This window comes from Mytilus californianus, unplaced genomic scaffold (assembly GCF_021869535.1).
Source record: "Mytilus californianus isolate M0D057914Y unplaced genomic scaffold, xbMytCali1.0.p SCAF_10, whole genome shotgun sequence".
NCBI lineage: Eukaryota > Metazoa > Mollusca > Bivalvia > Mytilida > Mytilidae > Mytilus > Mytilus californianus.
Genome location: NW_026262582.1, coordinates 60921853 through 60982800, shown reverse-complemented (window position 1 = coordinate 60982800; position 60948 = coordinate 60921853). Strand labels below are relative to the sequence as shown.

At 31.6% G+C, this 60948-nt stretch overlaps 1 protein-coding gene and 1 long non-coding RNA gene across 3 annotated transcripts; both read left to right on the top strand.

The window, feature by feature from the left end:
* Nucleotides 1–894: 894 nt before the first annotated feature.
* Nucleotides 895–4330, top strand: LOC127719099 (uncharacterized). The gene is made up of 3 exons (XR_007990170.1): nucleotides 895–954; nucleotides 3124–3259; nucleotides 4222–4330. It is a non-coding gene; the product is annotated as an uncharacterized LOC127719099 (long non-coding RNA).
* Nucleotides 4331–6629: 2299 nt separating this feature from the next.
* LOC127718326 (activin receptor type-1-like) lies at nucleotides 6630–33559 on the top strand. Of its 2 annotated transcripts, none has more exons than XM_052224314.1 (8): nucleotides 6630–6776; nucleotides 25783–25910; nucleotides 27144–27348; nucleotides 27877–28091; nucleotides 29468–29567; nucleotides 30477–31097; nucleotides 31879–32009; nucleotides 32950–33559. In XM_052224314.1, exons 1-8 carry the CDS (start codon nucleotides 6725–6727, stop codon nucleotides 33103–33105), a joined length of 1608 nt encoding a protein of 535 aa, XP_052080274.1. In that variant the 5' UTR covers nucleotides 6630–6724; the 3' UTR covers nucleotides 33106–33559. The 2 variants fall into 2 exon arrangements, with proteins under 2 accessions (XP_052080274.1, XP_052080275.1); XM_052224315.1 differs by lacking the exon at nucleotides 6630–6776 and adding an exon at nucleotides 14786–14846.
* Nucleotides 33560–60948: the final 27389 nt, after the last annotated feature.

The window sequence follows — 60948 nt, the reverse complement described above, 5'->3', positions numbered from 1 at the left end:
TATTAACAGCTGTGTCCGATCGAAATGTTGAATGCTAAATTGATATCTCTTGTAGGAAGGGTACCAAGCTCTCTTTATGGTAAAGACCCCTTCCGACAGTTTTTTTATGGTCAGTAGGTGACACATGTTGCAAGGCAAAATATGTTCACTCCATCAAACATAACCCCCTTTTTCCAGTGCATGGATGTAAACATGTTCAATCCTTCACTCCGGTCGACCTATATTACAGAACGTACCTTGTGTATGTATTGTAATTTTGTTCGTGTTGAATATACATGAAATGTTGCCAGTGGACATTAAGGACACAAAACTCAATCAATCAATTTAGTGAAATAATAACATGAGGCAAGATTTTAATACTATAGCATGACCTAAATGGGTATGCTAACTTTGTGTTGTGGGTTTAATCGGCCACATGAGGTCCCATGGAATTTTTACATTACTAGTACACAGTTACTTCGGCATATTTGTTCGGTAATCTGCGTTATCAATGACCGACACTTTGAGATGCAGCGATAGCCGCATGAGTCGGTGACATCAGATTTACAAATCGTGCTTTTTTTCTTTATCTATTCTATATATTCATATGAGGGTCTAGATTGGAGGGAAGGGATCTTCATTTCCGTATTCTTTAAATGTTTAGACAATTTTTATCAATCATTTATGTGTTTGCCCATTATTCTATATTCTATACATTTTAGCAACCGTTAATTTATTCTCTTAATTTTTGTTTTATAATATTTTGGTCCATTTTTCTCTATTCTGTTTTTGTGCCCTAATCTTTTATATGTTTTCCTTGATTATTCTCTAGTTTGTAAACCCAATCCAGACCCTCATATATATGATAGATAAATAGTTTGATAAGAACCGTACTAGTCCTCCATTGTTCTAACCTAAGTGAAGCAATGAAGGTTCCTTTCTGTGTACTTTTTGTAGTGTTTGTGTACTTTGCAGGTAATGGATATTTTTTAACCTGTGTTAAGATACGCATAACTTTATCTCATATAATAAAATCATTTTGTTTTTTTCACTACCGATATTTAACCACAATTTACGTCGCGTTTAAATAAACCATTGATGCAGTTGCACCTGAAACTTGCGCGAGTTTTTTTCACACTTTTTCATTCACAATGAAGAGCTTGCGGAAGGATATTTGTTTCTGGCTGTAATAAATGTAATCTTAAAGTTTTTTTTTTAAATTCAATTGTATTTAATCTTTGGTAAGCTAACAAAACCCTTGTCGATAAGATGTGTACATCATGATTCACATATAAATGAAAGGAGATATGAGATATAGTCTGTGATACAGCAACCCCACAACACAAACAGGTGAAAATGAAAATCTAGAGATAGGATTACAAAATATTGTTAGTTGATCATGACAGTTGTCAATCGTACCAGTACTGGCTGACAGATATCAGATGGTATCTATTTCAAATACATTTTCAGACTTACAAAAACAAAAAACCGGTGTACCTCAAGGATCCGTTTTAGGACCTGTGTTGTTTTTAATTTTTATAAATGATCTTCCTTTGTCTAATCCTAATCATAACACCGATTTATTTGCTGATGATAGCACCATATCAGTCATTGGACAAAATAAAAGTTGTATCAGTCATAAACTTAATACGGTTTTACAAGATATTTTTCGCTGGTGTGATGACAATAAAATGGCTGTAAATGTATCTAAAACGAAGGCTATATGTATTGGCTCTAAACAGAAGCTTTCAGTTACATCAAATGAAAACATTAATATTGCTATGAATGGACAACAAATTAAAGAAAGTACATGTGCAAAGGTTCTAGGTATTTTTGTTGATGCATCTCTATCCTGGTCTTCTCATATTGATTATATCATAAAAAGGGTTAACTCTTCTTTAGCTTTACTAAAAAGGATAAAGAAATATTTAAATCACAAAGCTAGACACATGTTCTATAACGCTTACGTTTTACCTCACTTAGATTATTGTTGTTCAATATGGGGAAACTGTAATAACTTTCTATTAGATAGTTTACTCAAACTGCAAAAGAGGGCAGCAAGAATAATTTTAGACGAACATGATTACACCTAACCTTCAAGCGAATTATTTCACGAATGTAACATTTTGCCGATTACCCAAAGAATACATTATCATAAATCATTACTAATGTATAAGGCAAAACATGGCTTAGCTCCAGAATATATGTCCAGTCTTATTTTATCAGCTTCTGCAAACCAAAAATACAATACGAGATTTTCGTCCTCAGATAATTTTATAATTCCAAAACCAAATACAGAGTTGTATAAGTCTAGTTTCTCGTACAATGGACCAAAAGTATGGAATGCTCTTCCTAATTCAATTAAAAAATCAAACACAGTATTAGAATTTAAACATAACTACAAATCTATGTACTTTTAACATTACCATGATATTTGTACTGTAATGCCATATATAATAATTGTTTATTGTATTTAAATTGTATTACATCTTTATTTATCATTATTATTGAATATGTATTGTTTATTTTTAATGTAATTATTATTGTATTAAGAGAGCCTTATTGAAAATTGGTGTAATCCAAATGAGTTACTCTCTCTAAATAAAGATATTATTATTATTATTATTATTATTATTATTATTATTATTATTATTATTATTATTATTATTATTATTATTATTACTCTTAATTGAGTAAACTGCTCAAAAGATATAAAATTCAAATTTGTCACTTTTCATTTGTAAACCGTCTGGAATTATTTAGCTACAGTGCAACCGATTTTACTAACCACTAACTTTTTCTTTCGTGTTCTGAACTGCAATTTCAAAAATAATTTGCAGTTTTACTCCGAGCGTTTGCTGCTATATCATTTATAACTTACTATATTTCAGTGTATGTAGATATAGTACCTTACACGGTTGATAAGGTCAATGCCCTAAGAAAGGATTGGAACAATAGTTTTAATCTTTCCAAAAAAAGGGGAAAAAGACCTATTTGCTGTGTGGCCTAATCACATGTCTTATTTCAGGTTCTACGTATGCACAACTAGTCACATGTCTTATTTCATGTTCTACTTATGCACAACTAATCACATGTCATACTTCAGGTTCTATGTATGCACAACTTATCACATGATTATTTCAGGTTATACGTATGCACAACTAATCACACCTTTCCAAGCTTGTGAGATAAAATGTATACATGACAAGACAGGCGGAAGTTCAGTTTCCTTTGAATCACCAATATATACAGATTGCCGGGATTACTGTTTGAAGCACGCGTAAGTCAGTCAAATAATCAATCAAACAATCATTCAACAAATCAATTAACCAATCAATCAAAAGACGTCAGGAGGTTAACAAATCGAAAATTGTGAATTTTGAAATTAACATCTTTATATAAAAGTAAGAGGGTGTGGTATGCATGCAATAATTGCCAATGAGACATCCGACCAAATGACGCGTACGTAGATGTAAGCAAATATAGGTCACCGTATGGCATTCAAATACTGTGATATTGTGGGGTTACCTCTTCTTACTCTTCAAATGCACACATGTTTACCTTTGATTTTTTTGTGGTGCCAAGTTGTGTTGCTCAGTCTTGGATTGTCGTGTTGAATGGTGCAAATGTAGAATATGAAAAAAGGGAGATGTGGTATGCTTGTCAATGAGACAACTATCCACAAAAGTTATCAAATGAAGTAGGTGTAAGCAATCATGGGCAACCGTACGGCCTTCAACAATGAGAAAAACTCATCAGTACCGTATGTATATAAAAGTAAGAAGATGCGGTATAATCAGACAACTCCACAAGAGACCAAATGACATAGAAGTTAACAGCTATAAGTCACCGTACGGTCTTCAACAATGAACAAAACCCATACCGCATAGTCAGCTATAAAAGGCCCCAAAATCACAAATGTAAAACAGGCATGAACCAACGACAACCACTGAACTACAGACTTCTGACTTGGGACAGGCAAAATGTGGCAAGTTTGTCAAACACAATCTGATGAAATTTATTTGGTATAGCTAGGACGTCGTGTGTTAAAAAATGCAAATGCAGTAAATTGATATGGCGAAAGCTTCTCTTAGGTCATACAAAAATCATATTTTCGTTTATATTTATAAATGTTATTATCATTTATTGTTATTTCCAGTTGCAGGTTTCAGCTTAACATGCGAAAAGGTAATGATAAAATACAATTGAAACATTTCTCCTTTATGGCTATTTCTATTTCAGATACGACAACTTGGGAAACTTAGGAACACTTGGATGAGAAGTCTGTGTGACTTGCACATGCAGTAACCGTACTAAAGAATTAAACAATACAGATTTAATTTTCACTCGATCTTCAGTTTCATTGTACTTTATAATTATATGTATATACCAATGAGACTTGGGGTCAATTACTTTAAAATGCAATTAATTAAATTACAATCATATTGCAAAAATCTTTACATTAACAAAAGCCATCGAATACAAGAATAACAATACGATGAATAATTATACCGCTGATGATAATAAGAAATGACAATACATATTTAAATTAAGTGTATTGAATCTATTGGGCACCGACTATTCATCTTTTGCGAGGGGCATGGGTTTGACAAAATCGATTGATTCTAAATTTAAAGTTTGTTTCCATTGAAAATTAGAGAAAATTACATTAAACATTTAGTTTAAAAGAAAAAATATCGTTCCTCTTTGTGGTTTGTCCCGATTTTTTTTTTACAAAAGATGGGTGGTTGGTGCCTTAGTTATGTCCTGGTTATTATCGTGCAGTCTTTGATGTGCATAAAAAACATTGGAATACGTGTGTTCATTGATTGTCTGTTTACACTTATTAATTGAATCAGCATGAATATAAAAGAAGGAAATTTGAGTTAATTTTTTTTTGAGAAAAAAAACCTAAATTTTTCGAGCTGAAGTCTACAAACAGAGATGTTTATCCATTTTGACGTTTTTATTTCGACTTATGGTTTCTTAAGTCTCAGGATTATCCAAAGACCCTCTTAATTAGCTATCATAAGTTTAGGGCAAAAGTTACGATGCATATCTTATCTGAGGAGACTAATGTTAACCTGACTTGGGCCTTTAAAGATGTCCTAGGACCAGCCTAACATGTCATAATCAAAACGCAGCTTTGTTGACATGTTCCCATTTTTTTCTCTCTTAACATTGCACTTCATCACCATTGATTATTTAACCCGACTAATCCAGTCGTTATATTCCGACTGACTATATTGATCGCTACATTAACACTGGGAACAGTATATCTAACGATAAAATCGACTACAATCAGTAAGTGTCAAGTCCCGTCAATATATATGTTCCTGATTAACAGGACACAGGGCTCTGAATCATTCGAGTTGTTGGTTATTCGAATGTTTAAAACCTTTCGGTGATACAAAATTAAGTTTCCAAATAAAAGTATTTAACTTTTTTTGTCATTCCAATATAAATAAGAAGATGTGGTATGAGTGCCAATTAGACAATAAAATTGAGAATGGAAATGGGGAATGTGTCAAAGAGACAACAACCCGACCATAGAACAGACAACAGCAGAAGGTCACCAACAGGTCTTCAATGCAGCGAGAAATTCCCGCACCCGGAGGCGTCCTTCAGCTGGCCCCTAAACAAATATATATACTAGTTCAGTGATAATGAACGCCATACTAAACTCCAAATTGTACACAAGAAACTAAAATTAAAAATAATACAAGAAAAACAAAGGCTAGAGGCTCCTGACTTGGGACAGGCGCAAAAATGCGGCGGGGTTAAACATGTTTATGAGATCTCAACCCTCCCCCTATACCTCTAGCCAATGTAGAAAAGTAAACGCATAACAATACGCACATTAAAATTCAGTTCAAGAGAAGTCCGAGTCTGATGTCAGAAAATGTAACCAAAGATGCACACTTTCGATATGTAATTTAAAATTTTTCCATAATCCCGGAAATATGTCTTAAGCTTGCTTGTTTAATAATTGTTGAAGGCCGTTATGTGATCTTTATATAGTTATCAATGATATATGCTGAGAAATCAAAAGTGATGAAAAAAATCAAAGAGTGGTGGAACACACCCTTAAATAGCATGTATCTTGTGTTTTAATCTTATCGAGAATCTCACACAGCAAGATTTTTACATAACATAGTCTAAGACAATGATAACAAATGAATCATTTTATCAAAAATTCCTTCACACTAAATATAATTATCTCATTTCTTCAAAAATACAGTGAACCTATTCATCACTCCCGCATGCAATAGTTAGCTTCATGCAATGAAATGAAGTTCTGCACTTATGCCATTGTATTGTATTGTATAGTATGTATTTGAAAATTAATTTCATTTAGAGGATATTTTATTTCTGTAATTAAATCTAAATTACATTTACTTCAATGTCATTGTAATACTGGTGATTTTCAAGTTACAAATTACATCAGATGGTCAGGGATATTACAAATTACCCTCAATTTCATAAAAAAAAAATATTTGTTATCATCTTATTACAGTTATGTTTAGCAATAAATACCCGAAGTCTGATCAGAATACTGTTTATATAGTTCACAATTTTTTAATACATATCATCAGCAATCTAAAAACTTATTTGAAAACGGGTCTTCGTCTTCATTGATTAAACATACTTATGCGTCAGTAGTTAGTTAAATCCAATGTCCAAAAACCATGAAAATCACTCATCTGGAACATAAATCTGTCATGGCGAAGTTACGGTGATCATCATGTGGAAAATAGAAATTTTAGTCGTCTTCTCTGTGTTTTCTCTCATTTGTGGTAAGTTCTATAGAAGGGAACAATAATTAAAAATTTTCTATCGCTAAAATGTAATAATTAATGGCACTGAATCGTTGTGAACGTCATCCATCCAGTTTCATTGTTTGTAAACAAAGTGACACAGGAAAAAAAGATGCAGTCTTATAAGACATATTTGTATGTAATCTCCTTCACAGTAACACACATTAATTATTAAAAATTATTTCTGTTGCATTTGTATGGCTGTCTTGTTATTGGTAATAAGTGTTCATAGTTATCAAAACTTAACAGTTTGACTGTGAGAGACCCTCAGACTTTATGGCACCTTTACACAATAATGTACAAATAGGTCATTTTTTTCTTCAGTCAAAAATATTTGGAAGATTTGAATATGAACATGTGATGATTGTTGTTAAGTATAGTCTGTTTTGACCAGAAGAACATTTCTATAATAAACTGAAATACATGACCTATTTTATTTAAGAGTTCAAGATTGAAAGATGGTATGCCTTTTCAGTATTAACTGTAAAAAGGATGATTGGGTCATCATCCTTGCATTCTGTAGTGTCCTGTGGAGGCAGTAAAAGTAAATTTCATGGCTTTGTTTTATTTTTAAGTAAAACAACTTAAATTCTATTGAGTCGATTATAGTTTTCGTCTTTCTACAAATTTTGTTTTTATCTACATTTGTAAATGTTGAATGACAGATTCTATTTAAATGAATTTAACAAAATATGGTTGTAACAGATTAATTAGCATGGGTACACATTTTTTGGCAAATTTATGTAACAAAATTGATCAGAAATACTTTTATCATTATGAAAATTTTTGTGTTGTAAATAATGAAAATGATGCAGGCAGGCTAAATCACTTGATAGGAATTGAGTTAAATAAATGATTGATTGTTCAATGAAATTTAGTCTAGATAAATAAATAATTAATACATTTATGTTATTTCTCACTGGACGAACTTGTAAAACCTGTGTCTTGTGTTGTAAAAATAAGATGAAAGTGTGATTCATTTGAAGCTGAAAAAGCATAGATTTTCATTTATATTTTTCATGGAGTCATGGAACATACTCAAAAAGAAGAAAACCAGTGTTCCCACTATTAACATGATAAATAAACATGCTTACAAAAATTAAGATCGGTAGCTAGGCCATGTAGGCAAATCATTAAATTTTGCATTCATTTCAGCCTTTGATAGCATGGATAGTGCTTGTTCAAAAATGACAAAAACACCTTCAGGGTAAACACTGAAAAAAGGGGTCGGTTTCCGTTCGTCCGTCTGTCCTGCTTCAGGTTAAAGTTTTTGGTCAAAGTAGTTTTTGATGGAAGTTGAAGGCCAATCAACTTGAAACTTAGTACACATGTTCCCTATGATATGATCTTTCTAATTTTTATGCCAAATTAGAGTTTTGACCCCAATTTCCTGGTCCACTGAACATAGAAAATGATAGTCCGAGTGGGGCATCCGTGTACCATGGACACATTCTTGTTCACCATACTTTTAAGTCTTAGATCTTGACTTGCTGTACTGTTTTAGTACATTTTGTATTTTGAAATATCAGTCTATAAACATGACGTCTTTTGGTCATTTTCATCAATGAGTTGTTGTTTCATTGACGTTTACCCAAGGCTGGACTTATCATTATATGATAAAATAAAGTTTTACTAGACATTCTAGAAGAAATAGAAAAGAAAGTTATTAAATAAAATGTTCAGTTAACTTAGAACTGCAACAATTTTTTTTATTCAATAAAACAAAAATTGATGCAAGGATATAATTCATATATGTAATTAAAGATAAAACTAATATAAACATTTGGTGCTTCCAAGAAAATTTTCTGTAGGATTTTATTTACCTTCATCGGGATTAATAAGCATGATAAGTCAAACCAAAAATTTGAAAGCCATGGGTATATAACGACTTGAGTGTTTGAGAAGCTTATGACTAAATATGACTATAAGACTATTACTTGAATTCAGAAAATTATGTGATTTTATCTTTATAAAATCAGCTTTTTCAAATACAGAACATTTTTTGATTAATTGAATAAAATTAAACTCATCATCAAAAGAGGAGATAACTCAGATAGTTTGATTTTCTAACTGCAGTTTATAAGAGCTAGCTTTATATAGCTTTCCATATTTTATTTCAAATGTCATTTACGGTAGTTTTACTTTCTATTAACAGCATATTGATTTTTCTCTGTATAGTTTTTACAAAATGTTTCCATGTTACACAAGCTGTAGCTTAAAATCAAGCTTGGAGACATGTCTTTTTATGTATGAATCTTAGGAAATAGTACAAGTGCAATCATGACACAACGAACTACAAAAAAAAGTACATGTGCATTTTTGAAAACAATGAAGAAAAAATATGTGTTTTTTTTTTAAACCCCAATACTACCTCAACCAATATAAACTTTATATTTAATTTTCTTTTTTTTTTTTAATTTGCATACTGAATGTATATAGTTAAGATCATAAAATGAGGTTATCTGAACAAGCGGATATTTGACATGTTTAAGGTGGTACATTACACTACAGGGAGATAACACTGTAAAAATCAGCTGAACGTTTTAATCAGTTTCTATTGTTAAGGAAATATTAAGCTTCTCAATGATCAAAATTAGTGTTTGTCAACCTCCTATATATCCAATGAAATTTTTCCAATAAAAAAAAGTGTTGTTCAAGCTTTTTCAGAATTTCAAAATTTTTGTCAAAGGGTCAAAGTAAATATTTCGTCAAAATTTTATGAAAATTAAACGAGCCAAATTAATGTTAGTCAAGTTGTTTGGTACCACCTTAAAGGGGTGGAAACAACCAGACTTGTATTAGATTGTTTGTGACCCATAGTCATAAGCGCAAAGCATGCAAAGCATATGGTTATGTAACATAATTTGTTGGCATAATAGTTTCCATGACTATAAACTGTTGTCTTTAAGGATCAGAGGGTATGTCAATATCAGACATGTATGTCAGATGGAAAAATGTGAAGAAAATGGAATGTAACAGTTGAATAGCAGAGAATAGTAAATAATGCTGTGTCAATAAAGTGTTTCATAAAGTTTTTTAAAACTAAAAGTGTATGTTATTTATTTTTTAGCTCACCTGGCCCGAAGGGCCAAGTGAGCTTTTCTCATCACTTGGCGTCAGTCGTCCGTCGACGGCGTTAACTTTTTACATTTTAAACTTCTTCTAGAGAACCACTGAATGGAATGAAACCAAACATGGCATGAATGTTCCTTATGAGGTGCTGACCAAGTGTTGTTTCTTTGTAGCGGATCCATCATCTAAGATGGCCGCCAGCGGGGGACTTAGTTTAACATAGGACCCTACGGGAAATGCATACAAATGTCTTCTTTTAGAGAACCACTGAATGGAATGAAACCAAACATGGCATGAATGTTTCTTATGAGGTGCTGACCGAGTGTTGTTACTTTGAAGCCGATCCATAATCCAAGATGGCCGCCAGCTGGGGACTTAGTTTAACATAGGACCCTATGGGAAATACATACAAATGTCTTCTTTTAGAGAACCACTGAATGGAATGAAACCAAACATGGTATGAATGTTCCTTATGAGGTGCTGACCAAGTGTTGTTACTTTGAAGCCGATCCATAATCCAAGATGGCCGCCAGCGGGGGACTTAGTTTAACATGGGACCCTATGGGAAATACATACAAACGTCTTCTTTTAGAGAACTACTGAATGGAATGAAAGCAAACATGGTATGAATGTTCCTTATGAGGTGCTGACCGAGTGTTGTTACTTTGAAGCCGATCCATAATCCAAGATGGCTGCCAGCGGGGGACTTAGTTTAACATGGGACCCTATGAGAAATACGTACAAATGTTATCTTTTAGAGAACCATTGAATGGAATGAAACCAAACATGGCATGCATGTTCCTTTTGAGGTGCTGACCAAGTGTTGTTACTTTGAAGCTGATCCTTCATCCATGATGGCTGCCAGATGGGGGCAATGTTTAACAAAGGACCCTATGGACAATACATACAAATGACTTCTTTTAGAGAACCACATACTGAATGGATTGAAAACAAACATGGCATGAATGTTCCTTATGAGGTGCTGACTAAGTTTTGTTACTTTGAAGCTGATCCTTCATCCATGATGGCCGCCAATGGGGGGACTTCCTTTAACATAAGACCCTATGGGAAATACATACAAATGCTTCTTCTAGAGGTGCACTGAATGGAATGAAACCAAAACATGGCATAAATGTTTCTTATGAGGTGCTGATTAAGTGTTGCTACTTTGTTGCCGATTTACTGTTCAAGATGGCCACCAGGATTTTTTTATTAAATTACAGGACCAATATTAAACCAAATTTGGCCTCACTCATTATTAGGGTATCTGTTATGATTTTAATCTATTTTTACATGATTTCCAAAACCAAAGTAGAATCAGGTGAGCGACACAGGCTCTTGAGAGCCTCTAGTTATCATGAAAAGAGCACTGCAGATGTATAAACAATCTTCCAATGGCAAATGAAACATTTAAATGTAAAAACTTCGATAACTATTAAATTATAAAAGTGTTTTATTGCATTTATGATTTTTCATACCCTAGGAATACAAATATATAAGAAAGGTACATAAAGATTTATCATCTTCATTAATACATTATTTCATTAGCTTGAAGTTTTCCCTCTCTGACTTTTTCTAGCAGCTGAATGTCTAAGATTTGACTCCAAGTTGGGTAATTAGGTTGATGTTCTTCTTAAACAATGGAGGTTACTGGAATAGCATTGAGAACATAGTAAACTGCAGTGTTTAAAACTGAAAAAATCCGTTTTCTTTCAATGTACAGTTAAACAATGCTATTTTCTTTTGTAAAGAGCTACCCTATTTTAAGAAAATATGGCTTTATTGGAAAAAATTAAATATGTGGTATTTTTTTGGGTAAATTTTGAATATATGAGAGATATATATATACGATTTTAATGCTCATATTTTTTTCCTAGTTCCTGCATTTACATAATTTTAAAGTACTCTGTGGTTCTTCAAGTTCATTTTAATTCACCTACATATATGTACAATTCCTTTATTTTACATGTTTTATGTATCTTTAATTTAAAAGCTGGCAACGGAAGGGTGGTAGGTTGTTGGATAAACTAAATTTTGAACGTCACTGTACCTGAGAAAGTATAATGAAGTAAACCATTTTTTATCCTACTATGCATTACTGAAAGAAATTTTCATTTATTTGTGTTTACACAATAGATCCCCCAGTAATGTAATTAATTTTTGGAGGCGTGATTTTCACGAGATTTTTACTATGAATTATATTAGGACACCTGGTGTGAGCTTCAATATAGTACCAATTGGATTGACATCTATATTCAGAACAACTGATCTTTGCTTGTAAAATCTTTGCCATAAAATGTACCTCGTATGGTGTACCACGATGACATAAACATGATAAAGACGAAAGAAGCAGAAAAGACCTGTTTTTCTTTCTTTTTCGTCCAAGCAGTACTAATCTGATTATAACAGAATAATGAATTTTATTAGCTTTTTTTTATCAGATTAAATTTAGGAGGAAGTTATTTAATTTCTTAAGTTTGAGATCATGGTGAAAGAGTGATCAGTTTATGACTTAACATTGATTAAGGAGGGTTGTTTCTTGCCTTTAATTTAAAGATAACCATTGTCGATTGTCTATTTCAACTTATGGACAGTCTAGTAACACCAATTTCAACTTATGGACAGTCAAGTAACACCAAGAAAATAAGAATATTTGTAAAACGATGTTAAAAATGGGTAGTTACAAATGTATGGATGTACATGCAGTGTATATCTCAAACTCTGTCTGACCGACAAATTGTCAGACAAAAAAACTTTCGGTCAGACAGAAATTTCTAGATTTTAATTGAAAATATAGTAGAGATTATCATGATTATCAAATTTCTTTTTCTATCTGAGACAGCCCTAAAACAGTTTGGCACAGACTGTACATATGTGCATGTTATCACCCTTTAGACATGATTTGGGATGAAATATTGAAGGGAGCAAATTTAAAAAAAAAGGAATTTTTAAAAATATTGAATCAACTTTTGGTAACCAAATTTACAATTTATTATATTTTTTTTAATCATAAAAATATATACAGATGTAGATGTTAACCTCATCTTCCAACATTAAATTTTTAATTATGAAAATATGCATGTAATATGCACCTGCACATTGCATGGATGATTGGCTTTAGACATGTTTGATATATATGCATAGCGCTTTGTTCCGCTGATAAGTTTTGAAAACTTTTTTTTCACATGCATTTCCACATATCCACGTTAATAACTTTTCCATGTTCCATTAAGAATGTTGTCATATGTTTTGACAAGTATTAAGAGGAAGATTAAAGGAAAAGTTTTAATATGTTTCATTGAGACAGGAATTAAATGTCGAATCATGAATATTTATTCATGGGTTTAAGTCCAGGTGTTTCTTGAATAGGATCAAACTTAATACCACAAAAGCTACAAGGATCGCCACCCCATATTTAAATTTCAGGCCATACCAATTATCTTTGTGTATCTATGTTGGTTACAGATGGTTTGATATTTTTGATAGGTTAACTTTGAATACACTGCAAGTCTATGTATTATAGTGCCTAAGAACATCCAACTTTGACTTAACTGGTTCAATATGCATGATATGAATAGAATGAGATTTGGTTATTATGAAAAGGGGGAGGGGGGATTTATTTTTTTTTAATGACAAAATGAAATAGATAAATTGATTTATGGTATTTTTGGCTTGCTAAATTAAAAGTTTTTCGAGTAATTAAAACGATTATTTGGCATTGAAAATTATTTATTTTCCTTTAGAAATAACAAAAAACATAGGTCAGGTTGTTGTTGGTTGCTTAATGTCCAGTGGCAAATATTTCATACATGTTCAGGACAATCAGGTCTAGGAAGGCAGTAGGCAGTACACAAAGAGTGAAAGGGGAGTTGCACCCTCTATTTTGGGTAAGCTAGAAAAGTGACTTAACTGGTACAAAATGAATAAAAATAAGATTTGGTTATGATGGGATATTTTGACAGTTTGAAAAAAATTGAATGACAACAAAAGGTCAACATGCATTATCAGTGAAAGAGAGAAGATTCTTTATAATAAATTTCTTAGCTCTATAAATAAGATGAAGTCTAGCAAAATTGCAATATTATTAATTAATGTGAAAAATGGTTTATTGTGAGACTGGCTGCTAGGAATATGTGACCAAGACAAAAGTAGAAATCTTTTTCAATTTTAATATAAGTGAATCATTGTATTTTATTAAAAGTGTTGTATCTGACAGAACCTTTTATTTATTTATATGTTTCCAACACTTAAAAAAAAGAATATAATTTATACATTCAAATATTGCAAGCAAACTTAAACCCTATAAACCCATCAGAGTGGCTTGGCCTAAAGCTGTATGGCCACCCATGTGTTAGCTACTGGTTGTATTTCTATGAATGGTCAGCTTTCTTTTGTCAGAGATCATGATCAGGAGTAAAATATTCAGCCCACTTTTATTTGCTTTCCTTTAATTTAATCCCAAAATTCAACATAATTTGACATCCAAGCTTCAGTAAAGTGTAGATTTGTTTATATGGGTACAATTCTGATCTGTAAAGTGTTGATTTATTTGAGGTGTACAATACAGTAGTTTAAATAGTTTCATATTGTATTGAAACCCACAGCTGTAGAAATGAATTTAAATGTATATTTCTTTAAATGAAAGTGACACCTGGGTTATAATACAATGTGAATTTCATACCGTGGGCTGCATTAAGAGAATATTAATTCAACATTTTTTTGCTATGATTTGAATTGTGCACCAGCATTTGAAAATAACATGTGTTCTTACATGCAGTAATGATGTTGCCTCGATTTTAACCAGGCAATACCTGAAAGTGAAAATATTGTTTTTTATCAAATGACATAATTGAATTGTATGGATGGAATATATGTTACTTTAAATTTAATTAAAGTCTGTGATTGATATTGTATGTCTTCGTGACTATCTGCTAGTGAGAGCAAAGTTGTGGAAATAAGAATTTGATTTTTGTAACGGTAAGTTTGCTTTGATATAAATTTAAAAGTTTGAGTATTTATTTAATTTAACAATTGCTTTAATTTCGTCTCGCTGGTTCAGGAGTTTTAATTTCGAAAAAAAAAGGTGGAAATTAATAAGGAGATCCAAGTTGCATGAAATATTTTAGAATCTAGTCTTATTTTTTTTCTTGACATCAAACATCATTTTGGAACTTTTTTGTTTTTGTTTTGTTTCTGCCATTCTTCAATTGAGATTGAGCACTGAAAGCCACTGGATATGAGGATATTCTATGTCGTTCACAATATAACAGAGATTAAAGGAGATATAAGACCAGGAGACCAATTATTTGTTTTTAAAGAAATTTAGGGAAGTAAAGATATAGGACCATTCAGTACCATTAGTGCACCATTTTTCATGAACATCACAGTGAGTGCCACTTGTCTGGAGTTCGCTCCAGTCTAAAAATGGGTTATTTACATTTAATTTCTTGTGAAGTTTTAAGACTTTAATAAGGTTTGTTACCAAAATTTACTGTTTAACGAAGTTAAAATGTTCTAATGGCCTATAGGCAGATTTTAGCAAAACCACGAAATAAAATACATGTATATCCTCGAAAATACAGCTTTTCATTAATCCAAGAAAATAAAGGAATTCACGTGCACAGCACTTTAAATCGAAAAATAAAATAAAGATAATAAATAATGTATAAAAAAAGATGCATACTGCTAGATGGTTAAATGTTAAATCACACCTGATGTACTCACTTATTATGACAACTACAATGTGCTGACTCTTGAACACATGTGTTAATCTAATTATTTCTGCTGATACAACATAATGTCAAAACATTGTTATGTTATATACATTTGGGTTTTTTTATAAAATTTTACAGTTGAGAAACTTGTATTATTGTTATGTAATATTCATTTGCAAATTTAAAAAAAAATTATTATTCTGAATATATTTGTTACATAATATCCATTTGCAGTTAAAAAAAACAAATTCAAAAGTATAGTCATTAATAGGTCTACAGAAATTCTTTAACCAGTCAGGGGAATTACTGAAATAAATGATTTTTAAATCACTCATTTAAGTAGGAAATTAGAAATTCAGTGATTTTGTAATTCTAAATTTGTTGAAAAATGCTATAATGAAGGCTTTAAATAAAGATATAATACTTTCTTAACAGATTTTTTCCAGCAGTGTGAGTTTTTTCCTGTTAAATTCAAGGTATCAGTGTTCAGATTATGAAATAAAATTTTACTGTTCGCCACCAAAATTTAACTTTTCGTGGGTGTTGAAATAGTGGGGGTAATTAATAAAATAATACTTCAAGAAGTGATTCTTTTTAAGAAAAAAGAGAAATGATACTTAAACAAGTGATTTTCATGTCATTATCCCAGATTTAGTGCAGGGTCATCACCTGCCATTACTGGTCATCTATAGTAGAGTAAATTAACATTACAATTTGAAAAGTTACATTTTAAATAATTATCAGTATGTCATAACTTTCATTTATTTCAAGGATGAGAATTTATAAAAATTTGCATGTTTAGAATTTAGTAGTAAACAACAGATGTTGGTTTTAGTAGTAGTAGTTCAGAAAAGTAATTAATTATAATTAATTGTTTATATTTCACATGTTATTGACCACTTCTTGAGACATTAAGGATTCTTATATAAATAGGTTTTGTCAAATTCAGCATTTCCATTTGGTAATTAAAAGGTCAAAGGTTTGATACTAAAGATAAATTTAGAATATAAAGTAATAGGCTTAAATGTCAGTTAAATTAATTATAGAGTTATATTAGGTCTTATAGTTTTAAGTCACTTTTAGAATGACATTTGCCATATGAACATCTTATATCTGGAATTATGTACTATTGTTAATCTGTATCATATGAACTATATTTTGAATTATGGATGCCTCACTCATGTTTAATAAACATTTATAGTTATATAATGGAGTGCCTAATTTATTCTTGTGCATGTTGTGAGCTAGTGAACTAAAAGACTTTCCCCCCGTATTTAAAACATTCTTATAAGAGCAACACCCTGCTCCTAAGTAATGGTAGAAAACACTGTTACTACACATCCTATAAACACAGATGTTGTATCTGATAATTTTAGCATCATAATTAGTCCCAGGATCATTAATCTCATATACTTAAAGCTACAATAAAATAAAAATCACTTAGTCAAGTAATTTATTCATACTACTTAAATAGGTGATTATGAAAGAAGGGCTACTCTTAATTGTAACATTTATGGACAAAATGTTACTTGAATAAGTGATTTAAGAATCACTCATTAAAAGTAATTACCCTGACTGTTAACTGTAAGTCAGAAGTTAATGTTATGCTCCTGTATTTTGTCTAACTAAATTCTGAAACCAGAAGTGTTTGTTGAACCTAAAAGCAATTTTTGATTTTTCGAAAAATTATTTTCTGCAACCTTACATTTATATGAAAACTATATATATATACAAATAAATACTTTTATCTTTTTAAGTAGTTTTTACTTACTGTACTACATGCATGATAAGGAAAAAAGTATAGATACTAATAATTAAGATTTTCTCTGAGACTAAATCTATAAAGTTGATTTAATCTTTTCTATGAGTTTTTGAATCATTGAATGTAATCAAGGTTTTTTCTGGGTTACTGGATTGTGATATTTAATCTTTTCTCTTCATGCTCTTAGTAACTGAATCATGATTAAGTTTTTTTTTTTTATTGAATTACTAATTCATGGAGAAAAAAAATGCTGAGTTCCTGAGTCATGATTACATTTTTGAGCTACTGAATCATGATAAAGTTTTTACATGTTTGAAATGCAAGTCTATTTTAAATTCAGAAATCATTGGGAGGTTTTCATCATTAACATTAATGCAATCTTCAAAATGAACTTTTGAATCCACAGGCCCGAAGCTCAATTTTACGAAAAATTTTAGTTGGATTCTGTTGGCCTGTAGAGAAAATTTTTTACAGGTCCGAAAGAAATTTTACAAGCCTGGGCTGGTGGGCCTGTGGTTAAGCGTGAAGACTGTAATGTGAATGGGTGAGGATCGCAATAATAATAAGAACTCGCATACTAAAATCTAACAAATATATTTGTTTGCAGAATTTCCTGTCATCACAGTAATTATTTTCACATTTTGGTCTGTCATATTGAAATCGCAATAAGAAATGCACACAATAATTCAGGTTTAAGTTTGTGGTTAAAGTTTTTGGTTAAAGTTTTTGGTCAAGGTAGTTTTTGATGAAGTTGAAGTCCAATCAACTTGAAACTTAGTGCACATGTTCCCTATGATATGATCTTTCTCATTTTAATGCCAAATTAGAGTTTTGACCCCATTTCACGGTCCACTGAACATAGAAAATGATAGTGCGAGTGGGGCATCCTTGTACGTATGGACACATTCTTGTTTTTATTTTTGGTTATAGCTAGTAGGTTTAGAAAATTATCAAAACATACATTATTAAATGTCTTTGAAAATATTGAAAAACTACTAAACGTTTATGCTGCACTTTTCATTTGATAGAAATTGCAGTTATGTTACATTTGTGTTATTAGCATTCAAGTTTTTTTACCGAATGTATTGATTTAAAAACTTTTTATTATATTTTAAGAGTTGTTTCCCCTTGAAGAAAAGATAGTTAGACATTTATAAGTGCATTTTATGAAATCTCTGTTTAGATACCAACACAAGAATTTAAAATACATTTTTCTTACATTCATGTATTTATAATTTATGACGTATGCTAAATGATAACCAATTAAACATTGCACATAATTTTATGATTAACATTATACCTTGTTAGCGTTAAATAAGACTTAATTTTCAAATCTTAAGTACATAATTTAGATATGAAATGAATATTATCTCCGCACCTGTAGGCCTTAGTTAATATTCTAAGGAGATGTGCTCAATATATTTGTATTTGAATTAGAAGTATCTATTTTCCTTAATTGATATAGTTTGTGACTGAGTTTAAAGTACCCTAAGCAGCTCGGAAAAAAACTTAAGAAAACATTTTAAAGTTTGTGCAAACAGAGCTGGTTAGGAATAAATTGTATTGATTTTTTAATTTAGATTTTTTCGAGTGGACTCTTGATTCTTACAGGTCTTATTCCCACATATTCTTTACATCAAAGAGGGATTTTTCATATATCGTTGAGTACCGGACTCTTTGTTTGGAGAAATGTATGTAAATAAATGCTAAATAGCAAAACCAAACAAGTCTTTTGGAGAGGCTATTAAAGGATATTTCTGGTCAATTTGTTAAATTTGAAATTGATTCGTGTTGACTTATGAATGTTTGATTTTCTGTATATATCAAGCATTTTGTAAGATTTGAATCAGTTTTAATTTTGAATTCATCTTTGATAGGATTATAATTTTTTTTCGAAAGAGAAACCAAATTGCTCCCTGTTTGCCCCTCGTCATTTTTAATTCAATTTCGATCATCTCATTGACTTGTACAGGTATCCGTTACCCAGTAAGGTTTGCTATTGTTAGGGCTTCAATAGAGCTTTACATTCAGTAATTCAATTTATTTGAGAGAAAAGAGTTTGTTTCGAGAGTGGAAGTTCAAATATTCGCTAATAAAAATACACGACTTAAGCATGAAATTGTTAATTGACATCACATAGGTGCCAGAATGACGGGGAGAACAAAACGTTTCAAGATGGCTTTGACACTGCAGCTAGTTAAAATTGAGCACCACGATCGGAGTGAACCATAAAAAGGTGTTGAATTTAATACAAATCGACTTTGGCTTCTCAACTAAATCATGTCGAAAAGAAAAGAGAATTAGGTAGTTGTACGTTGACAAAATCTTAATTTGAATGCGATTACTTTTCTTCCGTCCAATTGATTGTGCAACCTTAAGATTGGGGGCGGGGCAGATTACAATGTTGTTACAAAGGTACGGGAAAAAGTTTTGCATTGTAATAGAGATTTATGGCATATTAATTCAAATCGAAAAATTAATTCAACATTGCTTTCGGAATGAAAAGTTAAAGGATGGTTAAAAATCGGTAGTTTGGTTTTGATATTCGGCTTGAAAATCAAGTTCCTGTTGGAATTCAAATTCTCAATTATTTGCAGCTTGTTTGAGGTATAGTTGCTTTTAAAAAATCGTAAAAAAATCTGTTACTGAGGATTCATAATTATTTCATGTATTTCTCAGGTACTAGTTTTCAGAGATTTGTGGATGAATCATGTATTTTTGTAATACTTTGACATGATGCAAGTTTTCTGCTACCACAGTCGTTAAATTAAAAATGTAGATGATCGAAGAAATTGTAGAGAAATTTTATTTATCATCATAGATGCTGTTTCTCATGATTTGAAGGGAAGTCATTCAAAATACAACTTCATCAACCAAAATTTAAAATTCATAAAAATTATATATTTCAAATGAAAACAAATTCAAAGGTTTTCATTGATAAGTGTATGAACATGTTTTGCAATTTAAAATTATATCATACATGCTATAAGGAATTGTTTAAATGACAGAAAATCAATTTCATGCTACAGTTTTGATTTCCAGCTAAAATCTATTGAAATAATTGAATTTTTTGTTTGTTGCAATTTTCACTGTTAATAATTAAGAAAAAAAACCAGATAGTTAAAACATCAAGAGCTAAAATTAATGGTTAAATTTTAATTTCCCAATAAAAACTGAATACCTGGAATGTAAAAAATTAAATTGTAGTCTTTTAATAGTCTGAAACAACATTGAAAAACTAGACATTTGCTAGTGAGCCATTTGAAATCTTTATGAGAACGGAATAACAATATAAATATAAAAAATATGATTTTATATGAAATGAAGCTCTCTTTAATTAATTATCGTCTTCCTGAGTCCTGAACTGACTGAGAGAATAAATAGGGATTTAAAATGCGGCTAAGATTAAAAAAAAAAGCAACATTTGTGAAAATGACATCTTTTTAAAAAGAGGATAGAGTATATGATGCTTTCATGACATTTATTTTGTACATCAAAATTATGGAAAAAGGATGATAAGTTTCTTAAATATGCTTAAATGTTCTTGAGATCTTAGAATCTGAAATAATAAAAATTTTGGTGGGGAAAAGATTTCTCTCGATTTTTCATGTGAAGTTTGAGAAGAAATTAAACTGTTTGAATGATATAATGAAAAAAAAAAACTATTATATTTTACCAAGAGTTCTTTTGAGATCTACATGTAGGTTTAAGTAAAAGGTAAGAATTATTTATTTTAAATGCAAAGACAGTGTGGGAAAAAGCCATAAGAGCTACAGAATATTAAGTTAAAAGTTGAATTATTCATTCAAGAACAGTTGTACTTGGTTGCTGCAATGCAGAGCTATGAAAAGTAATTACTGCTCTAGCTTATTCTCCTTTTATTTGTGTAATTGTGGTACATTTAAAGTTCTGACAAACTTGTAATCCAACTTGGGTAAAATTCTGAAAATGATTGTATACTGTCTCTAATATTGATAACTGGTCGCAGATCTGCTTTTCAGATATTCTTATATCTGCATGGTGCTTTATATAACTTTCGTTTTTAAAGAAATAACTTGCATTGAAATAAAATTTTCAAGTTTATTACAGGTTCATATCATTTTTTGCCATTATTTACTAGCCCAATAACTAGTGCATTTAGATTCAGACTACATCTAGTGGACTAGTAAAATGTATATGTCACTTGCATGAGTCATGTTTGGATAAACTCTTTTCTCCTTTGGAATTCACCAGTGTTAAGTTCCTCCATATCCTTCAAAATGACTGTTTTAAGATGACAATCCATTGAGACCCTGGTAATAATTATACAAGAAATTTTTATTTACTAATTGCATGGGTAAATAATTTTGGAGGTACATTTATATTCTTATCTCCTTTAATTGTTCAGATATGTTTTACTTCTAAAGGTAAGAAATTCATATTTTCTTTGTTTCTTGAATTTCTCTTAATTAAATAGCTCATTAGGTCAAGGAACAGTAAATGAGCTATTTCACATATTTGGTAAAATTTTGCATACAACTATGGCTAGTTGTTCTTCAACTGAAAATCGAAAAAATAACGAATTTATCTCTTTTATTTTTCGAAGTCTTTACTGATTGAATTCTTTCAAAATAGGTGAACATTTGTATAGAATGCACCTAAACTCATGAAAATCGGCCAAAAATGTTCTTGAATATGTCTTAAAATTATCAAATCTCCAACTTCCAATACTGAATATATAGCCCATTTACTATAATAATTATAAAGAGTAACAGTTAAATTGTTCCTCTTTAAAAGTTGTCTTTGATAATCTCATTTATGTGGTATTTTCAAAATGCTGTCTATTTGCCAACTGTGTGAGACCCTCATGGGTAGTCAAGGTCTTTAAACACCCCCTAGTAAGTACTGTCTATTTACAAGCCTGCAGAGAGCATTTATTGGAAGGCATTACACATATACTGTAAATTCAGAAATTACTGTGTGCATTTATTATTGAGATTTTTGAAGAATGAACAACAATGCGAGATTAATTATTGCGATTTCTGGAAAGTCTGTATACAGATATTTGTATCAGATATCAGAATGCAAGCTCTTATTATTACGATTCTAGCCCAGTTGCATTATTTGCAGTAATAAAAACCCCGCAATAATTTCTGAATTTACAGTACTTGACATCTGTGCACAGTAGATGCCTTGTTTAGATTTTGAGAGAAAATGTTGAACTTGAATTAAAAAAATAGTAAGCAAGCCAGAAAAAAAACAAGAGTTTGAAGCATGGTTTGTAGAAAAATTACTCGTATAAGTAGTTTTCTGGAGGAGCATTACAGCAGATATTTAAAACCTTGAAAAGAAAACTTAAATTTGACAAATTTTCATATTCAAGTGTACATGTATATCTGTTAAACCTTCAAATACTTTTGTATATAAAAAAAATACTTTTTTAAGTATGTAACCCCTTTCTGTACAATATTACAGTAATTAAAAATAACTTTTGGATTGATTAAACTTAGCCTACCACTAGCCAAAAGAACTAGAAGCTAACATGGTTATGGTTAAGAGTGTGTTCAATGACTTAAAAAAAAAAGGTCAATGTATGGACATTTTTTATTTGTTGACATTAAGATACTTATTATTTCTGACACATTTGGAAAGCAGATAATTTTTGAAAGAAATTTCAAATGAAATTTTATAGCTTTGCTAAGAAGGTGAGTAGTTATAAAAATATACTTTATACCCACTTTAGGGTACATTGTATGTTAAATCTATGGTGATACAGTAGTTCAGGAAAACATGTTTCCTATGTTATAAAAGAATATATATTTGTTACAAAAAAATATAGGACAGCGGCTCTTTTCACAAAAAATCTTACGATTAAAATTGATCGTAAGTTATACTGAAATGTGTATGACTCTTCAGATTTTTTGTGAAAAGAGCCGCTGGTTGCTAATGGCCATAAATGTAGGCAGTTGGGTAAAAAAAAAATATTTTTGAAAAATATTTTACATAGACCATATGTATACATGGTATGCATGATATAGGTAAATGTAATGTGCTTATATATTTATGATAACCAAAAATGTTCATTAAATGTCTTAGGATAAATAGCTCATTGAAAAGACATTAAGCAATACTAATGGTTAGTAGGGAGACTTAAAACAGAATTATAAATATTTATAAGAAATAAGATGTGGTATGATTGCCAATGAGACAACTCTCCACAAGAGACCAAATGACACAGAAATTAACAACTATAGGTCTGTCACTGATATTGTTTGCATTACATTGAAATTTTCAAGTATTTTAATGTTGCTGCATAAGGGATCAGTTGATCTTCAAATTTTAAAGATTTTGATCATTCAAAAATTGAAACTTTAAACTGTATTTATTCTCAATAACGAACTCTTAAATTTCAAAATATAAGAAAAATTGTATGTAATAACATACCCTTAAACATGTAACTTCCTTCCATGCCAATACCCTCTGTTCGTAGCTAAATGTATACAGATTTTGGTGAATTTTATGATTGTAGTTTAGCATTCTTAAAACTATAGCCTGTGCTTTCAGAAGAATTTCAGTTATATGGGTATTATTGTAAAATCCCAAACATTTTTGTCTTAGTCTTTTGGTTTTGTTGATCTCTCATCTCTTCTTCTTGTTTTTAGAGAATATTTAAAAAAATATATTTATACATGTATTCTGAAAAAAGCTTGTTTTTTATTAGGGTTTTTTTTCCCCAACCAAAATAAGGTTTTATTATCTTATGTTAATTAATTAAAAAGAAAAAAGTTAATGTTGTAAGAAGCCAAAAAAAAATTAGAATTGAAATATTGTCAACGGCCATTGTTGCAAATAAAACATAGCTACCACCATGATCACAAAAATCCTATTAATTTTAGATCAGGACAAAATTTGCAAGTGTTTAGTATTGACTGTAACGTGTAACTCTATATACTTCGTACAATCCAACCCTATAATTTGTGTTTAAACAAACATTTTGATGACATAAGATTCACAAAAGAAATTTGTTTACCTATTGTTGTAGTAATTTGTTTAGTTATTTAAAAGAAGATTAAATTAACTGGTAGATGCAGTAAAAGATGGTAAAATAAAGTTGTATTGATATTTAAAACCGTCCAGAATGAAGGAAGATTTTATAATTTATCAATGGAGGGAGCTATGCATATCATTAGAGATTGTTATAGATTGTGATTTTTTTATTCAGTTGCTTTGAACTACAACCATGAATAGTTATGGTATTCAACATGGTATATGTGCGTGGAGAAAAGTTGAATTTGATTTTATAATATTACATAATATACCAACATATTTTTTTATATAAATAAATCCAATAGTGATGTCTGAGGTGGTTAGCGGTACAAATTGACTAAGGCTTTTGATTTATCTTGTAATGGTGTTGAATTATTATTATTCATGGGTTCCCTATTCAGGCTTTTTTCAACGTGTCCAAAGACTGCATACTGTGGATTCATTATTATTCGTGGGATACGATTACCATTTTTTTCGTGGATTATGTAGGTAATGTTAGACCACGAATTTGAATGTTCTACACAGTACAAATTTTCGATAGGTTTGTATGCAGACTTTGGCAAATGAACCACCAAAATCAATAATCCACAAAAATTGGTACCCACGAAAAAAAATGCATCCACAGTATATACAGGATATAAGAACAACACATGGTCCAGATAGCCTGGCTTGGTACAGGCATAAAAGAGTTGATAATTTGCCATCTGTTGATACTATTTTGTTATTTTTAGAGTAAATATGTACAATAACATTGTATATACCACTAACAGGTACTATTGTGATTTGTTTTAATTTTCTGTGTAAAGGTTAAAAATGACTACATCACAATTTGCACTTTCATTTCCGGATTATGACCACAAGTTTTGGTTATATTTTCCACCTCAGATTGCCATTAATAAACATATCAATTTTTTTATTTGTCCAGAGCTGATACAGTACACATGAAAATTATTTTTGATGCTAACTTTTCACAGTTGAGCAAGTGACTGTGGATTCATTATTATTCGTTAGATAGCAATTTTCTTGGATTACATGGGTTTAGGTGAACTAATTTAAATGTTCTATGAAGAACAAATTGTCTATAGGCTTAATATATATAGACTTTAGCAAAACAAGGAAATCAAATAAACTTTTTGTTACAATGTGTTAATCCATGAAAAATGGAACCTATGGAAATAATTGAATTCACAGCATATATTATTATAAAAAAACATAATATAGATGGGATAGGATTGTAAACCTGAGTGTAATCACCTCCAATCACCAGCCATCACTGTGAGCTCACAACACCAGCAAAAGTATTTTTTGACTTAATAAACTTTTGTAGGCTGTAACTACAAAAATAATAACAGAATAGATTATTTTTGTTGGAATACTCCAATATTCCAAATAGTTTGTTTATATTTTTCAGGGTTTAGACCACCTAACTCCACACTTGTAGAGGAAGCCAGAAGAAGGATGACCAGGTTCAAATGTGCTTGTACAGATCACTATTGTCCAGTAGGACAAAACTACTGTGAATCTTCAATTGATGTTGGGGTAAGTGTAGAAAGTCACAGAGAGAATGTCCATATACTGAACACTAATGTTTTCTAGTACAAAATTACTGTAGACATTAAATCAATGTTGGGGTAAGTGTTGAAAGTCACAGGGAGAATATCAATATATACAGAATTTATTGTCTACTTGGACAAAATTGCTGTAAATCTTTGCGCAATGTTTGGGTAAGTTTAGAAAGTCACAGGGAGAATGTCCATACACTGAACACTAATGTTTTCTAGTACAAAATTACTGTAGACATTAAATCAATTTTGGGATAAGTATAGAAAGTCACAGGGAGAATGTCCATATACTGAACTTTAATGTCTTCTAGGACAATATTACTGCAAATCTTTGTTCAATGTTGGGGTAAGTGTTGAAAGTCACAGGTAGAGTATCAATATACAGAATTTATTGTCTGCTTGGACAAAATTGCTGTAAATCTTTGCGCAATGTTTGGGTAAGTTTAGAAAGTCACAGGGAGAATGTCCATATACCGAACATTAATGTCTTCTAGGACAAGATTACTGTAAATCTTTTAATCAATGTTGGGGTAAGTGTAGAAAGTCACAGGAAGAATGTCCATATACTGAACTTTAATTTCTTCTAGGATAAGATTACTGTAAATGTTTGATCAATTTTGGGGTAAGTGTAGAAAGTCACAGGGAGAATATCCATATACTGAACTTTAATGTCTTCTAGGACAAGATTACTGTAAATCTTTGATCAATGTTGGGGTAAGTGTTGAAAGTTAGTACTAGCCTGGTTAGGGTAAGTGTAAAAGGCCACATGGAGAATGTTCTAGGTCTGACCTCTGTTGTTTTCCTGGTCCAAATTAATTTGAATCTATAAAAAATGTTGTGGTAATTGGAAAAAGGCAAATGAAGAATGTGCAAATATTTAACACATATGTTCTGCAGGAGAATATTAATGAAACGTTTATTAGATTTTTTTGGTAAGTGAAGAAGACTATAGTTAGAATTTGCTTGTTCTGAACACAGTTTTTCTCATGTTGCAAGATATGTCAAGTAACAATATATCTATATGTTTCACTTTAAAACAAATGTCCACAATCATGACAATGGTTTAAGGGAATTCAACTAATAATAAACCAGGCAATTTTTCATCTGTAGGATAACTCACAGTACCAATTTGCATTCACCAAATTTTACATTTTTGCATGTTTACCTTCTATAATTGAAAGACAATAATTTCTTTTTGTACATATTGTAGTGTTTTGTAATGGCTGACTATTCCAACGATGTTCTGATAGTAAGACGAGGCTGTGGGTATGATGAGGAGAAACAGATGATGAACTGCCAGGGTCGTAGGGATGACAATTGGGGTTCACAGCATGTTGCCATGGAGTGCTGTATAAAAGAAATGTGTAACAAAGATATAATACCACCTGTTGTACCTGTTCGACATGATAAACCAGGTAATTCTTTTGAATAAAATTGTGAATAAAATTTACAAAAACAGTACAGACATGGTGATTCAGTTTAAAATAACTCTTGGAGGTGAATTTTCTTAGTGAATCCTGTTGATTATTGGTGATTCACTGAAATATGAATCACCAATAATCTCTAACAATCACTCTGAAAAATCACAAAAGAGTGACCATACCACATTGTGTGTAATTTCTTTCTTTGATGAATAATTCTTTTAATATCCCCCAAAAATCTAAATTAATATCCTTGGTACTGTTAGTCCAGTCCATAAATTTGTGGAATGTTATTATTATTTTGAAAATTGGGATGGAAAAGATTTTGCAAAAATAAAAAATTCCATATTAAATAATGATAGCATTATTTGTATGTAGAATTTCTCATGTTTCCTGAAATCACAATAATTAATAAATTTTATACATTGTTGAACAATTATGGCAATAATCAATGCACACAAACATTTCTAAATTCATAACAGGATTTTGCTGTGTTTGTAATAACATTTCTTTTATTTTCAGTTGCCAAAGAAGAGCAGGTATTTAACTACATGGTTGTATTAGCAATAATTGTTCCTGTGATAGTACTAGTTCTCTCCCTTGCCATAGCTTGGTATTTCTTTAGAAGTCTGAGAAAGAATCGGCAGGAAAGTCAGGAGAACTTACGGGTGAGAGAAGAACTTCTACCAGAGGAATATGGCATCAGAGCTACGCAAGTTGGAGATAGTACGCTAAAGGTATGGTTTTATACTTTGACAGCTCTTGTATGGTGAACTGGCATTTTAGTCCCTTGGTGATGTAATTTCCAGGGCCCTCGGTCATAATACTTTACTCAGTACTCAGAGTACAACAATTGTGCTAGAAACACCAAATCCAGTATTTTGATTGGTTGAATTTGGAGTCTGAGTACGACAATCGTGCTTGAAATGTTTATGACCGCAAGTCCAAGTGTTGGTGTCACTGATTTGACCAATGACAAGGTCAAACCAATATGTTAGGTATTTGAAATTACTGCCTCTTCATCAAGTAGTTGCAAGATTGAACATTGCTCAGCTTGATGTTAGAATAATTTGTACCTGTAGGGAAAAATATCTTCCCTTGTACTGTTACCATGTGAGCTACCACATTGATCTGAAAAAATGTTTGGTTTTTGTCATAATGCATATAATTTGTCCAGATTATTGATGTAATATTTGCTGCGAGTTGTTTAAAAAAAAAAGTCATGAATCTATCAATCAGAGATATCGTTTTATATAATTTTGGGATTTCGTCTTAACAAAATTATTTACAGTTGATTTCTCATGTGCAATATATATTCTCACATGAATGAGTGTAGTTTTGACACCAAATAAATGTGAAATTATGAATTACAAGTGTAATATTTGGTCATTTCATTATAGATATCAAATTTCAAGCCTGCAAAGAAGAAAATCTTGTCTCAGAGGTTAAATATTGGAGATTTGCTAAAGAACATATATCAACTGCTATGAAATTTTATGTACTTTTTTGCAGTAAAATGTTTTTATTTTTTTAATTTAACAAATGGCATGCATAAAAATAAATTTTCTATAGCTATGAATTAATTGGGTCAAGATGTGCAATTCATTTCCCATAGGCGACAATGGTAGCCTTTTCTTTCATTCCTCTGTCCATATCTTAAACTTGGATATATATATAATGGCTCGTTTCGAAGCTGAGACATTTTCACACATATGGTCAAATTTTGAGGGTACAAAATGAGATTAAATATTTTACAAATTGGGCAACCTCGAAAGGCCCCAAGTGATAAGCAAGTGTCTTTATTTTCACACAGTTAAATTCTCTGGAAATTCAGTTCTGTACAAACATACAGGTTTTTTTATTTCTGTTAATAGTTGAGTACCTCACTCTGAGGCGTATTAGGGATATTGACCCAATTAGCTCAAATTATTATTACATTTCATGTTAGATAACTGGCACACTATTTAATGTGCATTATACATACACTAGTTGAATATCTTTGGCTTAAGGTACCACTTATAATGCACCCAGATTTGTGGAATGATTAAAAATATTATCCGTAATGCATTAGATTATGAAAGGTTGAATTGACTTGTATTTTGTTATTTTTTAGGAAATATTGGACGACTCTTGTACATCAGGCAGCGGATCAGGATTACCTTTCCTGGTACAGAGAACTATTGCAAGACAAGTCACATTATTGGAATGTATAGGTAATTCATTTGAATATTAAAAACTGTAAGATGTTATTTCTAGGTGCACAGTACATGTTTCTTTAATAATATTCATCAGGTACTGTAGGCTGACACCATAATTTAAATTGTTCAAGAGGATAACATTCCAGATGGCTTAAACAGAACAGCAAAAATCAACTAAGGTCTACTTTGCCTGAGGAAGTTGTAACATCAGTTTTATATATAACAATTTCATGATTTTGAATTAAAAGAATTAGAATGAAGAACTGGTTTCAGTTTTGGAATACTGGTAAATGAATTGTGCACAATAACAATTTTTAAAATATACATACACTGTATACTATAAATTTCTGAAAAAATCATTAATTTTAGTGTCGTATGTAATAAAATTTCTTTTTAAAAATGCTGCCTTGATTCTTTAATGATAGAAACGAAGAATGCCTATCTTTCTAACTAGCTTTTAAATGTAATTGAAAAGAAGAATATAGCTGATTTGTTAAATATAGTCAAAGGGAAGTAATCCAAAGTTTGTATTATAAACATCAAGATGACCACTTTATATACCTTGTATATTCCTCCAAAAATTATTTTCAATTGTTACAATGAGTGCAAAGTTACAACTTTGTATACAGATTCTCAGATTACAAATATTTATGTTTTTTAAACTATTCTAAATATATATATATATTGTTAAATTCAAAATCAGTTAAATGTGGTTTAAATCACTTTGTTGCAATTAATTTACATTTTTTAAATGACTTAATTTCAAAATACTATTGAGCTTCTAACTACCCGGTATCCATTATCTAAATCTAACGAAAAGATGATGTCTGCTTGGAAAATTTCAACCTGTGGCAATAAATGTTTTAATGATTCCAATAGTTATCTTGCAAAAGTATTATATGCGTCTATTTTCTTTGATTACAGGTAAAGGAAGATATGGTGAAGTGTGGCGTGGAAATTATTACGGAGAAAGTTTGGCAGTTAAGATTTTTTCTTCGCGTGATGAAGCCAGCTGGGCTCGAGAGACAGAAATTTACAACACATGTCTTCTACGACATGACAATATTCTCGGATATTATGCATCTGACATGACAAGTAGAAATTCATGTACACAATTGTGGCTGATTATGCAGTACCATGAACATGGATCATTGTATGATTACCTTCAGAGAAATGTGCTGAATCATGAGTCCATGTTGCTATTGGCAACATCCGCGGCAGCAGGTCTTGTTCATCTACATACGGAAATAGTCGGTAACCAAGGAAAACCTGCCATTGCACATAGAGACATCAAATCTAAAAATATTCTTGTTAAATTAGACGGGACGTGTTGTATTGGGGACTTAGGTCTAGCAGTGACTCATTCGCAAGAGAACAATAAAATAGACCTTGGTCGTAATAATAAAGTTGGGACCAAACGTTACATGGCCCCAGAACTTTTAGATGAAACTTTAAATGTGTATTATTTTGATTCATTTAAATCAGTGGATGTTTACGCATTTGGTCTGGTTCTGTGGGAAATAACCAGACGTTGTTACACAAATGGTGAGTAATAAACTGCAAAAACGGGGAATCAAACCATCCATTTTCACAATTTTTTTTCCTGCCAAATAATTTTTCTCGTGATGGAAAACATTTGAAATAATGTCTATACTACATTGTACTATATGCTAACTACATGTTCAAACAACAAAACAAAAAAGAAACTTATCCAACTATGGTCATGGTGGTTATGTTGTGAAAAAAAACCAAATTTTGAGGATATTCCTGTATAAGTTTACATGATTTGAGCTGATGTGTTTAAATTCTAGATAGAGAGAAGAGCCTTGTGACAATTTCTTAAAATTCTTTAATCCATATCTTAAACACATTTCATTACAGCTTGGCCAAGTGTCCCATTTTTGAAGGAAAACAAATATTCCAATTTCTCCGTCACTATTATACAAAAAATATTTTTTCCTAAGGAAAATATTGACAAATTATCTGATAAAACATTTTTTACACAATAAAAGGTGCACAAGCCATCTGACATGTTGTTTTGACTTAATATTTCATGAATGACATGGATTCATTTGAGTAGTTACTGGCAAAATTTGTATACATTAATGATATAATCACAAAACAAAAGTTAAAGATATGGGAACACAATGCAAAATAAGTTCTATGAAAAAAATATTTAATTCTAAATTTTTCCCAAGAGAGAGAGATCTTCCAGTACTCCCATCAGCAAAAACGACAGTTTTATTCACTGCAATTTCATACACAATTGCATATGTCTTTTTACTTAGTATTTGCGATGAGTGAACATATTTTTTTATATCTATAGGAATGATAGAAGATTATAAACCTCCATTCTGGGATGTTGTACCTACTGATCCTTCCTTTGAAGATATGAAAAAAGTTGTAGTCATTGATCAACAGAGACCAGCAATTCCAAACAGATGGAGTTATGATCCAGTAAGTAAAAAGTTATAGTTCAAGCTGACAAAGCTTCTGACGACAAATATTTGTTTTCATATCAGTAAAGTAAAATTGGATGTTAATGTCAATGAGACAGAAACTTAAGTTACCTAAGTAGACAATTAGAGATTGCATTCAACATTAAAAAGGATGCTCAAAGGGCTTATTGTGCAGAACATGTAAAAAGAAGAGTCCTTTATGCAATCAATGTTAATTTTTTGGTTTTTTTTTCCTATTTAAAAAGCATTTACTGTAAACCAACTAATAGAGTAGAAAAATACCGCAAATTTAAATTGTCTTGAATATGTAAAATTTGGTTCTTTCCTTATTCAACTACATCAAATAAAGGTGAAAATGAGTAATTAAATCGCTGCAAAGTGGGCCAGAAAGGGCTAAATGCAAAATAAAGTATCCATGAAAATAAGTTTGTTTACATTATTGCATTGTATATTAAAAGGGATGTTATTTACATTTCAAAGTTGCACATAAATGCATAATATTAAGGTTGAAGCAAGTGATAAAATTTGTAAACGTGTTTACATTCAAAAATTAAAAAACACAAAAAAAAAGACCATGTAAAGTCCACAAAAAAATACATGGAAAACTAAAAACTGAGCAACATGAAACCCACCAAAAGATATGATAGATCTTAGGTGCTCTGGAAGAGTAAGCAGTTACTGCTCGATCTGCTCCACTAGTGTCAACTGTCATGTTGCTGAAGGTCATTTATAAGTCTCATTCACTGATGTCACAGTCAAGAAAAAGAAAGCATGATAATGGTTACAACAATTAGAACATATCCATGGCCATCTGTGACATAAATATTTCATAACAGTTAAGTTTTTTGTATATAGCAAAAACAGAAGTGTTTTTGACATATTTAATTGTAAACTCACCACAAGTGAAGTTATTAATCGAAAATATGTTTTTTTTTCAGACTTTAAAACAGATGACGATATTAATAAGAGAATGTTGGGCACAGAATCCAAAATCTCGTTTAACAATGTTACGTGTGAAAAAGACACTAAATAGTATTACACAAAGACCGAAAAAAGAAAAATTAGATGACTGTTCTGATTGTAACCATAATTGATGATGATGTTTTTACGAATTCTTGTATTTTCAATACAGTTTTAAAAGACGGGATATAGTTTCTTAGTTGTTGTCCAGCGAAATAGAAAGATTAATTTTTTTACGACCGCAAAAATTAAAAATTTTTTCGTCGTATATTGGTATGACGTTGGCGTCGTCCGGCGTCGTCCAAAGACACATTGGTTTTCGCACTCTAACTTTAGTTTAAGTGAAAGGATCTCCATGAAATTTTACCATAAGGTTCAATACCACGAAAGGAAGGTTGGGATTGATTTTGGGGGTTATGGTACCAACAGTTAAGGAATTAGGGGCCAAAAAGGGGCCAAAATAAGCATTTTTGTAACTTCCAGACAATAACTTGTGTGTAAGTGTATTAATCTCTCTGACATAGTACCACAAGGTTCCATATCACAAAAGGAAGGCTGTAATTGATTTTGGGGGTATAATTGCCTCAAATTTTTGGAATTAGGGGCCAAAAAAGGGGCAAAAAACAAGCATTTTTCTAGTTTCATGACAATAACTTGTGTGTAAGTGTTTGGATATTTCTGAAATTGTACTACAAGGTTCCATATCACAACGGGAAAGCTGGAATTGAGTTTGGGGGTAATTGCCTGAAATGTTTAGGAATTGGGGGCCAAAAAGGGGCCAAAAATAAGCATTTTTTCTAGTTTCCAGACAATAACTTGTGTTCAAGTGTATGGATCTCTCTGAAATTGTACTGCAAGGTACCATACCACAAAGGGAAGGCTGGGATTGAGTTTGGGGGTGATGAATCATAAGGGGTTCAAAAAATTTGGGGGAGGGGGGGGGGATTTTTTTTTTTTCTTTTTTTTTTCTTTTAAAATTTTCCATTTTAAGTTGGTTATTTCTGATTTATATTTAAAAGCAAATAATAATGATATGGTAGGAGATACACACCAAACAGGATGTGTAAATTATTATATAATAAGTATTGTGCAATAGCAAGAAATCTTCAATTGCACAGTATTGCGCAATAGCAAGAAATCTTCAATTGCACAGTATTGCGCAATAGCAAGAAATATCCAATAGCACAATATTGCTCAATAGCAAGAAATTGTCAATTGTACAGTATTGCGCAATAGCAAGAAATATTCAATTGCACAGTATTGTGCAAAAGAAGATACTATGTATAAATTGCTTATTTCTTGATCAATTTCAATGGGGTTTTATTCTTGAATTCTTGGGGTTCTTTAATATGCTGAATCTAACCGTGTATTAAGTTTTTGGATTTTGGGCCCCGTTTTTAAATTGGTCCACATTGAGGTCCAAAGGGTCCAAAATTTAACTTTGTTTGATTTCATCAAAAATTGAATTATTGGGGTTCTTTGATATGCCGAATCTAACCATGTATTTAGATTCTTAATTTTTGGTTCCGTTTTCAAATTGGTCTACATTAAGGTCCAAAGGGTCCAAAATTAAACTTAGTTTGATTTTAACAAAAATTGAATTTTTAGGGTTCTTTGATATGCTGAATCTAAACATGTATTTAGATTTTTATACGACCGCAAAAAAATTTTGTGGTCGTATATTGGTATGACGTTGGCGTCGTCGTCGTCGTCGTCGTCGTCGTCGTCCAGCGTCGTCGTCCGAATACATATTGGTTTTCGCACTCTAACTTTAGTTTAAGTGAATGGATCTTTTTGAAATTTGACCATAAGGTTAAATACCACAAAAGGAAGGTTGGGATTGATTTTGGGGGTTATGGTACCAACAGTTAAGGAATTAGGGGCCAAAAAGGGGCCAAAAATGAGCATTTTCTAGTTTCCAGACAATAACTGTGGAACGGTGTATGGATCTCTCTGAAATTATACTACAAGTTTCCATACCACAAAGGGATGGTTAGGATTTGCTTTGGGGGGTTATGGCTCAAACCGTTTAGGAATTAGGGGCAAAAAAGGGGGAAAAACAAGGTTGTCCTGGTTAATGGACAAATACTTTAGTACAAAACATAATTTAAAGCAGTGTAAGGGAGATAAATCAAATACATCATTGAAATTATCTCCCTTACACTGCTTTTAAATTATGTATAAAGTAATGGTTAATGAACAATAAAGATAATCTAAAACAGTGTAAGGGAGGTAATCCAAATACAACGTTTTGGTTACTTCCCTTACACTGCTTTTAAATTATGTTTAAAGAAATGCATATTTATAAAGGAAGACCAGTAAAAACATCTGCAAATGTTTTCATCTTTTTTTTTTACAAAAAAATCCATATGAAAGATTTGACACTATATTTTTATTAATTCTATTATAAAATAGATTAAGTTAGCACTATGGTAAATTTAAATGGGTAATTATGGTTGCCAACTCCATTGGAAATTTGAATTGAGATTATGACCATATCTTGAGGGAAAGAATTTTTTTGGGGGAAAAAGGGGGGGGAGGATAAAAAGAAATTGTGGGGGGCCAATTTTTTCTCATTTCAGATTTCAGAAATTAAAAAGAATTATTCTTCAAATATTATTTTTTTTTCAAATTTCAAATATTGAAAAATTTCAAGAAGTAATCTTTAATTGCACAGTATGGCGCATTAGATTTGTAAAATCTTTGATCACATTTATTTATTTGTTATGCCGAATCTAACAGTGTATTTAGATTTTTAATTTTGGGTCCAGTTTTCAAATTGGTCTACATTAATGTCCAAAGGGTCCAAAATTAAACTTTGTTTGATTTTAGCAAAAATTGAATATATGAGGTTCTTTGATATGCTGAATCTAAACATGTATTTAGATTTTTGATTTTTGGCCCAGTTTTCAAGTTGGTCCAAATTGGGGTCCAAAATTAAACTTTGTTTGATTTCAACAAAAATTGAATATATGGGGTTCTTTGATATGCTGAATCTAACCATGTATTTAGATTTTTTATTTGTGGACCCCGTTATCTAATTGGTTCATATTGAGGTCAAAAGGGTCCAAAATTAAACTTTGTTTGATTTCATCTAAAATTGAATTATTGGGGTTCTTTGATATTCCAAATCTAACCGTGTATTTAGGTTTTTAATTTTGGGTCCTGTTTTTTAAATTGGTCTACATTGAGGTCCAAAGGGTCCAAAATTAAAATTCTTGGGGTTCTTTGATTTGCTGAATCTAAACATGTGTTTAGATTTTTGATTATGGGCCCAGTTTTCAAGTTGGTCCAAGATAGGGTCCAGTATTTAAACTTTGTTTGATTTCAACAAAAATTGAATATATGGGGTTCTTTGATATGCTGAATCTAAACATGTATTTAGATTTTTGATTATGGGCCCAGTTTTCAAGTTTGTCCAAATTGGGGTCCAAAATTAAACTTTGTTTGATTTCAACAAAAATTGAATATATGAGGTTCTTTGATATGCTGAATCTAACCATGTATTTAGATTTTTTATTTGTAGGCCCCGCTATCAAATTGGTTCATATTGAGGTCAAAAGGGTCCAAAATTAAACTTTGTTTGATTTCATCGAAAATTGAATTATTGGGGTTCTTTGATATGCCAAATCTAACCGTGTTTTTAGATTTTTAATTTGGGTCCCGTTTTTTAAATTGGTCTTCATTGAGGTCCAAAGGGTCCAAAATTAAACTTAGTTTGATTTTAACAAAAATTGAATTCTTGGGGTTCTTTGATATGCTGAATCTAAACATGTGTTTAGATTTTTGATTATGGGCCCAGTTTTCAAGTTGGTCCAAGTTGGGGTCCAAAATTAAACTTTTTTTGATTTCAACAAAAATTGAATATATGGGGTTCTTTGATATGCTGAATCTAACCATGAATTTAGATTTTTTATTTGTGGGCCCCGCTATCAAATTGGTTCATATTGAGGTCAAAAGGGTCCAAAATTAAACTTTGTTTGATTTCATCAAAAATTGAATTATTGGGGTTCTTTGATATTCCAAATCTAACCGTGTATTTAGATTTTTAATTTTAAGTCCCGTTTTTTAAATTGGTCTACATTAAGGTCCAAAGGGTCCAAAATTAAACTTAGTTTGATTTTAGCAAAAATTGAATTCTTGGGGTTCTTTGATATGCTGAATCTAAACATGTGTTTAGATTTTTGATTATGGGCCCAGTTTTCAAGTTTGTCCAAGTTGGGGTCCAAAATTAAACTTTGTTTGATTTTAACAAAAATTGAATATATGGGGTTCTTTGATATGCTGAATCTAACCATGTATTTTGATTTTGGACATTGGACCATAATAGGTAAATTAAAAAAATTCAAGTTCTTAGACCACATTCTTTCTGTGTCAGAAACCTATGCTGTGTCAAATATTTAATAACAATCCAAATTCAGAGCTGTATCAAGCTTGAATGTTGTGTCCATACTTGCCCCAACTGTTCAGGGTTCGACCTCTGCGGTCGTATCAAGCTGCGCCCCAGCGAAGCATTTTATTGATTATGGGCCCAGTTTTCAAGTTGGTCCAAATCGGGGTCCAAAATTAAACTTTGTTTGATTTCAACAAAAATTGAATATATGGGGTTCTTTGATATGCTGAATCTAACCATGTATTTAGATTTTTGATTTTTGGGCCCCGTTATCAACTTTGTCCACATTGAGGTCAAAAGGGTCCAAAATTAAACTTTGTTTGATTTCATCAAAAATTGAATTCTTGGGGTTCTTTCATATGCTGAATCTAACCATGTATTTAGATTTTGGATATTGGACCATAATAGGTGAATGTCCAATTTAAAATTTTTAAGTTCTTAGACCACATTCTTTCTGTGTCAGAAACCTATGCTGTGTCAAATATTTAATAACAATCCAAATTCAGAGCTGTATCAAGCTTGAATGTTGTGTCCATACTTGCCCCAACTGTTCAGGGTTCGACCTCTGCGGTCGTATCAAGCTGCGCCCCAGCGAAGCATTTTATTGATTATGGGCCCAGTTTTCAAGTTGGTCCAAATCGGGGTCCAAAATTAAACTTTGTTTGATTTCAACAAAAATTGAATATATGGGGTTCTTTGATATGCTGAATCTAACCATGTATTTAGATTTTTGATTTTTGGGCCCCGTTATCAACTTTGTCCACATTGAGGTCAAAAGGGTCCAAAATTAAACTTTGTTTGATTTCATCAAAAATTGAATTCTTGGGGTTCTTTCATATGCTGAATCTAACCATGTATTTAGATTTTGGATATTGGACCATAATAGGTGAATGTCCAATTTAAAATTTTTAAGTTCTTAGACCACATTCATTCTGTGTCAGAAACCTATGCTGTGTCAAATATTTAATCACAATCCAAATTCAGAGCTGTATCAAGCTTGAATGTTGTGTCCATACTTGCCCCAACTGTTCAGGGTTCGACCTCTGCGGTCGTATCAAGCTGCGCCCTGCGGAGCATTTTATTTAACATTTTATGAGGATTTTGCAGATGTAAAATAAAAAGAAAAAATCCATGGAAACACATTTTTGTAACACCGTTTATTTTAATTATCAATATGCGATTGATCTCAGATAATATTGCTGTACTTAAGAATTGAATGTTGATTATTTTTCTTTTCATGGTGTACATGTGATAGCATACACATTACTGTAAATTAAGAATTATTGTGTGCATTTATAAATGTCATTGTTGAGCAATGGACAAAAATAGGTAAATGATTATTGTGATTTAAAGAAATGCTGCATACTAATATTGCTATCAAAATTTAAAATGCAATTTTTTTTCTACGAAACCTGTTGAAATTTCGCAATATTAAAAATATTAAAAGAAATTCTGAACTTAAATATTTTTTTACGGCATTGTTTACTAAGAAATTGCAAAATGATGGAAGACTTCCACAGTGACAATTTATTGTTTTTTATCATGGTGTTTGTATTTAAAAAGAAAATGGTTTAGGTAATTTTGAATTTGTTGACTGATTGATATAAAGTCAAGGTCATTCAGTAAAATCTATCTTGGTGGTTATTTTTATAATAATCCTTTTGTTTAAATCCTGGTAATTTGGTTGCAAAGTCAATGTTATTGCATGTATTGATTAAATATTAGTGCAGTAAATGTCAGTTATGATGTCACAGATTTATCAAACCTATAATAGCCTTTTACACATAGTTTTGGGCAAATTGAAATAAAAAGTGTATGAGGCAACTCCTAACCCTTTAATATATTTCCACGCATTAACATGATTAACTTTGTTGAATAAGGCATTTAACAGAAACTAGTTTTTGGGTTAGACTGACACATATCTAAATATCAATGACAAGATCTTAAAATGGGCTATTTTGGCAGAGATTATGCAGTTTTGCATTAGTTGCAAAAAAAGTTTGAAACCTTAATGGAAATATGTAAGAAAAAATTCAAAAATCAAAAATTCTGTCAAAAAGACATTTAACTTCAAAATCTGAATCAGAAATAAATGTATGGCCTCCTACCTCCTCCTTTCATACCAAGTACTTGTATTCATTTTTGCTCTCTTTTTCATTTTCATTAACCTTGAACAAATACGTTTCAAAGAACCATCAGAACAAATTTTTTCATGAATAGAGAAGTTATAAATCATATTTGTTCAATTTTATACCACTACATATCTGGATTTTTTTTAATCTTATTACATTATATAAATGAATAAAACAGAAAACTCATTTTACAAATAAAATGGAATTCAGGGTTCTCACTAATACTGTTTGTTTATGATTCCAAAGACTAATATGATAGGTCCACAGTTTCAAAGAAAATCAGTAACAGCATGGTCATACATCATTTAAATTTTTTGCCTGCTTAAATCAAATGATGGAAAATTCGAAGTTTCGTAATGAAATTATTTTGGCTAAACCAAGCTTATGGATCCTTAATACATCTTAGAACTCATGTGTAGAGAAAAGTAAGTTTAGTTGAAGTCTCGTGGACCACTCTTTGTGAGAACCCTTCATCATTTTTAACATTTACATTATTAAACTCATTGTATAAATTGAATGTTCATCAAATCTTACATTTAGATTTAAACAAAAATCATTTGATTTAACACTTGATTTGATGTTGAGTTGTTACATTGTAAAAAGCAATCTCATTGTGAAGATAATCATTGTTCATTTGTCATTGTATTGTACAGTTGGAATTTGTATTTTATGACAATAATTTATTGAGATATCTTGTATAATAAAATGTAATAAATGCAGCAAATTTGAGTTTAATTTCAGTTGATTATGCTGATAGTAGTAGTAAAAAATATCAAAATACCATTTGGGAAATTAAAAATCATAAGTTGAAGAAAAATGGACCACAGTGGCCAAGTGGTTTAAATAGTTCATCTTTTATAATCACTAGCCTGCCAAGACTGAAGTTGTGTATGTGAACCATGATGATGGCAAGGTGCGTTAGACTCCAATCTTTATTAAGTAGGATTGCCAGTTTTCCTGCAGAATGGTGATGGTTCTCTTAAGGTTCTCTGGCTTCCTCTACCCGTATAAGATGGCCCCATTATAAATCCATACAATCAATCATTCAATCAAATTAAGAAAAACAGACAACATTATTGAACTGCACTACATATACATAATAAAACATAACAGAGAAAACCAAAGTTTCTTATGCTACCAAAGGCTTCTATTAACTTCTTTCCGATTTGTTAATATACTTAACTGCTCGAAAACAACTAGAATATTTCTCTTATTTTAGAACCTACAATAATGACATCTTGAGTGATCTTTCTCAAAGGGTGCATTCAACAATAAGTTTATTTTTTGTAAATTAAAACTGTTTAAAAATGTAGAATTATTCAAATTGCTAAGGTTTTTCTACCCGAGTGCTTCAATTTCGTTTTTGATTTGGTCTTCTAACTGTTTTGATAAGAGCACCACTGGTGAGTCTGATGTTGACAAAACTTCTGGCGTACCAAATTAAAGCCTGTTATCTTTGATGAGGGTTTTTTCAAGAAAAAGATTTAAAAAAAATCATTACAACTCAGGTAGAAGAAACTTGCACTTGTTCAAAAGAGTGTACTTGAGCCAAAAAAAAAAAAAAAAAGAGAAGAAGATTCCGCTATTGAACAGACTAAAGTTGGCCTGCACCTGTTTCTCTTCTATCGAAATTTACAATTCCTTCCTACTTCTTTCAAATGAACACTACTGACATATTTGAAATCATACATGGGAAAAATTCAGACAGCAAAGAAATTTGGTAAATAAGTAAAAAAGGAAATCTCTGAAAATATATTTTTTAGAACGCTGTTCTGGAGGATCAAAAAGTGCTGGAAATTTTTTTGGAATACTGTCAAACCTTTCTTTTAAAAAAATGCATATCCCGAATAAATTTTTTGCTACTGTTGCTGAGAAAATACAAAAATTCGAAATGATGTAATATATGATCCATCAAACCATTATAGTACACATACCATACATGAAGAATATCACTTGAAAACAGATACAAAATTTGAATTTCAAAAGGTGACACCAGAAATAGTGGAAAAAATCATAAATAAAGTAAATGCGAAAAAAGCAACAGGAGCAGACAGGATACCAGCAAAAATAGTTAAAGCAAGTAGATCTGTCGTTGCACCTCAGCTGACCAGTCTTATAAGTTTGACTGTAGACACAGGCATATTTCCAGATTGACTTAAAGAAGCCCAAGTTACACCCTTACATAAAAAGAACAACCCATTACTGAAATCAAACTACAGACCAGTCAGTGTGTTACCCTTTTTTTTCAAAGTTTTATGAAAAGATATTTGAATTACAGTTATATGACTTTTTTTATTCCATATTTAATCCTTATCTATGTGCTTTCCGTAGAGGACATGGATGCCAGACTACGGTGCTCAGATTACTGGGAGACTGGCGTAAAGCCCTAGAATTTTTTTTTATACAGCTGCAGTTCTTATGGATTTATCAAAAGCTTTTGACTGTTTACCTCATGATATTTTATTAGATAAATTATTAGCACATGGTGTATCCCCACATTCTGTATCTTTGTTTAAATCATATCTTTCTGACAGAAAACAGCAAATTAAAGTCAACAGTGTTCTGAGTAGCTGGAGTGCCACCCATGAGGGGGTACCCCAAGGTTCTATATTGGGGCCCCTTTTGTTTAATGTTTTCATAAAATGATATTTTTTATTTTGTTAAACATAGTACCTTATACAACTATGCTTACGACAATAAGATGCAGGCAAATCCTCATAAATTTCAGGTTATTGCTGTAGGGAAAAGAACCTTTGCAAAAAATCTGTCTATCCAAATTCAGCAAAATATTTTATCATGTGAAGAAGCCGTCAAGTTACTTGGAATAGATATTGATTACCAACTAAAATTTGATGCACATATAAGTAACTTGTGTAGAAAGGCATCACAACAGCTGAAAGTTCTCAAGAGAATTTGATCCTATCTAACCAGATTTAACAAACTTACAATTTTCCATAATTTCATTTTGAGTAAATTTTAATTTTTATACGACCACAACATTTTTTTTGTGTTCGTACAATGCTATGATGTCGTCGTCGTCGTCTTCGATAACACATTTGGTTTCCAGACAATAACTTCAGTTTAAGTGAATGGATCTCTATGACATTTTACCAGAAGGTTCAATACCACAAAAGGAAGGTTGGGATTGATTTTGGGGGTCATGGTACCAACAGTTTAGGAATTAAGGGCCAAAAAGGGGCCAAAAACAAGCATTTTTGTAGTTTCCAGACAATAACTTGTGTGTAGTTTATTGAGGGCCTCAGGTAAGATTAGTTATATAGCTTACTGTGTAACCCTCTTAAAATAAAGTATTGTTGTTGTTGTTGTTGTAAAGGTACGGATTTCTCTGAAATTGTACCACAAGGTTCCATATCGCAAAGGGAAGGCTGGGATTGAGTTTGGGGGTAATTGCCCCAAACGTTCAGGAATTATGGGCCAAAAAGGGGCCAAAAATAAGCATTTTTCTAGTTTCCATACAATAACTTGTGTTTAAGTGTATGGATCTCACTGATATTGGACTACAAGGTTCCATACCACAAAATGAAGGCTGAGATTGAGTTTTGGGGTAATTACTCCAAAGGGGGGTTCAAAAAGTTTGGGGTGGATTTTTTTTCCAATTTTTTTGGGGGGTTCATATTTTTCTTTTTCAAAATTTTTGAAATTTCAAATTTTTTGAAAAGTTTCAAGAATAAATCTTCAATTGCACAGTAATGCACAATAGCACAGTATTGCGCAATAGCAAGAAATCTTCAATTGCACAGTATTGCGCAATAGCAAAAAATCTTCAATTGCACAGTATTGCGCAACAATTCAGTATTTCGCAATAGCACAGTATTGCGCAATAGCAAGAAATCTTCAATTGCACAGTATTGCTCAATAGCAAGAAATCTTCAATTGAAAATACATACAAATCTTTTAATCAATTTCAATGGGATTAATTCAAAGTCTTTAATTTTTGGGGGTTCTCTGTATTATTATTTTGGATATTGGGCCCCATTTTTAAATTGGTTAACATTGAGGTCAAAAGGGTCCAAAATTAAACTTTGTTTAATTTCACCAAAAACTGAATTATTGCGGCTGTAACAAATGCTGAATCTTATTGTGCATTTTGATTTTTTATTTTGGGCCCTGTTTTCAAATTAGTCCATATTAGGTTTGAAGGATCAAAATTAAATTTTGTTTGATTTCAACTAAAATTAAATTGTTGATGTTTTTTTTATATGCTGAATCTAACCATGTTGTTAGATTTTGGATATCAGACCATTCTAGGTAAATTAAATGTCCCATTTCAAATTTTGAAGATCTTTGACCACATTTATTTTGTGTCAAAAACCTATATTATGTCAAAAATTTGATCACAATCAAAATTCAGACAGTATCAAGCTTGAATATATATTGTGTCTAAACTTGCCCCAACTGTTCAGGGTTCGACCCCTGCGGTCGTATCAGGCTGCGCTCAGCGAGGCATTTTATTGCCCTTTGGCTTGGCATATTTGTACAGAGAAAATTAAAAAAAAAACAAAATAGAAAAAATACAAGAGAGAGCATTAAGATTCGTATATGACGACTATTTATCATCCTCTGAAACTCTTCTTGAGAACCCTACAAGTGAGACGCATCAGGCCAATAGCACTTGAGACTTATACAATTTTAAAAAAATTGGCTCCTTTATGTTTAAAAAATTTACCTCACATTAAACACACTAAATATTCTATTAGGGAGCTACCATTTGATTTTTATGGGCGGGCTAGGATGAAATTTGAATAAAAGGCAGGATAGGAGTTTTGAGTAAAAAAAAAGCAGGATGAGCAACTTGGCAAAAAAAAAGGAAGGATGACAATTTATGTAAAAAAAATCAGGTTAAACTAATAAAAAAAGGGAAGGACCGAATAGAGTGAAAAATAAAAAGGCAGGACAGAGATTACAACTAAAAAAAAATGCAGGACAAAATTTTTCATCCTAGCTCCCATAGAAATCAAATGGTAGCTCCCTTAGATACAGTAATATTTTGGAAATACCACAGGTAAGAACTACCTCATATGGAAAGAAATCTTTAAGCGTTGCATGCTGCTTCTTTATGGAATAGTTTACCGGACCATTTCAGGACTGTTAACAGCTTCGACCATTTTAGAAGTCTTGTTTAGTGTTGGAATGGAACGGACTGTTTTTGCTCTGCCTGCAGGTAATTTTTGATACATTATAAATTTATGCTTTTTATGCTGTATTAACAGCTTGCATTGCAATTGAGATTTTGCTTTTACGTTTTAATAATTACAAGAGTTATAGTTTTTACTTTAAATTATTTACTGAAAATTTTTAGCTGCAATTTTTAAAAATTGTTCCCTGTATTAGTGCTTCATATATATGTTTTTAGTGTTAGCAAGATACATGTTAAATGTGGTGCTGTTTTATATATTACTATTCATTTTTATGCTGCATGCCTTGTTTTATTTGTTATTGCATATGTTTTTATATTCGGTGAAATGCTCATTAGAGCTTATGTTGTAGTATGTTTGTCAATATGCCGAATCAAAATAAAGTTTTACTTACTTACTTACTTAAGGTTTAGGTATGAAGCAATTGAGTCACCTTTTTATACGACCGCAAACAAATTGTGTTCGTATAATGCTATCATGTTGTCGTCGTCGTCGTCCGAAGACACATTTGGTTTCCGGAAATAACTTTAGTTCAAGTGAATGGATCTCTATGAAATTTTACCAGAAGGTTCAATACCACAAAAAGAAGGTTGGGATTGATTTTTGGAGTTATGGTACCAACAGTAGGGGCCAAAAAAGAGCCCAAAAACAAGCATTTTTGTAGTTTCCGGACGATAACATGTGTGTAAGTGTATGGATCGATCTGAAATTGTACTACAAGGTTCCATACCACAAAGGGAAGACTGGGATTGAGTTTGTGGGTAATTGCCCCAAACGTTTAGAAATTAGGGGCCAAAAACAATAATTTTTCTAGTTTCCAGACAATAACTTGTGTTAAAGTTTATGGAACTCTCTGAAATTGTACATTTTTCCTGAAAAGAAAATAATCTTCAAAATTTCAAACAAAATTTGGAGGGGGGGGGGGTTTATCAGGCTGCGCTCGGCGAATCATTTTATCTTTAAGGAGTGGCGAAAGATACAACCCAACCCCCCCTCAAAAAAAAAAAAAAAAAAAAAAAAAAAACAGGGGAGGATCACAAGTGCTCTGGAATGGTAAACATATTCTGCTCATCTGTGGCAGAGGCCGTGGTGTTATCGAACTGTCTTCAACCATTTCTTAGCTCCCTTGGTAACTTCTTCGTCCTTTGTCAATTGAATGTAGGTACTTTTTTTTTAACGATACATAATTTCAAATCACAAAAACAATTATTTTTCAATTTAACCGTATCACTACACTTGTCATACAGTATAGCATCAAGGTCTTTTACTACATCTATTTACGCAAAAATAAAGAAAACATCCGCCCCTTAAATGTTTTCGTTCTTCAAGTATTTGTATCTCAAAGATAAACGTTATTTATTTTTTTTTATAAATATGACGCCTTATAAATATATGAGAAGGGGATGTGGTATGATCGCCAATGAGGCAACTATTCACTAGAGACCAAATGATGTAGATGAGTAAGTCTAAGTCACTGTTAAAACTTAAAAAATAAAATAACAAAAATACCGAACTCCAAGGAAAAGTTAACACGGAAAGTCCTATATCAAATGGCAAAATAAAAAAATCAAAACAACGACACAGAAAACCAATATCTTGATTCATATACTAGAAAACACACGAAAAACAGAAATATGATATACAGTAACAAATGACAACAACTGAATTAAAGGCTCCTGACTTGGGAAAGGTTCATACAGAATATGGTGGAGTTAAATATTTTTGCATCAAGTCCTCACCTTAACCTGAGATAGTGGTGTTAAGGCACAACATAGGAACAAACAATAACAATAATTGAAAAAGGTTTCACGCGTCAGATCGATACGTTTTATATCAACAAACAACTTGTTGAAATATTTTTATTACGAAGTTCACCAAGAATCAACCTTGATTCTACAAATCTAATGATAATGTTACAGTAAATGGTGTTGTGTTGGAGAAAATTAGTCTTAAATTACTTATTAAATTCAAAATTATATAAGTAGAAATTCTCAATTTTATACTATTGCAGTAATGTCTTGTAAGATTATTCTTTTTCTTTTGCTTATATAATAAAAAACCAACTCGTTTTGCATTGATGTCCTGAAATTAAACATCAAACAAAGTGTGTCATATCAAAATATAAACCAATATATATAAAACATTGAATATGAAAATAAAAAAACCACCGAAACTTCATAATACGAAGCAGCAAATATCCAAAGCCTTTCTGTTTGAGAAATACATATACGCAAATAAACATTTTCTCCCTGCGTCGATGTGCATCTTGTGTGGGTTTATTTTTAATTTACAGACAATATGTTTCAGTGTTTCGGTACTCTTTAAGGTCTCGGGCGTTTCTAATTTAGGTTATTCAGAAGAATAAAAACTGTCATTGGAATCAGAATTGGAGACATAAACTTTATAATATCTATTCATATTGATCCATTAGTTTACAATAAATCACTAGTTGACTTAGCTGAACCAATTACCCGTACGACCAAATGAATGTAGAATCGGTAATATTCTTCGAATAGTCGTAAGGTAATCCTCGTCACCAATTAAAAACTGTGCTTTTATAAAATTCAAATAATAAGCAACGGACGAAATATTTGAATGCGGAGTCCTTTCAACAGTTTCTCTTATCAGCAAGAAAGCACTGTCCAATCTTTCTGTATGTTTTTGTTAATACAATTGTAAAAATATGAGGCAACGCAAATGTACTTCTTGAGTTCCAAAATGAACCACTTTCAAGCCTAAATGGGTCAAATCTTCATGAAATACAAAACTGTCTTCATCATCTTTCCCTTTAAAAAAGCGGACGTTTTATTGAATGTATGTCTTAGCCTTTTTAGGAATGATCTACTTTGATATAAGGCCTTATAGTTGATTTTTTAGTGTAGGAACGTATCCTACGCAAGGCAAATTATATACTCGCGAGTTAAAATTTTCTCGGAAAGAAGAATTACTTCAGTCGTCTTACGATATTCCTGACAAGAAAAGAAAAATGTTCCGAGTAGTAACCATCCTGACACGGCATCGCTGTTTAAATTCAACAGTAGATGGAATAAACATTGATTAAATAGAGAGTAATAATGCTTATTACTGCTGCACTTTGAAACAGAATCAACTGTGAAGTTGCTAAACTTTTACACAAGTCTAGTAACGCAATTGCATAGATGTTTTTGAAAAAAGTTGGACAGTACTCATTTCGAATCCTGTGAGCAAAGAAACTCAATGATCTGAATGATATATCTTCAATAAATTGAACAAAGTCTCGGATATTTAGTGTCATCATGGTTTTATTGAATTCTGAAAAAAACATGTAATGGCTTCGAAATATAGCACTTTGTACGTCGTAAATCAGAAAGTAAATCTACTGACAACAGTACTTCCCATATATTTCCTATTAGACATGTTAGAAGTTTTTCTATAAAAATTTCAAGTTGTTTTCCAACTTTTTCTGAAAATCTTCCACCAATCATATTATGTTCAGGTATGAAATAATTTGGAATATAATTACATAAAATGAAATAATGCAGACGCTATAGGCATGAATAGGTTCATTCCTCCTATTCCCACTTTTTATAAATCTGATAAGAAAAGTTAAAATTTCATGTTGGAATAGAGGGAAACTTGTGCAAACAAAGGATTATACTGTATAAACATTGTTTTATCAACATTTAATTGACAAGTGTTTTTTAGGATAGGTAATAGGTTATTTTTGTATGTGTATGAATTCTGTGTTTTTGATTAAAATAAATATGAAAGAAATGGAAACAAATATAAGTAAATTATTTTATTTCTTTTATAACACATATTCAACAGTAGATTCAAGCAAGCATTATAATATGAAACAAACAATACAAGTTAACAGCACTAAAACAAATCACACTTGTAGCACACACATTAGAAATTCACTGTATATAAGTCTATTAAAGTTTATTAATCTATTCAACGTGAAGAAGGTGGGAGGCTGCATCACCAAACTGTACTGTTTTGATTTCCTGGTTGCGGTGTCTAACCTTATGCTCTTCTAATCTGTTGTTGATTTCGACATACTGTCGTTTTTGGGCCACTCTCTTCCCACCGGCTGCATACTGGATCATGGTCAGGGCGTTGAAAGCTTCCACGTGTTTCAGTAGTTTTAAAAGTTTAAAGATGTTTGGATGTGGGTGCTGGACATGTTTCTTCAGCTTGCTGTTCCATCCCTCTAGATGATGTGTAGTTCTTTGTCCCTGTGTTGTGTAATGGTCCCAAAGGTGACTGTTCTATTCGACCCGGTATGTTGTTACATAGTCTGTAAAGGGCGTGTAGTTGATGTTAGTATCAATCTGATCTATGTCGGTTAGGGAATTAAACCACACATCTTCGACCTCAGCAGTAGGTACAAGTGGAAGGACAGCGGTACGGCGTACTAGTTGATGAATGTTGTTGCCTTCCTTGTATGGAACCTGAATCCCTGTTTCTTGTGTTTTTCTCCATATGCATTGTGTGTAGTGGAGAAAACAGCCTTTTGCGTTGATGCCAGGAAATACAGAATAGGCTGCATTTCGGATGGCGACTTCATAGTCCAGGAAGATAGTGGTAGGCTGAAGTTGTAGTTGGTGTTGGTGGCATACATCTCTGAGTTAAGTCAGGATCTTTGTGTATACTAGTTCGCTCTTGGCTGGAAGAAAACTGTGTACCAGTGGATACTTTGCGCCGTCAACCATTGCGTGAAATGTGTAAAATTGGAAGAATAGGGTCGGACAGGAATGGGTCACCTTTGGTAGTACGTGCCCAAATACCATCTTTGTTGATTTCATCAACAGTTTTTGGTAATTCTGGTAGGTTCTTCTTGCGTTTGTTGTACATGAAAATCTTGCAAGATGGGAAAGTTTGTTATAATATTATCTATCATCAATTTATTTGTTTGGATGATAATTTTTCTAAGTTTACAAATTTAATGTTTTTTTAATCTTGCTTCTTTTTATCTGACTTATTCTTTATATTTAAATTTGAAGAAGAAAAAAACATATTACAAATAAACAGTATATTAAATTATTATTTTTTTTTTTAAATAATATTATACTTAAACAGTGTAAGAAATATGTTTTCTTTTAAAAAAGACAGGTAAATCTTAGGTGAATTTTTAATTAACCTTGATTGTTATAAAAACAAATTATTTATCAAAACATCTATTGTTATTTGCATGAAGGAATAGAAGGAATAGTTATTTTTAAAAAGTGGGAATAGGAGGAAGACACCCATGAATAAAAGCAACGCAACAAGTTTGCAGATGGCCAATATGAGCATTCGACTTCTTCTAAGACCCAGAAAAGAACCGTTTTTATGTAATATGAACATAAAAGTTTGTCAAAAATATTTACTTTGTCATGGACCTCTTTTGGAAAAATCTTCAATAAGGCATAGCACAACAGCTGACTGTGGTTGAATGAGTGTACTAACAGTTTTACAGTTAGAGAAAATGAAAACCTTCATTCAGAGTTGTTTTCTTCAGAAGGAGGAGACTTACTTCCTACGGGTACTAATAACACACCTTCATGTATTGCCTCTGTTATCAAATCTGACGAAGGCCATTTTCCGCATCTATTTCTGTGTAACCAACGTTTTGCAATTGAAGGCCATTCACGACAAGGTAGGCATAGGACTAAATCCAAATCCGCCATTCCTTTGAGTGCAGGAACTGTTGATGGGCCCTGAATCTTAAACAGTGTTTGAACATCCATATTCACTCTTTTAGCATTAACAGACACTATAGGATCTTCTACATGTTCTATCAGAGCTTGAAAACTCGTTTGTTTTAAACAGTCGTTTTTCAAGAGTAGTCCATCTACTGTGTGTGTGACATCGATGTCGTCTATAAAACCAATCTCATCAGAAACTTTGATTAAGGCAAAACCTGGCAAAGCATTATCTGTGTCTAGAATCATATGCTTTTCTTTTGTATTACTTAGATTTGCATCAACCATATAAGCATAGGAAAGCCACATCAAATCTAGGTCGCTACCAGGAAGGTCAAGACCCTCTGCTTTACTACTGCTGCTGATTAATCTTACGTCTCCCTTGTACAAGCAGTCATCAAAGCATTTATAAAGGTATCTTCTATATTTGACCACTTTTTCAGATCCAACAACAACATCAGAAAGGTAATGCTATAATTTGATAGATAAGAATGGTAGGTGATTTTGATTATCCATTTCTAAGTAGAAGCTATAATCTTCAAGCTGAAAAGAAACATAAACTATTATATTTAGAAAACACATGATGCATTCTAAAACGGATTTCGAGCTAATTATTTAATATCTTTTAATGTCTAGATTAAAATTTTATCAGTAAAAGGTACACACCCAATGTATATGAGATAAAATGAAATCAAAAGAAGACAAGAATAAGTAAGGTCTATAATACATTGAACATCATTTAAGAATCCGTACAGGAATTCTAGAGCCAATTGAAATCATAGATGTCGAATGCATATTTACGAATCTGAGATTAATTTCAATTGAGGAACACTTTCAATTTGATCGCATCAAGATTTGTATACATGATTGAAAATTAGAAAATAAAGAATTAAACATTTTTGAATTAAATTTCACTTTCTAACAATAAATACGAGGTTTATCTCTGAATAGATTAAAACCTCTTCAATTTGATATCATATTTGGCAGTTATAATGCAAGCGAAAATGTGAAATGAAGGACAGCATTTTGCAGAGTGGTCCGAAATAAATACACACGAACACAAATGAAACTTGCATGAATATGCAAAAAGAAAGATAACAAAAATACCGAACTCCGAGGAAATTTCTGAACGGATAGTCCCCAAGCAAATGCCACAATCAAAAGCTCAAACACATCAAACGAATGGAGAACAACTGTCATATTCCTGACTTGGTACAGGCATTTTCTTATGTAGAAAATGGTGGATTAAACCTAGTTTTATAACTAGCTAAACCTCTCACTTGTAGGACAGTCGCACAAAACTCCATCATATTGACCACGATGTGTGAACAAAACAAACAGACAGAATAGGCAAATACGTGAAAAATAGGGGTACAGCCGTGTTATAATCTCAACCACTATAAAAATAAACAAATATGTCAACAAAGAAAAACAAAGAGGCATATAGACAAAGCACAGCACATTAGCAATACGAAAAACAAGAATACAAAAATTTACCATAGCACAATAACACAATGACGGGATGTATAAGTACCGAGCTACGTCAAATGGATATAACCAAAAATAGACTAAACGGTAAAAGTAATAATTCACAAAGACAAATAAAGGAATACTATAACACATTATTAAGATGATAAACAACGTCATTACCTAGAATTTATTCTTCAAGACCATCGTGTATTATTTGTGAAGTTGATACGGAATATGTATCAACAAGGTCTTGGTATCTTCCGATGAACTTTTTTAGAAAAAGGACGAGACGTTCTTTGACATACCGCTGGTTCATCAACTTTCTGCTCAGACAATGGTGACGTTTTACAAAGTATGAGTAGCAGCTGCAAGCTCTTGCATACCGAATGAGTTGGGAAATGTATATCCCATATGCAGGAGAAGTTGGTATATTGCTACTGGTGGTGGGGGAAATTGATAATTTTAAATCAAAATCGTCTCGTTTGTCATAGATTCTGGTACTGAGATGACATCTTGTGTCAAATTTGAGGTATAAGTCTAAAAATGAGGCAGAAGAAGCCGTGTCTGTCGTTTCCTTTATTTCTAGTTCTGGAGGATATATTAATGGAACCCAATCAGAAAAGTTTGGACTGTTAATGGAAAGAACATCATCAGTATATCTGAATGTGAAATTAAATGACCTGAGGAAACTATTAAATATACATCAACGGAATGTACAACTGAAGAGGTATGTTTACTTTGTTATCTATACAATGCCCAAATTGAACTGTAAAAAGGATAAAACATTACCAGTTATCCATACAGAAAATCAGTTAGGATAAAAGGCCAAAGGTAACAAATAATGCCTGAAGCATAATATATCACTCTAGTATCTTTCGCCTCTCTTCTACGACGGCTTTATGGCATTAATAATCGGATTATACCCTGTAACAATTGTATTCATAATTGATTGATCTTGCAGAGCCCTAAACATGCATGAAATATTTGGAAGTTAAGCAACCAACAATCAATGAATCAATCAATATTACAGAATTACAGAATATATTTTATTTCATGTTCAATTAGATAATAAATGTTTGATTAACATGCATAAATAAATAGATGAGGTATGATTACCAATGAAACAACTATCCACCAGAGACCAAATAGAAGTAAAAACTATAGGTCACTGTAAAAAAGTAAGAACAATAAAAAAATATATCCTATAACATTTGTTTTCATAATTGGTTGATCTTGCAGAACCCACCTGTTATATCTATTGTCAATTTGTTCTCGTCCTGAACATGCACAAAATATTTGGACGTTAAGTAGCCAACAATCAATCAATCAATATTACAAAATATATTCAATTAGATAATAAATGTTTGATTTACATGTATACATAAATAGATGAGGTATGATTGTCAATCTAACAACTATCCACTAGAGATCAAATAGTAGTAAAAACTATATGTCACCGTAAAAAAGTAAAAACAGTAAAAAAAAAACAAAAACAAAAAAAAAACGACAGCCTCCTTTCCTAGACCCATGGAACTGTTGAGTAGAACACATTGTATATTCTTACTCGTTGGGATTTTCTCCGCTTTCAGACATTCTTCTTAATAGCCAACAGCTAATATCCCCTACTATTGAAGCAGTTTTTGAGTAATCCTTCCTTTCAGTTGGCTCCTTATCTATTATCTTTGTTTCTTCACATAGTCGTGCTACTTTAATGATTTATTGAATTTTGGTTTCCTGGTTAACTATTTTAAACAGACATCGTTGATTAAATTGCAGTGTATTATACTAAACAATTGCATCAATGAAACACACTGAGTTCGTTGAAGTGAAGTTAACAATTATCAAAATAAATCCTGGCATACTGTGAGGAAAGCTCGCAAAAACACTTTGCTCCCATATAAAACTATGTTAAGTTTTTGATCTACGTAATAATTCAGATGAAAAATTAAATATAAAAAAAGTGAGTTTGTCCACTAATAAACTTTTGTAATGCATGACAACAACTATAAAAACGGTAAATAAAACTAAATAGAAATGTGATTGGTCTCTTGTGAAGAATTGTCTCATTGGCAATCATACCACATCTTCTTTTTTATGTATGTATGCATCAAATCCCGATGATTGAAGAAAAAAATTTACTAACGCAAATTTGCAGATCTTACATTGTTTGGTTAAATTAAGACAATGTATATCTGAATAATACATGTAATAGCCAACGATAAATCTTACGGGGCGATGGATCATATGATAAGATACAGTACACTACAAAATATAATATACAATACGCAAGTTGAATAATGAACAAATGTTAAATATTTCGGATAACTAATATCATTCATCAGTAAAATATCAGTACATGTGGTTCATGTTGAACACGTGAATGGTGTACATATTGTAATAAGCCATTAAGGATCATAGACCCTTAATTCAACAATATAGATATAGTAAGAGCAGACAACTATCTTATGTCTATCATAATATAAATTTAAAACGTCTCAAGTCATTAATTATAAGATAAAAAAACATTTTAAATGAGGAGTTATGAAAAAATGAGTCTTCTTTGATTCTGCCCGAGTTGTACCTGCCAGCGTTGTACCAGCGAAGTAAATAATACCAATGTGTTCCAGAAATGTCGATAATATCTGCTCTGCTAATGCCCTCGTTATTTGGCTTTAACTCTAATCTCTTGGTGGACGAAATGAAATTTAAAATGGTATTCAGTAATTTTGAAAAAAAAAACGAAACATACTATCAATGATTATAACTTTTGAATTGTTTCCATGTAATAAGATAGCAAGGCATGAATAACAAAGAAAAATATATCTTTTGACAATATAATTTATCACGCTCTTAAATTATGATTGTCATGAGTAGTCGAGTAATGTTTAGTTTCCCGCGATACGCAATGCTTTGTTCTGTTTTTCTTCCTGAACCTTTTTGTCAAATGTATATAATTTGAGAAACAGAACATGCAAGAGAAATATATTATCTTCTTTATAATCCCTTATAAATCGAATCAGAAGGGGGGAGGATCTTGACCATTATTTTTCAAAATTACACGAAAAGAGTAAAATCTAAATTATCTTATAACGAACAATCACATATCTAACAAACAAATCAACTTGAATATATAAAGAATCCCAGGGGTTACTCCCATTCTTTACCTTTTAAGATAGTTAAAATATCATGCAACTAATCACAAGTCAAAATAAAATAGGGTAGGCTTTAAGAAAGTATACCCGTCCAGCAATTTGAATATGTTTGAGATACAAAACCTTCTATTTTCCTAAATTTTGATGTTGATAATTTGAGAAATCATCACAAAACTGGTAGCAAATACCAATTGAATGTCCATAAAACATGCATTTTGTGTCCACTGGTAAGATAGTATTCCCCTAGATGCATATGCGTATACGAAACTCACTTACCTGATATAATCCCCTGGTAATATCTGATTTGTCGGTATGTTTATGTTTAATTCCAGTAAAAAGTATTGTTTTTTAAGTGATGTACAAAATTATAAACTCTCACAACTCTATCTAAACGTTACACGGTGATTTACTGTGTCGAATCTGAGAGTAACAGCTATTTTTATACACTGAAATTCTATTTGTCTCCATTCCACTTGAAGCATGGGCTGTTTTTTAATATTATTTTGACTAGTACATCCTTTTAAGAATTCTTATTCTCGTCAGTCACTAAAAAAATACCTTATACAATGTGAGGTGAAAAAAAAGACACAAATGTCACATTACCAATGACAGTTACATTTTCTGATAGAAAACACGTAAATGTACTACTTGCTGACTAACGGATATTGTCAAAATGACTACCAGAAGTCATATTTTATTTGCGTGTTTTCCACTACATGGGAAACAAAAGATTGAAATCGTATATCTACACATATAATCAAATTAATTTTACTTTAAATTTCTTTTTGTCTAAAAACAATACCCTTTTTCGCCGTGTCAAAACACTTCATAACCTCTTAAGAATGACAGACATCCAATCAAATTAACTATACAAAGGGTTATACTGCAATGTATTTGAATATATATTCTTAAGGTACCTACATTGTTATTGAAGTATCATTTAGATTAACGATGTATTGTATATTAAAGATATAACTAGATACAAATATATTGCCTGTCTTCTCACTAGTTCATGGATATTATTAGACAGTTCAAAATGTCTAAAAAGGACCGTAATGAGAAAATATCTCGAATGTTTTATGCAAAACAAATCCAATTTAACGTGTTACCGTCTTATTGATAGATATAGTGTTTAGCACTTCAATAAAAAATTCCCAAAAAGGGAACCCAAAGGTTAGTGGGATGTACATATACAATACAATACAATACAATACAAATAGTTTATTTACGTCTCACCATAAATATTACAAAACATAACATAAAAAAACGAATACATAAAATAATATAAAACATTAATGCCATTCTAAAAGAACAACGAGAGACGGGATTAAAAAACAAAAAGAATAGAAAATTAATAATCATAAATATAAATCCTTAAACATATATGCAGTTAAGACAAAAGGTTTAACGATATAAAAAACGACGTCTTCTATCTAAAATAAATTTGCAAATTTTGGCACTATTAATATTAATACTATCACAGTCACTGGTTAGAAAAATAGACAATCTTTCAAGATTAGAAAATTTTTAAAATTTTTAATGTTCTGACAAAATAATTTAAAAAAGTTCATTTCGCAGGTCATCGTACAATGGACACTCTAACAAGACATGTTCCTCAGTTTCAACAATGTTTTTACAAGTTTCGCAAGTTCGTTGTTGCAAGGGTAGCCTCTCAAATCGTCCAGTCTCTATGCGGATGGGTGCAACACCACACCGAACTTGCGCGTATGCTCTTCTATGCGATGGAACTATAACCTAGGTCCTCAACTTATTTCCACCGTTACCATTCCTTTGAGATAAAGTTTTATTAAGATTTTCTGACCATTCATCGTAAAACTTAGATAAAAGTTTGTCAAAGAGTACATTTTGAACTCTGGCTTTATCCACAGTTTCGGCATTATACAGGATCCTCATTTCTGCTGATAAAAATTGTTGACGAATTCTATAGTTCCAGTTTTTCCATTTACGTGCGTTCAAGCTACAAACTTCTGAACACTTGATAATTTTGTAGTTAAGGTGTAATACCACCAAATCATAGTACGTCACATCCGGTTGCATACGAAAATAGGTCGAAAAAAAATATTCCCTTGAATTTGACAGTTGTAGGTAATTGATGCTACATTTCATTGCAGTAAAACATTTCTGAGTCATAAACATATATCTTGGGTATTTCAAAGCACCATTATTTCTTTATTTGGGGTTTCTATAGAATATTTTGGAAACTTGAGGTTACATGGTTACTAAAGCTTGTACACAGGTTAAAAAAGGGGGAAAATTTGATTGGTTAACTTCCAGTGATGGTTATTTTCTTATATGCAATGAAATGTTATGTGAAATTTTTTCTATAGTACTGGACAGGATAAATCTTTACTCATGCCAAGTATTTCTTTATTTGAAACAAAGATAAATTCTGCACAATTTTTTGAAAAGTGCAAATTTAACAAAGACTAATAGGGGAAAATCAATGGTGGTATTACACCTAATATGGGAAGCTGTACATGCACCTTTGACCTTGTGAGTACTCTCATGTGTTAAAATTTCTTGCTATTTAATTGAAATATTACAAATAATGAAATATTCTGAGTGGATTGAGTCTCCAAAATACATTTTATGAGAAAATTTCCTTGAAATAGGACTTCACCATGAATATTAGTTGACAGAACAAGCCATACTTAGAGTTTTGGGGAGCTTTTTCTCCTTATTTCTTATATTCTGCTATACTAGAATTTTTTTCCTAAGAAATACTTTAATAAATATATAGTTTTAAGTAAATGAAATTATTTTTAAAGCAGTAACAACAAATTATTCACCAAAAAAGAAGTATTTTATGTCCCTCTCTGGAACGCGGCGTAAATTTAAGTTTTACGTAAGGACTTATTGAAACCTCCTTGGAGACAGCAAACTTTTATACGGATAGTTCATTCAGCTTGAATACTTCAATTAATCATTTATAATAACATTTCAATCATAAATGAGTGAAAGTTACCCCAAAATTTTTATTTATTGGCCTAAAAAGTAGAAATTTTGAGGAAATGAGAGGTATAAATGGACCAAAAGAGACCTTATAAGGAAGACAAAGAGGTCCATTAGTAGTATTTATCATCCTAAAGTCATCTTTTGTATCATATTCAACTGTTTGTAGGCAGATGAGATAAATATTTGATCATTTATTGGTCCACACTATATTCTATCATGATGCGGCTTGGTTTGGATTTTTCGAAGAAATTTTGCTCGAATCGCTGTAAATGTCGTCTTACATTATACTAGATTTTTCTCAAACTATTGAACTGATTATGACAAAACTTGACAGGAATGCTTGAAATAACCAGTATTACAAAGGAAAAAAGTCACATTCAGTTTATTTAACAAAAAAGTCTTCTTTAGGTGTAATACCACCAAATCATAGTACGTCACATCCGGTTGCATACGAAAATAGGTCGAAAAAAAATATTCCCTTGAATTTGACAGTTGTAGGTAATTGATGCTACATTTCATTGCAGTAAAACATTTCTGAGTCATAAACATATATCTTGGGTATTTCAAAGCACCATTATTTCTTTATTTGGGGTTTCTATAGAATATTTTGGAAACTTGAGGTTACATGGTTACTAAAGCTTGTACACAGGTTAAAAAAGGGGGAAAATTTGATTGGTTAACTTCCAGTGATGGTTATTTTCTTATATGCAATGAAATGTTATGTGAAATTTTTTCTATAGTACTGGACAGGATAAATCTTTACTCATGCCAAGTATTTCTTTATTTGAAACAAAGATAAATTCTGCACAATTTTTTGAAAAGTGCAAATTTAACAAAGACTAATAGGGGAAAATCAATGGTGGTATTACACCTTAAGTTTATCGCGGTCCATGTTTTAAGTCTACACCACTGGTTATTGACACTGTTCCAATTTTTTATGTAAGCTGGTATTCATCCTGAGTCACCGACTATCGCCGTGTTTGGTGTATATCGAACAACACCCATAAAAAGGCGAATCGCTTTTTCTGAACCGCGTTTACACAGGAAAAGTTTTTATCTCCTCATACTGCAGCTCCATAGATGATAGTGCTCCAAACTGTTGAATCGTATAGTTTGGAAAATGTGCGAAACGGAAAACCTCCAAACGCTTTATTTTTTCGAAATTCAAAGTCCTAAAGCTTTGTTGACGGCAGCTGCAACATGTTTAGCCATGGTCTGGTAGTCCAAATGTTCCGTTAATATGAGTCCAAGATAGGTATACTTATCGACTGTTTGTAAAGTTAAATTTCCACATTTAAAATTAATGCAGATCTAGGTGAAGAATTCTGACGAAAATGTACGATATTTGACTTGTTTCCATTCACTGTCATTTTATTGTTGACGCACCATATATTCAGTGATTCCAATAACGTTTTTAATTCGCTTTCAGAGTTGTCAAATAACACTAGGTCGTCAGCATATAATAACAACGAAACTCTTTCTCCGCCAATATCAACTCCTAAATTTAAAGATGTTAAATGTGTCGCAAAGTCATTAAATAAATGTAAAAATTAGTAACGGCGACAACAAACAGCCTTGTTTTAGGCCACAACTCACATTAAACCAGTCTGTTTTGCAGCCATTTATCCTCACACAACATTCTACACTTTTATACAAGGACAGAATAGCGTTATATATATTCCCTTGAATATCAATACTTTCAAGTTTCCGAAATCAAATGGTACGAGCCATACAATCATATGCTTTGCGGAAGTCTATAAATGCAACAAATGTTGATAATCGGTTACATTTTCTGGTTTCTATAATTGATGTAAGCGATGTAACATGATCAATAGTGCCCCTTCCCTTCCTGAAACCGTTCTGAACATCACATAAAATGTTATTCTCGGATTCCCATTCATTCAGTCTATTATTTAACACATGACAATAAAGTTTATAACATACAGGAACCAACGTTATCCCTCTGTAATTCATCGGATCCCGCGAATTTCCTGTAGCCGATTTCGGAATAGGGTGTATAATTCCTTTAGCCCAAATCTCTGGAATTATTCCTGTGAAAAAAAAAACACTGTTGAATAGTTTATACAATAACGGTAGCACGGTGTCATTTTTAAAATGTTCAGCTGGTATTTCATCCACACCGACTGCTTTGTTCATTTTAAAGCTACGGACTGCTCGCTGCGCTTCATCAATACTTTTTTCATGATTTAGTTCATGTAATCCTCCACGTTCGATATCAGGTTTGTAAATCCGTGCCATTGAAGTTCCCGATGTATTACTGTCATTGTTTACATTTAGTGGATCCTAAAACGTAGTTTTTTTCCACTCTGAAAGAACACTGTCTTTTTCATTCGTAATTTCTCCATTCTGTTATTGTACTTCCATTGGAATAAGTTTACGCCGTTTTTGTCCAACACCGATTCGGCCGATTTCTTTCCAGAATTCGCGTTGTTTGCCACTTTCCAGTTCATCAATTCTTAACACTTTATTTCTCCAATAGTGTCGTTCTGCACGTTGTGATTTCCTTTTCGTAATGAACGCACATCTAAACTCACGTTTTCTTGACGTAATCTTACCCTTAAGCGTGTCTTTCTCCGCTTCACAGACTTTGTTCCAAAGCACAGTAAGACGACCATATTCTATCTCCTTAATCGTATTCCGATCGGTTGACAACATGGAACGTCTGTTTTGTAGCCAGGTATGGTAAGAATTGGATCGTTAAATCCGTTGTTTCTCACAGAGTAAAAACCACGTTGTCTATACATGAAAAATCCATTGGAACTCCTTTTTTGTTGGGGTTGGGGGTTTGTAAACAAAATACCTTTCAAACATACCATTGCTTATTACGGGTAGTCTTATTTTCCCGTTCTTTTTCCTTGTAGAACTTATTGTATTATTTATTGTAAAAGTTTATTGCCATGAATATATGCATGAGAAAATTGCCACTGGACGTGAAACAAGCAACATTAAATTATTCGAGAGCATGATATTGTTCGGATTTGCCTTTTTTACAAGAAGAGGTGACACAATAC

Coding starts and splice junctions, on each gene's coding strand:
- LOC127718326 (XM_052224314.1), top strand. CDS start 6,725: ATGTGGAAAATAGAAATTTTAGTCGTCTTCTCTGTGTTTTCTCTCATT. Junction 27,349..27,876: donor TGTTCGACATGATAAACCAG/GTAATTCTTTTG, acceptor TTTTATTTTCAG/TTGCCAAAGAAGAGCAGGTA. Junction 31,098..31,878: donor CAGACGTTGTTACACAAATG/GTGAGTAATAAA, acceptor TTATATCTATAG/GAATGATAGAAGATTATAAA.